This window comes from Hydractinia symbiolongicarpus, chromosome 2 (genome assembly GCF_029227915.1).
Source record: "Hydractinia symbiolongicarpus strain clone_291-10 chromosome 2, HSymV2.1, whole genome shotgun sequence".
Lineage (NCBI taxonomy): Eukaryota > Metazoa > Cnidaria > Hydrozoa > Anthoathecata > Hydractiniidae > Hydractinia > Hydractinia symbiolongicarpus.
This window is the reverse complement of record NC_079876.1, coordinates 12664010-12729990: the sequence shown is the minus strand read 5'-3', so window position 1 is coordinate 12729990 and position 65981 is coordinate 12664010. Positions and strand designations below refer to the sequence as shown.

At 33.3% G+C, this 65981-nt stretch overlaps 4 protein-coding genes across 6 annotated transcripts; 3 read left to right on the top strand and 1 right to left on the bottom strand.

The window, feature by feature from the left end:
* Positions 1-6361: 6361 nt before the first annotated feature.
* LOC130629776 (uncharacterized) lies at positions 6362-8391 on the top strand. Its single transcript, XM_057443114.1, has 3 exons — positions 6362-6391; positions 6658-7001; positions 7230-8391. Exons 1-3 carry the CDS (start codon positions 6362-6364, stop codon positions 8317-8319), a joined length of 1464 nt encoding a protein of 487 aa, XP_057299097.1. The 3' UTR covers positions 8320-8391.
* A 4929-nt stretch (positions 8392-13320) lies between these two features.
* LOC130629486 (stimulated by retinoic acid gene 6 protein-like) lies at positions 13321-16658 on the top strand. The gene has a single exon (XM_057442706.1). The coding sequence runs from the start codon at positions 13330-13332 to the stop codon at positions 15112-15114; it is 1785 nt and encodes a 594-aa protein (XP_057298689.1). The 5' UTR covers positions 13321-13329; the 3' UTR covers positions 15115-16658.
* Positions 16659-16843: 185 nt separating this feature from the next.
* LOC130629488 (mitochondrial GTPase 1-like) lies at positions 16844-28475 on the top strand. Of its 3 annotated transcripts, XM_057442709.1 has the most exons (13): positions 16961-17070; positions 17143-17243; positions 17625-17689; positions 18369-18473; positions 19107-19196; positions 19465-19521; positions 19862-19979; positions 22129-22193; positions 22357-22396; positions 22499-22555; positions 26099-26180; positions 26469-26557; positions 26936-28474. In XM_057442709.1, the coding sequence occupies exons 3-13, from the start codon at positions 17627-17629 to the stop codon at positions 27025-27027; spliced, it is 858 nt and encodes a 285-aa protein (XP_057298692.1). In that variant the 5' UTR covers positions 16961-17070; positions 17143-17243; positions 17625-17626; the 3' UTR covers positions 27028-28474. The 3 variants fall into 3 exon arrangements, with proteins under 3 accessions (XP_057298690.1, XP_057298692.1, XP_057298691.1); XM_057442707.1 differs by lacking the exon at positions 17143-17243 and having other exon boundaries at positions 16844-17070; XM_057442708.1 differs by lacking the exons at positions 16961-17070; positions 17143-17243 and adding an exon at positions 17356-17533 and having other exon boundaries at positions 26936-28475.
* Positions 28476-29382: 907 nt separating this feature from the next.
* Positions 29383-49412, bottom strand: LOC130629485 (uncharacterized). The gene is made up of 11 exons (XM_057442705.1): positions 48921-49412; positions 48106-48294; positions 41425-41866; positions 39495-39522; positions 38319-38581; positions 35781-38232; positions 35399-35653; positions 35266-35312; positions 31491-31969; positions 31031-31082; positions 29383-30907 (listed from the first exon to the last, which is right to left on the bottom strand). Exons 3-10 carry the CDS (start codon positions 41843-41845, stop codon positions 31065-31067), a joined length of 3963 nt encoding a protein of 1320 aa, XP_057298688.1. The 5' UTR covers positions 41846-41866; positions 48106-48294; positions 48921-49412; the 3' UTR covers positions 29383-30907; positions 31031-31064.
* Positions 49413-65981: the final 16569 nt, after the last annotated feature.

The following is a 65981-nucleotide window of genomic DNA, read 5'->3' as shown; positions in this document are numbered from 1 at the left end:
AGATGATTGCAGTGAATACAACATCGTACGACATAGCCCTCCCTTTGTCATGTATTCCTGCAGTATATATTTGCTATAGGTTACTTCTACCGACAAAACAATGTGTTAATATTTTTAACACTTTTAAACCATTCAATAAGTGAATACTAAAAATTAAAAAATTGGATGCGCAAATTCTCCAATATAGATTCATGCGTGTTGTTTTTTTCATGGAATTCCTGGTAAAATGTGCATATGTTATACAGTGATAGTCTTGATCTCTAGTTCTGATTCACTGGTGGGACTGTCAAGATTGAGGCCCTGGACGCCTCTTCAATTTTAATCTTTAATAGATCCCAGTATTGTCATACCATCAGTGAGTCAAACCTTTTGAGCCATCGAATTATTTTTATAGATATTTTCTGATACCTCAATATTTCAGCTTTCCTTTCAGGCTGCATCCTTTTCCATTTCTGAAAAGACAACTGATAGCCAATGATATATTGTAGTAATGTTGTGTATCGTAATAATTGAGATTTACTTTTAAAATTTCAGAATATAGGTCTATACTTCAAGTTTAAGTATTTTCCAGGTTATTTGAAACCCTGGTTTGTGTAAAGGAGGAAATCTTGAGGTTACTTGTGGGGCCGTAGATTAGTGGTTATAGCTCTCGTACTCTGACCGGGGCTCGATTCCTCTTGACGGAGATTCAACATGGGTGAGTGAATCTGAATGTTACCATAGCCCCGGTTTAATTGGTTACCAGAAGTTCAGAATAAAAGAAGTGAAGTTTATTCAAAAGAAATACCACAGCCCATTTATCTTTTATCATTCAGCACAGTGGGTGTTCTTTTTAACTTACTAATTACAGGCTTTTTATTAGTAGCTAGCTAAACATTGGCTTTATAGTAAAAATAAATATACAGCTACTTTACCACCGAAAGCCTTAATACAAGCTGGAATTCAGAATTGACAGTTCTTTATGCATTTCAAGCCTTCAAAGAGTGGAAACACTTTGAACGATAGCTGGCATCCAAATTACATAAGGCGGACGTCACAAATATCTGGTGTTAGAGTCATTTGAGCACCAAAAATAAAGTCGGTTGGTAGATCGGCGAATGATAACTCAAAATTTCGAAAAATTTTATCCAACCATCCAGCCATTAACGCGCGCCATTAAATCGCCGATGTTTATTGATAACTTTGGCACCTCCGGCAGTTTCCGCGTGAACACTTTTCACATTTTAAAGCGAAGCACAACAATCACTGCAATTGCTGTGGAGAGACAACAAGCGTATAAAATTTTTTGTCATTTTAGTTTTTCCGATTCAGTATATCAAAAATTTCGATCAAAAATTAGGGTCAGTCGGGTGACTCTAACACCAAATATTTGTGACGTCCGCCTAATCATTAATAAATAAATACTGACCGGTTTTGATAACGTACTGTGAAATACAAAGCCCGGCTCAAAAGTACAGACCGAGCTTGTGAGGTCTGTGCCCCTGACAAATGGCTTTGTATTTTACAGGGCAGAATCAAAACCGGTCAGTAGCCATTTTATAGCTGAAATCTATTCTCATCTTTAAAACAACAATCAAATTTTGCACATGATTAGATGGAATACCAATACATGGAATCACAGTCCTGATATTTACTTGCGCACGCATCTAAGTGATTATGTAATGCCCGATGCGCACGCAGAAATGGAGGTAAAAATGTAAACAAACTAATCAGAAAAGTTACCTCAATTTCTGCGCATGCAGGAAAAATACGGCACTATAATTGAGTGTATGGCAAATTTTAATCCACAACTACTTAAATTAGAATGTACAGTTCAAATTTTAAAGGGAGAATAAAACGTTCGAAATTACGTTAAAAACGAACCAACCAAAAAGGGTATTTGTTTCAGTTATTTTAAACCGACTTACCCTTCCAAACATTCCAAGTCAGCTCTTCGTCTGAATCAAATGTCTTTTCGCATGTTACGCAGAAGCAAATTGTATGTTCAGCAGTGGCTTTTACTTCTACTTTTTGCTCATGAGCAATCAGAGCTCTTACAGCCAACGTTCCATGTGATCCAGATGTTGGAAGCCCACGCTGGGAAAGGAAAAATTGAAGTTCAGCCATAGAAAGTTCTAAAAAATTCTGCAAACATTTAATATCTTTAACCGAAGCCATCAAGCTCACTTGATTTAACTTTTTAGCTTTTTTAATTAATTTTTTTGTGTAAAATATACAAGAATTGATTAAAAATTAACTTGTATAAACAGAAAAACCACGCCACCACATAAACTTCGCATCCCTGCTAGCAGCGGTGTTGTATTTTGTCATAGTGATTACCCAGAATGCTTTGCGCAACCGTGAAAGATCTATTACGTCTACCGTTAATGATCGATTAGGCCCCTGGGGGCTTATTTGTCAAAATGGGTTTTGGGGGACGGGGCTTATTTGGGAGGGGCGTGGCGGGGGGTTAAATGGGAGGGGACTTATAAAATTATGCAAAAGTCTTAGTGTGCTAAAAAATAAAAACAACAATTTTAATAAACACAACATATATTTCTAAAAGTATAATAAAAACAAACACTAATCGATCTCAATATCACTATTGCCTTCTTCGTCCTCGTCTACGATCGTCTTGGAGCCGCATCAATCATTTCCTCCGGCATCTGGGATAAATGGGTTGTCTTCCGTCTCGTTTACCAGTTGTATTTGTTCATTGAGCATTGAGGGTATTTCGAACTCGTTGGGTGAGCGCAGAAGAACACAAGATGTGAAATTGAAAAGGAATATTTAGACGGGTCTCCTAAATTTGCTTCTTTGTATGTGATACACTGGCAAATCAACGTTTATGCCTTGTTTATCTGCCAACTACACTTGATTTACTGAGAAAAAGCTCTTTGTAGGATGTAAACATATCCAAATTTAGTTTTGCTTCACCCAGTGAACGGCTATCATGAATTGCGTTTGAACATATAAACTACATTGAAAAGGCTTCATTTATTTTTTCCATGAAGACTTTTGTAGTGTTTTCGCAAATACTAAACACGGTAGAGCAATTTTAAAGTAACAATTTCTGCACTTGAAAATTATGAAGTATGGATGACATTACACACTGGTTGTTTACGTTCCAGCTCAAAGATAGAAATTTCGACTATTCTTTCATAAAACCGCAACTAGACATTCAACAATCAAGAGCAAAATTAATATCCCCAAAGTACCTTGTGAGGAATTGACGATTGATGTATGAATACAAAGCATAATAGTGAACACTCATGGTATTTAGGACATACATTGCTTGTAATGTATTCTCTAAGGCTCAAACAAACGGATCATGTCTCGTTGGGTAAGCGCAGTAAAACACAGGATGTGAAATTGAAAATGAATATTTAGGCGTGTCTGCTAAATTTGTTTCTTTGTCTCTGATATTATGATGACCACTGGCGAATCGGCCATCATCCCTTGCTTATCTACCAACTACAAGTGATGTACTGATAAGAATCTCTTTGTGCGAAGATGTCACGATAATTTTTCGTTTGTATATAGTGCGCGACCATTATGAACGCCTCTTTACTACAGAGAAATACACTCTACTACAGGCTACTACACTCTACTACAGAAAAATACGCTTTACTACAGAGAAATACATTCTACTACGCTCTACTACACGCTACTACACTCTACTACAGGCTACTACCTTCTACTACAGAGAAATACGCTTTACTACAGAGAAATACATTCTACTACGCTCTACTACACGCTACTACGCTCTACTACACGCTACTACACTCTACTACAGAGAAATACGCTTTACTACAGAGAAATACATTCTACTACGCTCTACTACACGCTACTACACTCTACTACAAGCTACTACAGGCTACTACACTCTACTACAGAGAAATACGCTTTACTACAGAGAAATACATTCTACTACGCTCTACTACACGCTACTACGCTCTACTACAGGCTACTACATTCTACTACAGAGAAATACGCTTTACTACAGAGAAATACATTCTACTACGCTCTACTACACGCTACTACACTCTACTACAGGCTACTACACTCTACTACAGAGAAATACGCTGTACTACAGAGAAATACATTCTACTACGCTCTACTACACGCTACTACACTCTACTACAGGCTACTACACGCTACTACACTCTACTACAAGCTACTACATGCTACTACACTCTACTACAGATAAATACGCTTTACTACAGAGAAATACATTCTACTATGCTCTACTACACGCTACTACACTCTACTACAAGCTACTACGGGCTACTACACTCTACTACAGAGAAATACGCTTTACTACAGAGAAATACATTCTACTACGCTCTACTACACGCTACTACACTCTACTACAAGCTACTACAGGCTACTACACTCTACTACAGAGAAATACACTTTACTACGCTCTACTACACGCTACTACACTCTACTACAGAGAAATTCGCTTTACTACAAAGAAATACGCTCTACTACAGAGAAATACGCTCTACTACACTCTACTACAAGCTACTACACTCTACTACAAGCTACTACAGGCTACTACACTCTACTACAGAGAAATACGCTTTACTACAGAGAAATACATTCTACTACGCTCTACTACAGGCTACTACACTTGTGCTTTATGGAGAATAGCACATCATTATCTCCACAAGGCTTGGGAACGTACATAGGTCTAACACATGTTGAATAATATATCTCCTTTATATTCAGGAAGTAATACGTGGACGACTTACCATTATATCGCTTGGAAACTGACCCAAAACGACGGAATTTTTGGTAAGTCGTCCACGTATTACTTCCTGAATATGACGGGGATGTAGTATTCAACATGCGTTAGACCTATGTACGTTCCCAAGCCTTGTGGAGATAATGATGTGCTATTCTCCATAAAGCACATTGTAGTGAGGCTCATCAATGTCTGTTGTCGAGTGTAGCAAGCCCTTTCTTTCCTTGTAGTACAATGTAGTAAAGCGTAATTTTTCGTAGCGATGTGTAGCACTACGTTATTTTATATAGCAGGCCGTAGTAGAACGTATTTCTTTGTAGTAGAGTGTAGTAGAGCGTATTTCTCTGTAGTAGAGCGTATTTGTCTGTAGTAGAGTGTATTTCTCTGTAGTCGAGTGTAGTAGCGTGTAGTAAAGCGTAGTAGCGTGTAGTAGAGCGTAGTAGAGCGTATTTCTCTGTAGTAATGTGTGTTTTCCATTTCTTCTATACTACAAAGTGTCTATGTTATACAAAGAACAATTTTAGTCATGTATATACAATATATAAGCATACAAAAGCTCTTGCCACATACGACAAACAATAAGAAACAAACAGACAATAGGAGGCCTGGAACCTAGTTTATGAAACAAGAAAACCAACCAGCTCTGCATGCACGGTATAAGGAATGACAAAGTAGTACTTGTCCTTAATTCAGCCAGCACAAACGCACACAAAAGCTTTTGTAAAAAAAAGCCACTTAAAAAAACTAAGTCTCACATTATAGAGACAATCATGTTCATAATAGTTTTGGAAAAACCACTTTCCCCCTGGCGGGGGGTTAAATTGGAGGGGACTTATAAAATTATGCAAAAGTCTTAGTGTGCTGAAAAATAAAAACAACAATTTTAATAAACACAACATATATTTCTAAAAGTATAATAAAAACAAACACTAATCGATCTCAATATCACTATTGCCTTCTTCGTCCTCTTCTACGATCGTCTCTAAGGGAGCCGCGTCAATCATTTCCTTGGCATCTGGGATAAATGGGTTGTCTTCCGTCTCGTTTACCAGTTGTATTTGTTTATTGAGCATTGCAAGACCAGCCTGACAGGGTATTTCGAACTCGTTGGGTGAGGGCAGAAGAACACAAGATGTGAAATTGAAAAGGAATATTTTGGCGGGTCTCCTAAATTTGCTTCTTTGTATGTGATATTATGATGAACACTGGCAAATCAACGTTTATGCCTTGTTTATCTGCCAACTACACTTGATTTACTGAGAAAAAGATGTAAACATATCCAGATTTAGTTTTGCTTCACCCAGTGAAAGGCTATCATGAATTGCGTTTGAACATATAAACTACATTGAAAATGCTTCATTTATTTTTTCCATGAAGTCTGTTGTAGTGTTTTTGCAAATGCTAAACACTGTAGGGCAATTTTTAAAGTAGCGAATTCTGCACCTGAAAAGTGTGGATGACATTACAAACCGATTGTTTGAGATCCAGCTTAAAAGTACTGAAACTTCAACTGTTCTTCCCTAAAAAGCACAACTAGACATTCGACAATCAAGAGCAAAATTAATATGCCTAAAGTAACTTGTGAGGAATTGACGATTGATGTATGAATACAAAGCATAATAGTGATCACTCATGGTATTTAGGACATACATTGCTTGTAATGTATTCTCTAAGGCTCAAACAAACGGATCATGTCTCGTTGAGTAAGCTCAATAAAACACAGGATGTGAAATTGAAAATGAAAATTTAGGCGTGTCTGCTAAAATTGTTTCTTTGTCTCTGATATTATGATGACCACTGGCGAAGCGGCCATGATCCCTTGCTTATCAACCAACTACAAGTGATGCACTGATAGGAGTCTCTTTGTGCGAAGATGTCACGATAATTTTTCGTTTGTATATAGTGCGAGACCATTATGGCGATGGTAGTCCTTTGAACGCCTCTTTACTACAGAGAAATACGCTCTACTACAGGCTACTACACTCTACTACAGAAAAATACGCTTTACTACAGAGAAATACATTCTACTACGCTCTACTACACGCTACTACACTCTACTACAAGCTACTACACTCTACTACAGAGAAATACGCTTTTTACAGAGAAATACGCTCTACTACAGGCTACTACACTCTACTACAAGCTACTACAAGCTACTCAGGCTACTACACTCTACTACAGAGAAATACGCTATATTACAGAGAAATACGCTCTACTACGGAGAAATACGCTCTACTACACTCTACTACAAGCTACTACACTCTACTACAAGGTACTACGCTCTACTACAGGCTACTACACTCTACTACAGAGAAATACGCTTTACCACAGAGAAATACATTCTACTACACTCTACTACAAGAGACTAGTAGTCTCTTGTAGTAGAGTGTAGTAGAATGTATTTCTCTGTGGTAAAGCGTATTTCTCTGTAGTAGAGTGTAGTAGCCTGTAGTAGAGCGTAGTACCTTGTAGTAGAGTGTAGTCTACACTCTACTACAAGCTACTACAGGCTACTACACTCTGCTACAGAGAAATACGCTCTACTACAGAGAAATACGCTCTACTACAGAGAAATACGCTGTACTACAGGCTACTACACTCTACTACGGAGAAATACGCTTTACTACAGAGAAATACATTCTACTACGCTCTACTACAGGCTACTACACTCTACTACAAGCTACTACAGGCTACCACACTCTGCTACAGAGAAATACGCTCTACTACGCCTTACTACAGGCTACTACACTCTACTACAGAAAAATACGCTTTACTACAGAGAAATACATTCTACTACGCTCTACTACACGCTACTACACTCTACTACAAGCTACTACACTCTACTACAGAGAAATACGCTATATTACAGAGAAAAACGCTCTACTACAGAGATATACGCTCTACTACACTCTACTACAAGCTACTACACTCTACTACAAGCTACTACGCTCTACTACAGGCTACTACACTCTACTACAGAGAAATACGCTTTACTACAGAGAAATACATTCTACTACACTCTTCTACAGGCTACTACACTCTACTACAAGCTACAAGCTACTACAGGCTACTATACTCTGCTACAGAGAAATACGCTCTACTACGCCTTTCTACACGCTACTACACTCTACTACAGAGAAATACGCTTTACTACAGAGAAATACATTCTACTACACTCTACTACAAGATACTACACTCTAACACAAGCTAATACAGGCTACTACACTCTGCTACAGAGAAATACGCTCTACTACAGAGAAATATGCTCTACTACGCTCTACTACAGGCTACTACACTCTACTACGGAGAAATACGCTTTAGTACAGAGAAATACATTCTACTACACTCTTCTACAGGCTACTACACTCTACTACAAGCTACAAGCTACTACAGGCTACTATACTCTGCTACAGAGAAATACGCTCTACTACGCCTTTCAACACGCTACTACACTCTACTACAGAGAAGTAGGCTTTACTACAGAGAAATACGCTCTACTACAGAGAAATACGCTCTACTGCAGAGAAATACGCTCTACTACACTCTACTACAAAGAAATACGTTCTACTACGGCTTGCTATAGAAAATAACGTACTGCTACACATCGCTACGAAAATTACGCTTTACTACATTGTACTACAAGGAAAGAAAGGGCTTGCTACACTCGACAACAGACATTGATGAGCCTCACTACAATGTGCTTTATGGAGAATAGCACATTATCTCCACAAGGCTTGGGAACGTATATAGGTCTAACGCATGTTGAATACTATATCTCCTTCATATTCAGGAAGTAATACGTGGACGACTTACCTAATTTTTGATATTTTTGATGTATAGGGGAACGAGGCGCGGAAATTGTATAGAAATCCTAATTACTATCCACCGTGCTTTTGTTTCACATATATTTGCCTTATATAAGGAGGAAATGGGCTCCGCTTTGCTCCGCAAAAATTAAATTTAGGTTATGAAGAGTTATGTTCTAACTCAATTTACGGATGCCGGTTCAACTTTATATTAGAAATTTGGGTGTTTGCGAACAATCACAGCAATATAAATACTATTTGACCATGATTGTAGGTAAGAAAAGAAACAATCGCTATTTAAACAAGAGTAAGAAGGTTCATAGCATGTACCACAAGGCCCCTATACCAGGCAAAACTCTTTTTTCCCACCAGCTTACACTTTTATTCTAACATTTAAAACTTCTCAGATATTTATAACAATAGTTAAGTTTAATAACTCTAGTTAATTGCATACAGACATGATTTAGGTTGCTCCGACCCTGCATCACTACTCCACTGTCATGTTTGTTTTGATACATCTGAAATTTTTGTGCAAAAGGCTCTTTTTTCAAAAAAAAAAATTTTGTACGTTTACACTTGATGATGTCATTAGAAAATGACGAAACATGTATGTTTACACTTATCCTTTTTCTTTGCAGGTTGTTGCAAGGTATCAGGTTTTCCCGACCCACCAATTCTTTATGATAATTCAGGTCTTCTGTCTGATTCCGTGAATTTGTCAAAAGGGTTATTTTATTTGTTGTCGATTGGCAGGTTGTCTATATTTCATGATAGTTTCCATTGCTGCTGTTTTGCAGGTTGTATATGTTATTTCTTACTGGAGAGTTATGACAATGACATTCTAGTATATATTTTATATTGATATTTAGTTCTTTAAATCCTAACATTTCTTAGTATAAATACAGAAAAATATAGATACACATTCTAGTTTACATCTATAAATGACTTTTGACCATATACGTTACAAAAGTTTTATTTGTAGTCGCTTGGCAAGTTATTCAGGCATTTACAGGTGTCTTTTTTTTACCACGTTTTTGCCGCTAGGTTCGATTTCTTTATATTTTTCAAATGATAACCATTTTCCTTGTTTATTTAGGAATATTTTGTGTTTGTAAGCTGTCTTTTTTGAAAGTTTTTTTTTTAAGCTGTTCTTGTTGACAGTTTGTGTTTTTAAGCTGTCCCGGGTGGCAATTTGTCCTTTAACCTGTCTTAGTTGAGAGTTTGAAGTGGAATCTGGTTCTGGGTGACCAAATTTTATACATGTCAGTTTATCACAATAGTTATTTTTGGCAATATTTACATATGACGCAGCACATCTTTGGATCCTCCCTGATTCGGCTAATTTAAATCAATTTTTTTTGCTTCGCCAGTTTTTTACTTTTATATTTCTGTGTAAAGTGTTGACATATTCCGAGCGTGGTTGTTTGAAATGTTTTTCAAATGTCTTGAGAATGAGGTCTCCTTCCTCTACTTTTTTCTCTGGAAGCAATTATTCAAATTGTTCCTTCTAACACATTAGTACTGGTTTGTTACCTTTCCTTACACAATTCTTACAAATTAAAGTTTGAAAATAATTTTTTCTGCTATGGCAGACCCATCTCTATAATAATACGCCAGTTCAGTGTGTGTGTCTGTCACTTTTGCAAACGCAATATTTTGTACCACCTGAATGCGTGAGTTTTTCAAGTTTTTTTGTTTTGTTTGCATTTGTCTCGCAATGGTTAGAAACCACGTGATAAAAATAAGCAATATGGTTTGCTCAAATGCACATTTTTGAATGGGACGGCATTCAAATAGACAGTTCCCTTGGCGTAAAAACAAACAAACATAAAATTTTCTCGACAAAGTTCTTGACAAAAGGCAAACTAAAGAAGCGGATAAAAAATGTCTCATTTTTGACGATCCCTGAGTCATAAAAAAGTGCAGATATTAAAAGCAAGAAAAGTCAAAGTGGAGAAGTAGAGTGAATTAAAAAAACATATAATTTGGAAGAGGGTTACCATCAACACAAAACAACAAAAAGGAAAATGGAAAAAGTAAAGTGTTTCAAAAACGAATATATAAAAACGAAAGAAAAGTCCAAATGAAGAAAAGTTAAGTTGAAAGCCACAAAAAGTTACTTCGGAAGTAAAGAGTGGAGCTAGAAGTAGTAAAGTTAAAAGTACAAAATGAATGCTGGAGTTTCAAGTGAATTGAAATTGAGAAAAGTAAGAATTTTGATATTTTTAGACTTTCCGTGTAGCACACTAAAAATTGTCAAGGAAAATCACATTCTCAAATCCAATCGCATTGGAGTTTTATATTTTACCGCGTTTTTTATAAAAAAGCTAGCATTTGTTTACATTTTTTTGCATAATTATGTATCCACTGGTGCGTAACTAATGTATTCGTCTTAAATTCAAAATGCTGCATAAAGCTGCTAGCTGGCTACCAAACAAATATTCCAGCGAAATAGAAAGTTTTGGTTTGTTAAACTAACTGCAAATGTCATAATTTTTATTGTTTTCCTTTATATGTGTTTTACTAAGCACATATGGCTAGCTATAGACGTAGCTAAGTCTTCCCAGCCCAGTATATATAACTGAGTGTCTTAGTTAATGTTTTGTTAGCTAGCTAATGTTAGCTTCAAGGCTCCCTCTTTTTTTTAGGTATTTATAGGTACCTTGTAGTGAAACTTCTCTTCTTTTTTGAACACAAATTAGGATGTAACACGCTAGCTAGCTAAAAAATCTTTCTTGAACTTTTAGGAGTGTTACTCATTGTTTATACCAATTTACAAGAGGACCACAATATGACAAGTGGAACAAATTTTATTGAATTTAAACTTTGTGTGTTAAGTTATTTTTTATTGTTTTGTTTCCTCATCCTGATAAACTTTTGTCAGCCTACGTGCAAAATGCCAAGTTATTTTTACAGGGGTTATTGACATTAGATTGGAAATTTATGTGGGTTTATGACTTTAGCTTAAAAAAAATTATGAGAGGATGGTTGTCAGTTTATATTTTTGTATTGCAAAGTGCTGTTTTTTTGAAATTTTGTGTAAACTTTTATGGAAATAGACCGCATGAATGCGTGTACCATTAGACCCATTTGATTTTCAACTATATAAATTGAAAATCAATATTCAAAATTTGTGAATAATTTTGATTTTCAATTTAATTTGAAAATCAAATGGTCCTAAGTGTACAAGCATTCACATGCAACATACTGGGAGAACAAATTTTTGTAGAATTACACTTCATTGTAAGCTGTTGTGAAGCTAATGTCTGTTTATATTTTGAATTTTAAACTTTTGGGAAAAAGTATGTGCTGTCATTTTCACTGGAAGAAAATTTCATGGTTTCATGTTTTTGTTGATAATTTTACAAAATTTTGTAGTATATATATAATATAATAATTGTTTCGTGATGATAATAAAATTACTAAATTTTCTCACTGAAACTGTTTTTGTTGGCCAAGGACTGTATGCACTGAAATGACTGATTTTTCTATAATTTGATGTGTTTCATAACCTTCTATGGGTAATGGCAATATACAACATGCTGAATGAACTGATTTTTTTTTGTTTCTTTAAAAACAAACAATGATATTTGTCTATTCCAAATTTACTCCTTGCTCCCTGCCTCTTTGACATTTCAGTTTAAAATGTTTAGTAAAGGGCAGTACGGATCATCAGACAAAAATTAACCAGTTAATTTTTTCATTTTGTGTATATTTTTACGGGAGAAGATTGTATGCAACTGAATAAATGATTTTTTGAGATTTAAATTTGATGTTTTCCAAACTATGGCTTTTTGATATTGTTGTATAAGCATTTTGTTTAAAATGTGTAAAAACTTATTTTCATAGATATGTGCTTACTCTTGCAGGCCTTTCTTTTTGTCACTTCAGATTAAAATATTGAAGGTTTTTAACATAATCACATAAGATGTTGTGACTGTCAGTTATTGTAACTTGGTTACTGTTGCTTTGTGATGAACTAGAATTTCAAGCTGTTTTTCTTTACATTTTGTAATAAGATTTTTTTAACATCTGTGTTAACTTAGGAATTACTTCTTGCACACCTACTTTTTGACATTTTTAGATTTATTTTTTTTGGTAAAGGGCAATGTGCAATATACTAAAATATTTGCTGATGTCAATAAAATTTATATGACAGATCTTTCCCATTGTCTTTCCGTTTGCCTTGTGATAAGGCCTGTGGAAAAATCTATATTTTTCTCTGCAACCCTTTGTCAAAAGCACATCCTATACATTTTTTATCAGCGTTTCAAGATCTATATGATAACTGATATACAAATTTATAAAAAAAAATTGTACTCTGTGGGGACGTTGCTGACCTCAGCAAAATGTTTAAACCTTTTTATCTCTTTAAGCTCCACACAATGGAGGCAACGTGAAAACAAGTTTCTAAATTAATTTCTTTTGTAGATGGTGACGTCATTAAAATTCACATGACACTTGTTATCCTGTCTGAGTGGATTTTCTTTATCGACTAGTATTATATATTATCATCCAGATTATTAAAATTTCAGCATTGATATCTGCCCAAATGAAGATATATTTCTTTTTGTTTTATATGAGAATTTATCAATTTTATATAAATTATAAGAGCAGCCTAAATCCTGCTATCAAATTTGAGACATTCTAGTCACCTGACTAAAGTGCCTATTAAATGTGAAATTGTATATTTTTAGCTAATCCGTTCCATAAATTTAAAAAGAAATCAGGAAAGTGAAATAGCTTTTATTAAAAGTTTATTTTTTCTTTTATTTAGAAAAGCAACTAAACAAGATGAGCTCAACAAATGCAACATGTCAACCAGTGTTAAGTATAGCTATGCTGCAGCATTATACTATTATACCTTCATTGCTGATAATTTTTGTACTTTATGCTTACGAATATTATAAAACTAGACAAGTTAAAGTTATTGCTCCATTTCTGTTTCTACTGGACAATGATAAGAATCGCTTCATGGTAATACTTGCTTTTGCATCAATGATTGGAGATATTGTGCATCTTTTAATGAACAGTTCCACTGTTCTTGTGTTTCTGCCTGGGGTTATTGGGCAGGCTTTTTGTGGTACTATTTATATTATAGAGATTGGACTGATAAACTTTCCGTTATTTGCTTGTATTAATTCTTCATATGTTGTCATGGCGTATGTTTTTGGTGCATTGTTTACATTGTGGAAATTAATTTTTGTGTTGTTACAGTCTTGTTATTACTCCTGCTCCTTTAATGTTACGGAACTTGTTTTGGTAAATGTTATGGAAAACTTACCCAGCATTTTAAGCATGTTGGCTCTTTTTGGAATATTTGTTAAAAATTGTTACATAAATTTGAAGCAAGGAGTGTACTGCAGACCGTTACTGGAGCATAAACTAGTGAACGACTATCAAATTACTTATGTGAAGAAAGCGCTTAATGTCCTTTCAAGAGACGTTGTAGATTTTTATAGCAGCAACTTCCTCAAAAGATTGTACAGCAGATACAGCAAGCCTTGGTTTAAGTTTTCTACTGTGTTTTTATCATCTATCGTGGTTATCGTGATTGTGTATTATTATCTGGCTGTTTTATCCATATATGGTTTCAGTAAAGCAAATGGGATTCTTCTTACTTCACTGGAGTCTAATATCAATTCAACCGAAAACATATACCCAACACTTAAGAAAACAATGGAAGGTTTTTACATTTCATTTTATGTTTCCTTTGCTGTAACTGGAATAGTGTATGGTCTGCTACTGCTTCACTTTATCTATTCACACCGTGCAAATGTGTTAACTCTGTATGCTGGCAAAAAAACTGATATTTCCAAACTTGTTAACTATCGATTAATGGTTTATTACAATTTATTCTTTCCTGGTTATTTGGTTGCATACATGACCTGGGGGATGATTGTTTTTTTCATTGTATTTTTCATTTTGTTCTTCCTGATATATGGATTTATTGTTTTGGCAGTTGATTTTCCATCTGTTCAAGAAGTTGCGGAAAATCTTATAAGGTACCTTGCATCATACTTGCTTATGCCTTTGATAATTTATCTCCTGCAATTACTGCTGGCATACAAAGTTTTCACTGTGAAGCCCTTATCAACAATTGCGATCTATGTAAGAAATTTGAAAATTTACCATATTGCCATGTACTTTTTCTTTTTCTTCAATATCGTTATTGGTGCTGTATCATGCTTATCCAGATCTTTCAAAGCATTTTTGGTCAGCATTTTGTTTCTTGGACGAATTGACCATACCGCAATGATTTCCAAGTTTTTCCAAAAATTTGATAGTGGTTTTTTAGCATACATTGGTTTCTTGCATGTTCAAGCTTCATATAAAAACCCAATTATGAGATATTTTTGTCAAATTTTATTAAATGAATCTTGCAAGAGCGATTCAACTATTTTAGAAGACGGTTATTGTTTGTTCACTGATTCAAGATGTATTGTTCGCAGACAACACATTGTTAACTCAGTTGCTTTTAATCGATGGTTTTTAGCATACACCTTGATAAACAATCCAAGTTTGGTTAAGGAAAGATTCAAGATAGTGAAACCAAGGTTACCAACGATAGTGTGTTGACATAATTTATATATTTTTCAATTAACTTTAAACTATTAAAATAAATATGTAATGTTTTATTCAAACAATTTTGTAAATAATACATAAATGAATGAAATATTGACTAATCATCATAATGCTCAATCATCATAAAACAAACGGCTTGTTGATTTCATATAAAGGAGCTTAAAAAGTTGTCTATAAATCTTTTTATTATTTTAAATTTTTGTTGTTGTTTTCCCAGATATAAGTCTTTACAGTTTAAATACTTATGCAGAATTTAGATACTCAGAAAGAATTGCTTGTATAAATGATAATCAGGGTAAATAAGTAATACCATAATGCTTCCAACCTTAAACCTAAGATTTAGGAAAAAAGTGATTAAGTAAGTATACTTTCACTATTGCCTATGAGGGAGGGGCGTCTATTCGATGGGGGCGTTTATTTAAAAAATGACTGAAAAGGAGGGGCGTCTATTCGATGGGGGTGTTTCATAGAAGGGGGCGTTTATTCGAAACATTACTGAGAATAATAAACTGGATAGGTTAAAACATATTTACATCATCATATACCTTGATAAACCCCTAAAGCAGTGCTTTATTTATTTTAACACACAGTGGCATACATTAATTAGTAGGTTTATCAAAGCTTGTTATCAAGATTAAAAACAAAACAAATCATACACATCTTTTCCAGCTCTTAATCATATGTTACATCTGAAAAAATATATTTTTATGTATAAGGCAGGGTATATAAATCTTAACATATGTCTTTATTTTATTTTTAATTTTCCTGATTAATTTATTTTTTATGAGTGTTTATACAGGGTTACCACGCCTCCTCATAACTCCTCACATCTCAAATGTCCTCAATTATTTTTTAAATTTAGGTTTTCTTCTCAAATCTCCTCAAAAAAATATGACATTTGGTTATTTTGTATGCTGTTTTTATATTATTTATGTTGAATCACAACAATTTATGGTATGCCTGCAAAGATTACTTTTTTTGTTGTGTTTGTATTTGAAGGAAGAGTTCTTAGTTATCTTTTGTAAATAATATTAAGATCTTTGTGTTAACAATTATTAAAGTATAAATATGTCACCTCCGCCATGGTGTTTTGACAATATGTCAATGTTTACATATAAACTGATCAGATGAAATGTAAAAGATGTGATTATTTTTGTATTGTATATATATCTTTCCAAAATTTTCTTTTTTACATTTTTTCTAAATTTTTGTATTTTTAAAGAAAGGCAAAAAATTTATTGTTTGTTGTTATTTATTGCTAATTTGTCCTTTATAATTGTCTGTGATGTGTGCCCAAAAAATAAATAAATACTTTTTTCTTAATTCAGTATTTACTTATTTATTTAGAGAATAATAGACATCAAAAACATTTTGACAACAAATTTTTACAAACGCAAATGCAAATTTTTGTTTTTGAAAAGATTTACTGTGGCAAATAATTGCTGAACAAATAAACTAAGCCACCCGCTGTGACATTTCCATAGTTTTGTAACATTCATTTTTACTAAACAAAAAACAACGTATTTTAATCCTGAAAACCAATGCATGACACAAAAACCTTCTTCACTTATAATTATGCATATACCTTGTTGTGTATTTTTATGCCATTTACTTCCTCACACTTTATTTTTTTTCCAGTATAAATAATGAGAAATTAAGGGATGAGATACATTTTTAATTTTATTTTCCTTCCACTAAATGGTTTATTGTAGCCATATTTTAGACTTGCTTTGTGTCAAAATAAAATTATTAATATACTTTGACTTATTTAAAATCAAAATTGTCTTTAAAATCTAGTTAAGTTTGAGTACTGGTTTTAAATATATAACAATATTATAGAGAGAAAATTAAATTTAACACGCATAATGGCAAGCAGACCTTCATTCAAGTTTCCAATCTATTTCTTACCAGATATTTTCCACAGAGTTCTTCCATTCCATATGGCGAAAGGTAATAATGCTATTATTAAATATTACCTAACTGATACAAAAAAATTAATTCGTTTGTGCCTTATTATAACAGGGTTTTTTATGGACTCATACTAACTGGTTTGGAAAGCCATTATTTAAATAGTGTGACAAAACTGAATTCCATTCAATTTTGAACTATCCTGAAATACAAAAGTAAGTTCCCAAGCAAATGTGTTGTTATATTTTAGACGGGATGTAGTCAGATAATAAATGATTTTGTAATGTAGAATGCAAGTAAGCAAAAAGCTGTACTTTTGATTTTTAGTTTTGTATTGCAACATCAAACTGGTCAGTGTTTGTTGAATATTACACTAATTTAGCAGACGTTTATAACTTTAAGTTTAATTTGTAATACAATAAAAGGATATCTTTCGTGTTATTTTTAAATATGATGCAATGACAGCTAAAAAAAAGGAGCGTGAAATAAACTTTAATGGCTGACTGTAAGTGTTTCTTGATCATTCAACAATTTCGGATGTACATGTTGGTTTGCAAATTGCAAGCTATTATTTTCTTTCTTTATTTCTTATTTAGGCATGCGAGCAATGAGGGGCATTGTTAATAATTGTGATTGTGTTATTGAAATACGAGATGCTAGAGTAAGTTTATTTTTTCAGTTTTAGTGTTTTGTATTCTCTTGTCAAAAGGATCAGCACGATTCTTCCTTGGAAAAGACATCGCGTTAACGTCATTTTTTACCTTTCTCTCTGTCTTAAAACATGCAAAGGTATTCATCCTGAAACTATAAGTTGTTGTTATATCCTGTGTTTAATTTGTACCAGCGAAGCAAACAAATATTGTTTGTGGTAATTTTTGTGATAATGTTTGTGATATTGTTTGTAATAATAATAGTAAGTGATAATGTCACATAAATGAACAAATAATATAAAAAGATGTTTAAAAGAGTATTAAAATCGTTCTTTAGAGTAAACATTTGTGAAGTTGGGGAATGTTAAGGGAAATAAATTCGGTCCGACAAGAGTGATTCCACCTTTTAGCAATGCTTTTCAGGGATTTTTACCCAATTGGCAAAATAAAACACCTGAATAGAAGTTTTTTCGCTCTGGCAAAGATAAACTGTTTGATTGGGAAAAATGGAACAGGTGTAAACCTGCCTTTATACCTTCCAAACAAAAGTGTCATCTACAATTTTGCGCTTGTGACCTGCAATCAGTTCCAAAAGGCTGTAGAGCAAGGGACAGGGTTCAAGATTTTCTGACTATATAGTGAATAGAATAACTCCAGGGACAACTGCAATTAGGTTGGTGTTTTCTTTAGGTTCCATTTTCCAGCACCAATCCACAATTTGAGGATTTGTATGCAAATAAACCCAGAATAATACTAATGAACAAAATAGATATTGCTGATGAAAAGAAGACAAAGGTTTGTGTACGCATATTTTTAAATATTAATAAATCCAATATGAAAGGGTGCAAGGGAAAGTAGCTGTTGAAATCACTGTGATATGTTTTTGATTAAATAACTGCACTGATGTGTGAAAAACATTGAAACAAAACTGGATTATCAAAACTAGTTCATAAGCTAAATTAATTGGTTTGTGCGCCTCACTGTACCAAAGTCATTTACATCTTTGCATATTATGTCAAGTGGAAAAGGTATCAGTTGTTTTTTCACATTCAAAAGGCCTACTAAATAAACTTACAGAGCTCATCAAAAATACAGACACAGAAACAAATTTGATTTAAAAATCTCTGTTATAATGCCCGTATACGTCTGTTCGTCCATCTGTCTGTCACGCAAAATGGTAGCCTAGCTGCGACGGGCGAACCCGTGGATTTTTCCACGAGCTAACGACTAGTTTTATAATAATATGCTAACTGTGTCTGTATGAGGCTATTCCGCCATCATTTCTTTACCTTAAAAATAAGGAAGAGCATACTGGCAATTTATATTCACAGCCTGTAGATTTCATCAATAATTAAAATTTGCGGGTTATAGTGTCCTGGTACCTTCTTAATTACAAATATACTTGTTTTATTTTTTAAATTTGTTTAGGAAATCTCAAATAAAATATTGAAGGATGATGATGCTGATGCAGTATTGTTTAGTAACTGCAACGCTCGATTTAATCATGCTATTAAACAGGTACAATGTTGCTCTTGCACACAGTTGCTGCAGTAGTGAATAAGTTAAGCTGATGCTTTGTTGTTAGCTAGGTCTTTGTTTCTACTTCATGCACCTTATTTAAGACTAGATATTATAAAAATTGAAAACCTGACATCAATGTGAAAGGTGGTGCCCAATTTAGAATAGTAATTTAAAATAATAATTTAGAAAGTTAAAAATGTTTTTGTTTTGACATAGTCTTGTTTTACCTTTGTTTAGAAAGTTATTGCATTTATTTTATTTTCAGGTTATGCCAGTGTTAAAGCAGATTTTTACAGAACAAAATAGAGTCAAATCTGAACAGGTAATTGTTATATATATCTCAGTTGCTTTAATACACCTTTAATTTAAGGCTGAATTTAAGAAAAGGCAAATAGTCCCAGCAATGGCTTTGTACTATACTTTTTAATTTATAACGCACATTAAAATAATAAAAAAAGTGGTCAAAATATCAGTACAAAATGAGAGCAGACACCACACGTAAAATTATAATCTTTGGTTAAAGTGAAAATTCTTGTTTCTTATATAAAATAGATTACATCTTCCCCAAATTTTCTATCTTGTTGTTATAATGTGAGACACGTGTGAAGGGATTGTTGCTATTTCAGCCACTAAAATTTGATATATATCCAATGTCTTTATAGTGTGAGACACCTGTGAAAGGATTGCATGAACGACAGTATAAAGTAATTGTTTGTGGAATTCCTAATGTTGGAAAGTCATCATTTATAAACTCTGCAAGACGCCATTTTATGTCAAAAGGTAAAAATTTCTTATCACAATGTTTTGTGTTATCCTTGGCGTAAATATTTCACATAAAACGCTTATTGTATATATAAGTTTAAGTAAAACAATTAAAAGTAAAATTGGCAAAAAAAGTTCGCACAAAATGAATTTTACCAATAATAGTGCTCGTTACATAGTCCCCATATTAATATTTCCGTGTTCTGTCTATCAGTCAAAAGGATGTCATGCGAATCAGACGCGAAATGTTAAAACCACAAATAACAAATGCAATATATTTTCCAACTTTTGGAATTGCTCACGCGTAGTAAGCCACTCATGAGCCCTGATTGTTACAAATAACCAATCATTAATCATTATGGTGTTAAGCTTTAGAGGCCCCTTTTGTTGACCTTTTGCATGTCACAATAATTACATAATCATACTTTCTAGCTATGTTGATAATTCTTAATTATTTTGGCCAGCTGCTTAGCTAAAAAGTAAAATTGGTTAGGTTGGCTGCAACAAACATTTCAGATGGTTAATTAATGCTTTAGTATGTTTAATATACTTAGTTATACTTTGAACATTGTGTTAAAGTTGGATGAAGGTCTAATTGATACAATAACAGGCATTATTTAGGTCGTAATGCACCAGCCTGTGATACTTTTACTGCGAGTTATTTTTGGGGCTTTCACGACAACTTATTCCACATAATAAAAATGGTGGGTGATAGTTTTAACTAGATTGTTAACGACAGGGATTTTTATTTAAAACAACACTCATACTTACACAATACCTATATGTACGGAATGTTTTACTTTCAATTTAGCACTCAACATGTGGTTCACCGTGGGGTTACCCAGCTAGCTTACTTTAATTGGTGAAGCTTTTATGTCAATGCAAATACACCTGTAAAGCTATTTGGTGAAAATAATTCTTATTTACATATTTCCAACACTATTTACTATCCTGAGAGTGTGGTGCTGGTTCACAACTTGTCATTATCTATGTCCGAAATGGTCAATTACAACATTACATAATGTCTAACTACTGGTCACTTGGATTTGTTTCTTTTATTCTTCTTGAAATACGTTTAAGATTGCGCTGAATTTCGGTTTTTAATCTGATGTGGTAAATTATCTGGCCACCGCACTGATATTGATAATGTTAATTTACTTTGTAATTGTTAAAACGGGTAAAATAATTTAGAGAAAAAAAGCATCATTTGTAACCAAGCTATAAAAAAACAAGTCTTTTTTTTACCTTAAGTTGATGTCCAAAGTTTAGAACAGGTTACAATTATCGTATAGGAGTAAAATAAAATGACTTTAGAATCTTTCTTTAATCACTCTGATATATCAAAAAAGGTTTATATCAAATGTTGTTCATAGCCAAAATGTTGTTCATAGTGAATGTTGTTCATAGCGAATGTTGTTCATGGCAAATGTTGTTTATAGCGAATGTCATTCAGAGCGAATGTTATTGAGAGCGTATGTTGTTCATAGCGAATGTTGTTCATAGCGTATGTTGTTCATAACTAATGTTGTTCATTGCGAATTTTGTTCATAGCCAAAATGTTGTTCATAGCAAATGTTGTTCATAACAAGTGTTGTTCATGGCGAATGTTGTTCATAGCGAATGTTATTCATAATGAATGTTGTTTTAGCGAATGTTGTTCAGAGTAAATGTTGTTCATAGTAAATAGTGTTCAGGGTAAATGTTGTTTATAGTGAATGTTGTTCATAGCGAATGTTGTTCATAGCGAATGTTGTTCATAGCGAATGTTGTTTATAGCGAGTGTTGCTCACAGCGACAGTTGTTTATAACCAGTATTGTTTAGAGCGTATGTTGTTCAGAGCGAATAATGTTCAGAGTCAATTTTGTTCATAGCAAATGTTGTTCATAGCGAATGTTGTTTAGAGGAAATGTTATTCAGAGCGAATGTTGTTCAGAGTATATTTTGTTCAGAGTAAATGTTGTTCAGAGTATATTTTGTTCAGAGTAAATGTTGTTCAGATGTTACTGTTTATGTTACTGTTGAAAACAAATGTTCTCTTTTTTATTTACAAGCTTAACAAAGCGAGGTTAGATAACCTTATAATTTGCATCTTGGAAAGCGTAAAAGGGTTTGCAGAAACAATTTTAACCACTCTTTACTATGTAATATGCTTTTTTCCACATGCAGGAGGAAAAGCTACTCCCGTTGGTAAAAAGCCTGGTGTAACACGATCTGTCATGCAATCTATAAAAGTAAGTTGTTTTTCCTGTTTGATATATGGTTTGTTTGATGTACTGCAGGTTTCTAGTGGTATTTGTAATTGTTTTTTTTTTTTTTTTGAATCTATGAGACCACTATCTTAACGTGCATTAAACTGAATTTTATGGTAATACTTAATACTTTTGTTAATTCTAGATGTCTCAATCTCCCAGAATTTTATTGCTCGACACTCCAGGTATTATTAAGAATAGTTTTTCTATGCAACGTTTTTAATGCTGGAAGAACTGATTTCATCGCAGAACAAATGTTTATATCAATGTTATTTTGTGTTATGTAGGTATATCATATCCGGAAGTACAAGACAGTATGACCGGAATCAAGTTGGCATTAACCGGTATGTTAGCTTTTGTATAACAAAACACTTTCAGACAAGTTTGACAAACTTGATTTTTTGGACAGTGAAAAAAACTTTTTGCTTGCATTTTTATGAAGGTAAATTTGTAAGGATTCAAATTTGAATAGACAATTTTAGGCTTACCTTCTCCGCAAGTAATAATTGACCGATACTATTGTTACCCGCGGGAAAGGCTGGCCTGAAATTTTATATCTTAGCATAGTCATAAGAAAAAGAGTCTGGTGAATCGCGTGGCTCTATTGTTTATGTTTTTGTTAGCAGAATATACCTAGTACCCAGTGCTTTGACTGCACGCTGGTTAGTTACTGTAAGCATAGGATTAACAAACATTTAAACAGAATTATCTTTAACATGACTGGCAAAAATTGCTCTATATACGGTTGCACAGTTTCACAAAGAGCTAAATATATAGGTCTATCTATTTTTAAAGTTCCTGCTGGTGAGAATCAATTTGACAAGTCGTGGAGAGAAAAGTTAGTTGCTGTTGTGATAAAAGATAGGGAAGTTGATCATGCTCTAAGGGATAGAATTCGAAGAAAGAAAATATATATTTGTGAAAAGCAACTCAGCGAAAATCAAATGAATGGTAATCATTCTGGCAGAACCACACTTGTTCCTATACTATCCCTACAATAAGCCTTCCTATCAAAAGTTTTCCTTCATCCTCCACATCTTCTAAGCCTCGTCAATCAGCACAATCTATTTTGCAGAAAAAAATTGAACCAGTGGAAAATGTCATTACTGATCGGTACAAGTCATTTACAGATTTTATTTCTAAAACTCAGTTGTTGAAATTAGTCGGTTGGAGTTTTGCCTCTACAAGTGATTGTGCTTCTCTTACCTGTCATGATGCTATCCACTCAGTTCCAAATTATGAGATATATGTTGATAATAATCTTGTTTTTACTGTTCGTGTTTATTATGGCCTATTCCTGCTAAACACGACATTTATTCTTATTCACTAAAACTTAATACAATCACATATTTAACAAGATTAATTATGGATTTTAAATTATGCCCAGGTTTGACAGACCACTTTACTGGTAGCTTTCTTGAGAACTGTGTACCAAAAGTATTTAACATCAAGGATACTGCACCTCTTCATCAAAGCAAATGGTATCGATCTCCAAATTGCATAGTTCTTATTCCACTTTCTTCTGAAAAATACTTGGAATGTGTTAGGTCGGAGTCAAAAGAAGCCTAAGTTTGAAAAGGAAAAAGGGACAATTTAATTTCACCTGCCAAAATTAAAGCACCAATTTCCATGACTTCTCCAGACTGAATCATAAAAGCCCTTCAAAGTTATCGGTTAGAAAATAAAAAATTAAAGGAAGAGTTAAATAAAATGCAAGATGAAATTTCCACTTGTGCAGTTCCAGTCCAAAAAAGTCTTGGTGATGATTTCATAAAAATTATGTCAACAACTAATCGCAAGATACCACCATTCATGAAATGTTTTTGGGAAGAGCAACAGAAATATTTATCATCATTGAAAACTGATGTTCGCTATCATCCTATGATCATTCGTTACTGCTTGGGTTTAGCTGCAAAATCCCCTGCCTTTTATGATGAGATTCGTGTTGACGATAAGAAAGACAGTGGTTTCTTGGTACTCCCTAGTAGACGTCGTTTAAGGGACTATAAGAACTATATTCGTCCAAAGCAAGGTTTTAACAAAGACGTTATCCAGGAATTGTGTAATACGGTCTATTCCCACCACATGAGAAATATGCAATATTATTAATGGATGAAATGAAAATTCAAGAAAGTCTTGTGTGGGATAAGCATAATGGTGATCTTATCGGTTTTGTTGACCTTGGTGATATTGATCTAAATTATGTTGCGTTGAAAAAGGTTGATGAAATTGCATCTCATGTCTTAGTTAATCTTGTGAGAAGCATTTTAAATCCTTTAAAATTTCATTTGCAAATTTTGCTACTACCAATGTCACATCAATTGTTTTCTTTCTTTTGGAAAGTGGTTGGCATACTGGAGGAAAAATGTGGCATAAAAGTTGTTGGTGTCACAAGTGATGGAGCATCTCCAGACCGACGAATGTACCATATGCACCTAAACATCACCCGTGTAGCTGACATTAATGCAGAAGTGGACGTAACATACCGCACTTTGAATGTGATGGCGGATGAGGAACGGTCCATCTACTTCATCTCAGATCCACCACACTTAATTAAAACAGCCCGCAATTGCTGAGTAATTCTCTTGCAGCAACATGTCCCAGAAATATGTGAAATGATGGAAGTTATATTACCTGGAACTATATTTCAAAGCTATTCCTTGATGACTTAGACTGTAGGTTACATCTTGTTCCCAAAATAACAAATGACCACATAAGCTCACACCATATTCAGTCATGAATGTACGTCTGGCAGCACAAGTGTTAAGCAAAGCTGTCTTTAACGCTCTTCAATTGTATGGACCACCAGAAGCTAATGGAACTGCCAAATATTGTAATATGTGTTCAACCAATTTTCGACTTTCTCAACGTTAAGATTACCAAAGAAGCAGCAATTAAACGTAAACCATTTCTTAAACCGTACACATCTGTTGATGATGAAAGATTCTTATGGTTGACCGAAACATTTCTAGGATATTTCAAAACGTGGAAGGATTCAATTGCTGATAGGCCTGGTAATTTTACGGATAATGCTAGAGCAAATATGTTTATTTCACGGCAAACCTACCAAGGAAATCACTGTCCATTCTACTGTTGAAGAATTAATCCAGTATTTAATTAATAATGGAGTTCCATATGTACTGACAGAAAGATTTTTTCAAGATCCCCTTGAAAACTACTTTGGTCGTCAACGTGCAATTGGTCATAGGAAGATAACCCATCAATCCGTGTTAGCATCACCTTTAAAACTACCAATCACATCTCTGACAAACTATAGGAAAAGTTTGACTCGTCGTTTGTAATAACATAATTTACAAATTCATTTCTGGTCTTCTCACTAGAGAATTCATCTTTAGAAAGTTTACTTGAACTTAATTGGGTGTACCTCTTAAAGTGTTATACACTTTAAGAGGTACACCCATGGAGCTTGGTTTCAGCAGTAGTGAGGTTGTCGTCATTTAACTGGCTTTATGGCTGACGATGTTTCGCATTTTCGGTGTCTTGTAATTCCCCGTCACAGGAAAAACTATTTTCAGAAGGGTCGTCAACTATTTCTTCAACAATTTCCGACAATTCTTCAGTTAAATCACGATTTTTCTCTAATAAATCTTCATCAATAACAGGCAAGATTGCATCAAAATCATCTTCACTAAAGTAATCCTCCCCAAGAGCAGCCATTATTGATAATTCTGCGCAGTCTTAAACCGGCCACCTCGATTTAGGAAACATATCTGCTTGTGAACAATAGGACATCCCTGAATTACCAGACTATCTATTTTTCTTATTACTATGATTTTAGTTAGTCAATTCACACGAAATAACATTGAACAAGGTAAGATTAAAAAACTAGGTAAATGGTCTGTAAGTTGAATAACTTATTTCTGCAGGAACATTTCCCGATCACGTGATTGGAGAAGAGGTAATTGCTGAATACTTGCTTTATGCGCTCAACAAACAAAAGAACACCAGGTTAGCCTTGATACTAGTCATCGGTTTATGAAGTGACGCACAGGATAAACCAACTGAAATAACATCTGGTTAGCCTAAAACCAGTTATCGATAATCGGTATAGAAACTTCAATAACATCATGTTAACTTCAATACTAATATGTTGAGTATGAAACAACTTAAATTGGAATTTGTTGGTTTATAACAAAATGATATGCAACATAACTCAATTTACTACATTTTTCTTATATTTGTCAACAATCTTTTTCTCTTGTTCTTACCTCCCTGTTTGTACTTTATTTTTTATAGATATCTACAGATGTGTGCGCTAAAAGAACCGTGTGACGATTTTGATAAAGTGATATACTCACTAGCTGAACAGAGAGATCTCATAAGGGGTACGTTAGTTACCTTACTTGATATTCCTGAAATATTTTCATTGAGTGCAAGTTTCTTATGACGAAGGTAAACACTGAGTGGGTGTAAGCTAGGGCATCATCAGATAAACACCCCTTAAAAAAGACGGGATTTTAATAATTGGACGGATGTCGAAGAAGAACATTGAAAATAGGGTGTTAGGCCTATAAGGGGTGTCTAAAATGGGGAGTGTTAACTAGGGAATTCAAAAAAGTCTAACTAAAACTATTTCACATGCACGGCTAAAAAAATGATTTTGCTTTTGACCGAAGTATATTCAATTTAAAAAATTGTTAGATGAACTGTTGTAAGTAACCGCTACTTACGTTGGTGACGTAACTATACTGTTTTAATTTTAGATTCTCGACCAGATTACCGACGTTGTTCGATATTATTAATACAAGCTTTCAGAAATGGAAGGTTTGGTCGTATTACTCTCGACGAAACGTGAAACCTCGCAGTTACGATAGATCGTGCTACGCTCAATAAAACGTGAAACGTCGCTGTTACGGTTGATCGAGTTGTGTTACTCTCGATGAAACGTGAAACCTCACTGTTACCATTTATCGTGTCACACTCAACAAAAAGTAAAACGTCACTGTTACAATAGATTGTGTTACGCTCAATAAAATATGAAGCGCCAAAATTACGATTCATCGTGTCACACTGAACAAAACGTGAAACGTCACTGTTACGATAAATCCTGTTACGCTCAACGAAAAGTGAAACGTTACTGTTACGATTGGTTGTGTTACTCTGTACGATTCGTAAAACTTTATCTTATAATACAAGTAATCATGGTTCGAAGTTCAGTTGAAATTTCACCATTCATCGTCAAGCCATTATCCAAGCCTGCAACAGCCTATAAATACTTCGCCTGCGAATGCGTTGCTATAGTATAAGCGTACTTACAAAGTAGGACGCCTGCTTAAAGTCGAGCATTTTTAAATTATACCCCACATTTCGCCGTTTAATTCGCTTCATGAAAAATACCCCTAAGGCCAATCTTTTGGCCTGACTTTGGGCAGGAATAAAGCCACCCAAAGTAGGGCATTTTAATAATGACAACTTTTGACTGACCGCTCGACTTTGTGTGTTCATATTAGGTAATTGATTCAGTAGAAAACTTTCAGAAAACGTCTACACGTGAACAGAAATTGACCAACTTAAACCCTATTCGGTCAGGGGGGGATTCGCCCCCCTCCCCCCTCCTGACGGTTTTTTTTAATAACTCCTTATTGCTTTGTTATATGGCTATGCTACTTACTGAGTTTCAATATTTACCTATTAGACACTTGCATGCTAAATATTTAGATCCCATACCCTTCAGAGGCTTTGATATTGGCCATTATTCGAAACTACCCCTAAAAATCTCTATAAAATCCTTATAATGGGGAAAATATAATAACTCCTGTTAGGATTATCCTTAGAACTTGAAACTTGCAACACAACCTTGTTTCATCAGGAAGAATCATTTTTCATAATTCCGACACGTGACCAATCCGATTTCCCGATTTTGTCGGGTTTTACCCAAAAATCAGAAAAAACGAATTCTCGGGCATTTTTTTGCAATTTTTAATGCGATCCATGTAAAAACCGGAATATATGTTAAATAACTTTTATTAAGTTTCCAGAAACTTCAAACAGAATATAAAAATTTGCTCTAGAACAAAAGTAATTCAATTTTATGGAGATACTGGCATTTTTAACAAATTTCAAGCTTTTGGTGACTTCACAAAAAATGTCCTTACGAAAGCAAACATTTATTGTTCCCATTTTGTTTCTTTTATGACTTACTATAGGTGTGCCAAGTTTGCTTCAATTTAAACAACCCTATGAAAAGTTATTGAGTCATAGTATAGGTCATAGTTTGTTTGAAAAACCCCGGACCGAATACGGTTAAACTCATTTTTCTGGCCTTCTGTCAACACGTACGGAAGAATATACCTGGGTACTGGTTTTTAAATTGTGCAGGAAAGTAGAAACAGGTTTTAGCTAGTCAGGATTTATCGGTACCTTTGACTTGTTTCATAAAAAAAACACAAAATAATTATGCTTAAAGTAATTCTGGACAAAAAATGCACAAGCGTTGCGAATAATCGTTACTAGTTTTACAAGAATTCTTCCGTTAGTTGTATGCTATGGAATAACTTAAAGTTTTTTATTTTATGATATTGTTTATTAAGTTAAGCTTTTCGTACACTAAGTACATCATCAAGCTATAACAAAACAAAGAGAATCATTCTTTCTTTCTCAACACACTGGTACCGGGATCGTGGCTAAGCGGGATGTTTTTATCGGGTTATTGAAAAAATAAGTTGTATTTGGGGAGATAGTTTTATTTTACAGACCAGATAATTATATGCTCTACTTTGGCGCTGACAAGTTTTGTAGATGGAAACCGTCCCATTAGATTCGGACAAGATGGTTTCTATTTTTCAAGATCTGTTAAGGAAACGTCTTTGCCTTCAAGTCTTCAAGTGTGTTCATGGAGACGTGTGTGAAACCTTTGTAAATTATTTCGAAAAAATGACAAACAACACAAGAAATAAAAATCATTTACTACGACTTCCTAAGATTAAGCTAAAATCTAGTAGAAAAAGTTTCTTATTTATTTGCGCATAAACTCTCAACGAGCTTCTTCTGAAAATACGTGCTTCGACATCAATAGAAGATTTTGTAAAAATTATATGAAGAGATTTTTAATTTGTAAATATTAATTTTTACTAACACATTTTTAGTTATTATTTTAAATTTATTACTATTTTTGGAGGGCTGGGAAACAGGACCCATGGAAGAACAGAAATTTTGTAATTATATATATTTTGTATATTTTACTAATTTTGAATGGAAAAATCCTGTATAAGTATTCCTTATGAATAAATAAATAAATAAATATTAGCGATAATTTTATATGTAAACAAATACTTGAAAAAAGTCTTCGTCTCTGCAAGCTCTCCACAGCACATCTTCTGGTTATAATTACGAAAAAAGCATGGAAACGAGACTAGCAATTAATTTTTAAAGGTAAATAACTTAGAAAGGAGGCAAAGAAATTTTCTCCGTATGAAGATTTCTTTGCAATAATGAAATCATATCGAAACGAGGCTATAGCTATGTGAGAGTTTCATTACGCCACGTAAAATATAGCAGTCAAACCTTTTTAGTTGGGAACGAGACAATTTTGATGCAGCAAAACCACGTGACTTAGAACATGTATCTTTCCATGATACGAAAAAAATCGAACAAAAATTGTTCCACCGTAAATCAAAATCAAATCAAATACATTTTATAAAACTCACCCGAACTCATACATAAAGAGGTATATAAAAATACTTGATATAACACAATGCTATATATAAATGAGTGGATTCACAAGGAAGGTCAGAGAATAGCTGAAAATTCTGCTAATAAAAATTCTGATCACCTTTACTATAGACAGTGTGAAAGAAAGGAATTGTACGATTGGTAAAAATTAAATTTAATTCTAATGTTTTTGCTAAAAAATGCGTTATAAGAACGATGAAATTTGTCTTCACGCTGATTTTTAATTACATGTTAATCCAAGAGCGGCGTCTTTTACATTACCAGATTTTCTCTGAAGAGTTTTCTCATTAATTATATCACATTCTAAAGTTTACATTTGTGTCAGATGTCGCAAATATTTTTTTCTCTTTTTAACATGGCTTCTCACCTCGAAAAGGCTGCCGCAATCGAAATACCTGTTTTACTGGAAAGGCAAAAACAACGAACACAGTGAAAGAGAAGACTTTGTTTCATTTCTAATTTGTCACAAATTTGGACGATTACCTTCGCCTTCTCACCCTTTGTTTTTGTACGGCGGAGTTTTTATGTTCCATAACCTTTTTCCCCTTTTAAAAGTTCAATAAAATTTCTGTTTAAAATCTAAAAAGTTAAAACTTTGTAACTTTTCAGATTGTGACTACAAAAAAGATTTTTTCAAATCAGATAAATCTGTCAGACACAATCTGATAAACTACTTAAAATCATTTTATTCTGTAATTTGCCATTTTTTGCGCTAAGAACACAAAATTAAAACTTCAGCCTTTCCCTTTGTTCTTATTTTTCAGCCACTTCCAGCTTCATTGTTCTTATAAATTTGTTCTAATATAAATAAAGTATAAATATATATAAAAATAATAAATAATATAAAACTAAAAACAACATGGATTCATATTTGCAATAATTTATTATAGACATATATACAAAAAGATATATTTAAAATAAATATATATATGTATAACATATTAATATATATAAATGACTAATATAAATAGAATAAAAAATTTAACTGCAAACTTGTTCGTCATCTAAAAAATAAAAGTTTCTAATATCATAAAAAAATGTGAAAATTTTCGAAGTAACTTAAACTTAAATAGATTGTTAAAATTACAATACCGCATAATTTTTAAACATTTTAAAAATTATCTCACCTGGTGCCCTGATTGTTATTTTGTCCTGGGACATTTATCTCCTCCTTCTTTGCTGAAAAAATATTTAAAAACATTGAAAAAAACTCGTAACATATATAACATAACTAGCTGTTTAATTGTTTATTCTCGTTTCATCCAGTTGATAGAGGTCTGGGTACGAAGTTTTATTTTACTTAGTATTCAAATTATTTTTTTATAACTACATGTTTTTGTTCAACATTTTGTTTCATCTTTTTCATCTACTTAAACCAAAATTATCACATCTAATTGTATTTTAAATTATTTTAAAAATGTTGTTAAAATATTTTACTCTGCTTACAAACCAATCATTCCTTCCTATTTTTTCCTATCTTTTATCATTTAAATATTTTAATCATTTTTATGTCTTAATATGACAAACTTAAAATAAAATACAAATTTATTCTTCTTTCTAATTTATTAAATAAACTTAATAACTCACTTTGTATTCTTTTATTTTTCGTCTTATTATTTCCCGCTTTTGTCCATTCATCCATCCAGCATAATCATAAGCTGTGTTTCCACCTCCATCTTTGATTGTCACATCAATATTTTCATGACGCAACAAAACATCAACACATGAGATGTGACCATTCATTGCAGCATAATGTAATGGTGTGACGTTGTTAACATCTCCACGGTTGATGTTTGTTACATCATGTCGACATAACATATCTAATATTGTGTGACGATTTTCAATTGCAGCCAAATGATAACTGTTTCGTTTCCATCTATCTTCCGCCCAAACATCACTCCCATATGAGATGAGTATTTCCACCATTGATGTATTGTCGGTGCAACGTACTGTCCACAACAATGGTGTGAATTCATAGTTACCTCTCATGTGAACGATGTTTGGATGAATGGATAGTAATTTTTTCAGTTTCTCGATATCGTTAGATTTAATAATTTTCACGATATCTAAAAATAAAATAATAAATGAATAAAAATTATAAATTTATAAATTAATGAAATACACTAACGAAAAATTCATGACATCGATTTTAAGATGTTTCTTCTTATTGTAATAGATTAAACATTTTATAAACATAAAAATAGTGAAAAAAGAATGTTAATATATTAAACATTCACAAATAATTATAAAAACACAAAAATAAATATAAGAACAAACGAATTTCGAGTATATTATTTTGATATCATCGGATTAATTTGCGCAAGTGGAAATTCTTAAACAAAAAATATTTTGAGATAATTTGTTCGTAGCGACAAAAAAATATCGATGAAATTAAAATTGTAATAACACTAATTTAATGACGTCATCATGTATGGGATAATTTGCAAATGGAGAAAAATTAGAAACACAAAATCAATTGTCTAAATCATGATGACATCAACATTTTTGTTTAACTAATACATTCTTTATCACACAACGGTTTCATAAAAAGAACAAGTTTAGTGACATAAGATAATTTAAATCTTCGGTACAAAATTTTATGTCGAAAAAATAATTTATTGCATAATAACAAAAAATACGAGCGATATTTTTTCTCACACCGTTGAAAGTAATTTAGCTACCATTCAGAAATTTAATTTTTTAATTTAAAAATTTGTACGATAGAAATCATAAAATTTTTTTTAGGTTTCTTTAAAAAAGTATTGTATCGTTAAACTAATATTTCTACACAAAATATTTTTAAAATGAAACTTTCGAGAGTTTTTTAACGATTAGTGAAAAACCTTTCTCACCTTATTCACATCCTGTTGTTATCAGAACTCGTTGTTGAATGAAACATATTCGTTTTGGTTGAGTATGATATAGTGATAAAAATAGAACGACTGTACTCAATATATTCGATTTCGTCTGCACGAATATTTCAAAGATTGTTTTTAGACACGCGATCGGTTATTTATAAGAACAAGTTCTAAAGAACACGAGACTTAGGTACACAGCTCTTAGTAAATACTCCGTTAATTGTAAACGGGTTTCTCATGAAAAAAAATAATGTATAATAAAAACTAGCTGCTACTTTTATCAAAATTAAATTTTCTCTAACCTCACACGACCGGATTTTATCAAAATTATTTGTTGAATGAAACATATTCGTTTTGGTTGAGTATGATATAGTGATAAAAATAGAACGACTGTACTCAATATATTCGATTTCGTCTGCACGAATATTTTCAAAGATGTTTCACTGACACGCGATCGGTTATTTGAAAACATGGGGTATCCCAACCTCGTCCTCAAGACCCATTCCTGTTCGCGCCGTCCCAATATAAGAAAGCAAATAGGGGGCCTGAGAATGAAGTTGGGGTAGTGTTTAGGGTGGTGTTTTTGATGGTAGTTTCATTCTACAGACCAGATCATTATGTGCTTTCCTTTGCCACTGATAAGTTTTGCAGATGAAAACCGTCCCATAAGATTTGCACTGAATTGTTTCTATTAGCGATAATTTTCAAGTGTAAGTAGAGACTTTTACAAAATACGGCACTATCTGCAACAATGTTGACAATAACTTTTCATGAAATCCCGTTGTACGCAAAACGCGCCAATAATTGCTTAAGAAAAGTTAAACGAAAGTTACAATATGAAATAAAACCATGGCAACTATCAAAAAAATGCAAAAAAAGTGACACAATTTAGGGAAAAACTCATATAAGCTGTTTCTGTGTACTCTTATCAGTAATACTTCCATATCACATTTTTACTTTCTTAAATACTTGACGCTCTATCCACAAGCTCAAAATGGTTCTTTTCAAATCGAAGGGAAAATGTCAACCTTGTTTTGTGGGATTGTCCTGATCTGTACATGCTCGTTGAAAAAATAATAGTATTTTCTCCGTCGCAAATGCTCCCGTTCTTGTTTCGTAAGGTTGCTAATAACTTGAAAAGAAGGCTCTTGCAGCAAATCTTTTGGTTATGATGTTCTCGTGTCAATGACTAAATAACATGGAATTGAGGCCAGCCATTACGGTTAAATATAAATAACTTGGAAAGGAGGCTTTTCCCCGGTCCTGATGACAAATTTTCTTCGCATGAAATTCTCTTTACAATATTGAAATAGTATGGAAACGAGGCTATAGCTTCATAAGAATTTCACTACTTCACAACCCGTATACTCAAACCTTTAAGGCTATGGATAATGGCCTGTATTATACTAGGCCGTCCAACTATAAAAAGCCTAACAGTTCCCAAGGACAAGTTTGGTAACTATCCTTTAGGAGCCGGACTGTTCAACATTGCCCATCTTTTTTTAATAGTGATCAATTTGACACGGTGGCCAAATTTTGCGAAGGCATAAGATCTGCATTATCCTGCAACATATAAATATTGCGGAGCTGCGCATTGTGAACTAAATGTACAGGTAAAACTTTTGTTTAACAACTTTACACCCAATTCAAAGAGTATTACAGTAAAATTGAATCTACAATGTATATTTACAAAATATACGCTTCGATTATACGATTTAACTACCCCAGCCGCTATCCCAATTACTACCCCAATAATTTTAATTAATACCACGCAAAAAAAATAATTTTCATTCCTACCTCTTTGAAAATGCAATTAGAAAAATTATTAATTTTTTTTATGCTGGATCAAATCATTTTTTTACTGTTTTTTAATTTGCCACACTTTATGTGAAAGAGAAAAAGGAGCCTATCAACCAAACAGGATTAAAAAAATACCTTGATTATTTTCCGTTTGCTTTTGTTAAAGTATAGGGAGCCAACTTTATAGTAGAGGTCGTAATTGTAATAAAAAACCCGCTTGATTCAAGAGTAACGTTTTAGTTCAATTTTCTAAAGTTCGATTAAACTACATATAATTGTCGAGAAAATTGAAGATTCTTATTCACCAAAAAAAATTACCTTGAGAATAAACTATAGATCTCTAGTGCATCTTTGATTTCGTAATGCTGGATTATTTTAATTTTATATTTTCAAAGCATTTCAAAGAAAAGAGATTTGATTAAATTAAAAAAAAAAAGATTTTTCAATACAATTACAGTTTGATAACATGTAAATCTTTTTTGCTTCTGTTTACCAGGAGAAAGCTGCACTGGATATACAAAATATCCTATCAACTCAAGGAAAAATAATAGTAGCAAAGTTAACATTTCACCATAGAGAAATTTCATATTTAACTTTGGACACTAAGAACGTTTTTCGGTGATTAATAAAAATTAAAATGTTTCACAAGCACTATGATTAAAATGAGGTCAAAAATATATCATTTCAGTTTCGTGATAACTTACCTTTAAAAGTGATAGACATATCTGCAAGAGTTGATGGAAGATTGTTTCTAGAAATAAAAAATGAAGTACCCAATGAAATAAAAATAACCATACCTTTAGAAAACCAATAGTAAAGCCGCAAAAAAAAACTTACACATGTCGATACGATACAACACTTTGAGCGTGACCAGAGTCGTTACTAGCCAAAACACGAAACTTGTATTTATTTCCAACAACTAAATTATTGATAACACATCCACCAAACGTGATGATATGTTCTACGTTCTGCCATTGTGATCTGTCGTTTTCCATTTCAATTACGTAACGATATCCTTCCTCATTCCAATTAATTGTACAGGAATTGTCGTTTGAAAAATTGCAGCTCACATTGATTGTTGGAGGCTGGAAACTAAAAATTAGATGCAAGCATAAAAGTGTACTAAAAACAAGTTTAGAAGACATTTTGCAGTTCTGATTAAAAATTATACCTGCTGGTAATTCGCTTATACTTCAAATAAATAAAAAGATATATTTACTTTTTACGTATAACTCGCGCGAAATCATGCACATCTGATTCATTCTTTTTATATTCAATTTTCTTTATCCGTTCCATGAGATTTTTGAATCTACGCGAATTTGTATTTACATATCCTATCGATTTTCTGTCATTAACTTGTGTTTCAATGTAATTTTCGTTTGAATTCTTGCAACATTCAACAGAAACCTCATTTAGGTACTCTGGTAACAGATCTTTAATGATATGTCCAGTTGATGAATTTGTAGTAGCAGACTGTATGTTACACGCGCAAACAATTATCAGGCGTTCAGTTACTCTGGACATGCCTTCTAACGTCTTGTGTCGCAACATAGTGTCATTTACGTCAATAGCACATACGGTTTCACAAAAGTCTGTTCCTCTACTACCGTGTACGTCGGTTATTATATTATAACCCACGTCTGCAGGAAGATCACACACTTTATTGCAGCGGTCGATGACACTCCATTCAGTTTGTTTGTTATAAACAAAATAATCCCTTCTGATTAAATCCAAAACTTTTCGAAACGTGATCATTTGTTCCACAGTGTTATGAAAAAATAAACGTTTAATATTAACACGATCTAGATAGTGTTCCAACGAGAGAGCTAACATGACAATACTTTTTTCTTCTGTTTCATTTTCATAATTAAGATGTATCAGTATTGGCTTTGTACCTTCAATGTTATGTCCAACTTCTTGCGCAGAGTTGCATTTCACTTTGGTTAGGGTTTTGATATCTTCAGAAACATCTGGATAATGTGAGGCAGCTGCAATTTCCTCTATATCCACTGGTTCTTCAAAAATCTTTTTACTTTCTTCGGCTGATTCTACTTGTGAATTCTTAATTTCTAAGACTTTACGCTGCTTTGAATTTTGTTGAATGGTAGAGCTGGTCGTTCCAGATTTTGCTGATGATATTTCATGATTTTTGTCCTGAACAGGATGTTTGATAACTGATTCAATCCCGGAAATTTTCTTCTCAAATTGTACCAAGAAGTTAAAATTTTTCTTCGTTGTTCGCATTGATTTATTGAGGTAAAACACACGCATACCAGCTTCTTCGTACTTGTATTTATCATGGCCTTTTGATTCTCCAGATAAAACCAATATCCTGTGCTTTTCCAAAGATTGCAGAAACAACACAATCATGGAATTCTTTAAAGCCACTTCCCTCTCCAAAATCTGCTTCAGCGATAAAGCTTCTTGATTGTCAAACATCGCTCCATCAACTTCGTCACTTATAAAATGAAATGACATACCACCGTGTTTCTTTAACAACAACAGTAATAATTGGGATAAGGTTGGAAGTTTAAAGAGATTGAGCTCTTTTGCTAATTCAATTGCATTCTTTACTTTCAAAGTGATATTTTTGTTGCATTGAAATTTTGAGACAAATTTTTCAATACCTTTCAGCAGTATTGTTTTGTCACTCCACATGACATAGTATATTGTGCATTTTCCTTCACAACATTCGTAAAGTTGTTTTAGATGAGATAAAGCAAGAACCGATTTACCACTTCCTAATGGTCCAACAATAATTTTCTTTTTAGATTCGTTAAAAAAAATATTTGACTGCTCAGATGACAATAGAACAGTGCATATTTTCCCATGGATATCATCTTTGATTGTTGGAACAGTGTTCACAGTTTCCCTACTAGCCATGAAACACATTGCTTGACCCAATATGTTCATGTACTGCTCTTTGCTTTTGTGATCAAGATCTTTTCTTGTTAATCCCAGAGATAGAAGGAAATTTTGAACCTTTGTGTCGTCCGAGAAAATAGGCTCATCTAACAATTGACAGTTTGCACAAACGTCGATGTTCTCTAACTTTCGGAAATTTGGTGCAGCAACAACATTTATAAATCTGGATGTACTATCAGAGATAAATTGTTGATTGATTGCAAACAAATGTTTGATATCTACCTCACCATTTTGAAATTCTTCCTCAATGATTGACCCACTAGTAGTTTTAGTGTATCTTATGTTGACGAAGGTATTTTGAGATGGATGGAGCAGCAAAAGTCTGTGTTTATAATCTTGAACACGATCACAATAAGTATTTAAATTTAGAAGTCTCAGATTGTCCGTGGCATTGTAATGTGTGAAGATCACAAACACGTGCCCAATTTCACTGAGAATTGACTTTAGTCGAAATGCAAAGCTGGAAATCTCTTCATTTACCATTGGTGGTGGAAATTGGACAGCTTCTTTTAGAAAGGCATTGTTGGATGTGCAGTTTTCATTAACATAATTTCTTGAAAATCTTAAGTATTCGTTTCTACATTTTTCATATACTTCTCCACAACAGAACAGCTGAATGTTAGTTTCAAGAACAGGGGTGCTGATAATTGACTTGATATATGCTGCAACTTTGTCACTATTATGTGTATGGAGAGAAAATTTACTTTCTTTGTTGTAATACTTGTGAGCGCAGGCAATGTTGACATCTACAAATAGTAATGACAGTGACGAATAAAATTTTTAAGACAATTTTTTTTTAAAAAAATTAAAAACCTATTTAGTTACTACTTACTGTCTACTTCAAGAATCTTTTTATTTCCATCAATGTCCAGCAACGATATGACAAGTTTTAAGATGTACCGGGTAGCAGCTGTCTTATATATTGTTAACACAAGCTTATTGTCTCTCATTTCTTCATGAAAGTCTGATGATTCTTTCAGTTCTACCTTGGTATCACTACCGTCCTGTTGTATAGTAATTCTCTGAACGGTTTTTAAGTTTTTATTATGAAACTTAACAATGATATTTTCTTCTTTGTCTTTATACATCCAAAAACTAAAATTAAAAATATAGTTGGAAGCTAATATTTTAAAATATTTGTCAACGAACTTTATATTTCTGTATCTATATTATAATACCCGTATACGTCTGTCTGTCTGTCTGTCACACAAAACGGTACCGCATGTATTGACACACACGCAGTTAGGTATTAAAAGGACCGAACCCGGGGATTTTTCCACGGACCACCAACTAGCACTTTATGATATTAATCATGAGTCTATATTACTGTTGTAAAAACGGTAAAAAAACTCTTTAATTCTGATAAATGATATAATAGACAACGAGCAGTTTAAAGTAGATGCAAATTAAAGAGTTGTTTATGATTAGTTTTAATTAACTAATTATCTTTTTTTACTGACTTTATAAGCGTAGAATAAAGTAAGCCTTGTAAAATCATTATTATTAATATTATTACATTTTTATAGGAAGTGTTTTAGCATATAAAATATCTTTTACTGAATCATCAACAAATCCGCTGAATTAAAATTTCATTGATATAAACAATCGGCGACAAGGTGCGAATGTATAATCTGCCTTACATGATGTCGCCTAATGTCTTTTTATCCCGATTTATAAGGCAGTATAATGTCAGTTTTCTAAAATCATTTTCCTTGCTATTATTATGTTTTTAAAGAAGATCTTTTATTATTCAAAATTTCTTTTACTGATGTATTATGTAGTGATTTCGTTTACTACATACTTATATCTAGAACTTTTAACAAGAATAGATTTAGTAATTAAATTTCAAAAATACGAAAGAAAGACGTTATCGTTAAATTTATATACTTTTAGGAAATTTTCCTGGTTTAATAGATAGAGATAAAAAACAAAAACAAAACAAAACAAAACATGACAAACAGAATATTTTTTTTCATTGTAGAATTTTTGTAAAATTTGTGACACTTACTTCAAAATGGGCTCAGTCTTTACTGGAGCTATCAAAAATAAGAAAATAAATAAAAGCAAAAAAGTTAAAACAACCCTAGAAATCTAAACTAAACAAGAAGCCCTGGGGGCTCTAAGAATTTCCGAGCGCTACCAAAAAATATTTGATGAAAACCTGCTAATTCGTTGTGTTATTGTGCCAAACATTTGAAGGGGTTTGGTGCATGAACCTCTGAAGATAAAGCCCATCAGTGACATTATATCTTAGAACAAACGCAAACAAAACGAAACGTGTCATAATAAACTCACATTTTAAAAGAAATTGCTAACAAAAAATACAGCCTATCATTCATGGTTGAAAGTCTTGCGATTGAAACGTTGATGGTCTTAAACGGCATTAGTTGACAAAAAATCAAAATTTTGATGTGACCATCATTTTCAGCATACTTTTTTTATTAACTGTGTCAATTTTTGTCGAAAATAAAGCAGTTTTAATTTTTGGATAAATTTTGGCCTGAAATGACATTTAGGTGACAAAAACCAAACTTTTGTACCATCATCATTTTCAGCATACTTTATTTGTTAACTGTGCCAGATTTAGCCGAAAATGAAGTGGTTTTAATTTTTGGACCAATTTTAGCCTAAAATAGCATTTAGGTGACAAAAATTAAAATTTTGATGTCACCATTATGTTCAGCATACTTTTTTTGTTAACTTTGCCAATTTTTGTTGAAAATGAAGTAGTTTTAATTTTTGGACCAATTTTGGCCTAAAATGACATTTAGGTAACAAGAAATCAAAATTTTGATGTCACCATCATGTTTAGCATACTTTATTTGTTTACTGTGCCAAATTTTGTTAAAAGTAAAGTAGTTTTAATTTTTGGACCAATTTTGGCCTGAAATGACATTTAGGTAAGAAGAAATCAAAATTTTGATGTCACCATCATGTTCAGCATACTTTTTTTGTTAATTGTGCCAAAATTTGTCAAAAATAAAGTAGTTTTAATTTTAAGACCAATTTTGGCCTAAAATAACATTTAGGTAACAAGAAATCAAAATTTTGATGTCACCATCATGTTCAGCATACTTTATTTGTTTACTGTGCCTAATTTTGTTGAAAATAAAGTAGTTCTTATTTTTGGACCAATTTTGGCCTGAAATGACATTTAGGTAAGAAGAAATCAAAATTTTGATGTCACCATCATGTTCAGCATACTTTTTTGTTAATTGTGCCAAAATTTGTCAAAAATAAAGTAGTTTTAATTTTAAGACCAATTTTAGCCTAAAATAACATTTAGGTAACAAGAAATCAAAATTTTGATGTCACCATTATGTTCAGCATACTTTTTTTGTTAACTGTGTCAAATTTTGTCGAAAACAAATACCAATTTTGGCCTGAAGCATCAATACTAGACTTCTCAGTAGTTAAGGAGCTTGAGTACGAAATTTACATCTGTGACGGACCAACGTGAAATCCCAGGGTCGATTTTTTCTCAAAAAATGCTCCGAAAGAAAAAACGACGGTTTTAAAGAATTTCCTACGCCTTCGGGCGCGGAAATTCAATCATTAAATGCACTGTTACTCAATAGAAACGCAAAGATCTAGCATTTCAACAAATTCAGTGTAACAAAATAGACTGAATTTACATGCGTTAGCTGAGGGCTCATTAACAATATCCACAATTTGTGATTGTTATGTGTTGGCCAGCTACAGATTTATTTGAACCTGCTTCAAAAATAAACTTCTTTTGAAATAAACAAGGATTGGTCTAATGTAGTAATTTTTTTTTGCCTTAATCTAACAAAGACGGGGGAAAGGTAATCAAAAAAATTCTCAAAGTTTTGCTAACTAAAAGTTTCGACGACCTTTAGTATTTCAAACCATACACAAGATGACACAACGATAAAACAGTTTTGCAGTTTTTAAATCTACAACTGAAATGCACATACCTTCTCCTAATAGCTGTTGTGAGATGTCTTTTAATAGATTTTGAAAAGTTGTTTCATCACCTCTGTATAATTGGTAGTACATGTTATTGCCCAGGATCAAACTGAGCACATGGTCTGCTGGAGGTTTATAACCTTTCTCAACTATTACACAGATAATTTTCTTGTGTTGCGCACAGGCCAAGTTGTATTCTTTCTGACAGTTTTTAGATTCTTCATATCCCTTTGAAAGTAAAAGAATGATCAATTTTGATCCTGCAACGCCTTCTGCCATCCGTGCACCTAAATCTCCATACACTCGATCTTCATCAGTCCAAACAGAGTAATCCTGTTTTAATAATGACTCTTTAATCCTTTTCATGTACTCCTTGCCAGACGCATGATGGTAGGATATCATAATATCCCAATTTGCCTTGGTGGCCATTTTGTTTTTCTCTTTGCTTATCTAAGAACAATATATATTATAAAATAGGTGCTGAAATGCGTTCACATTTTGTCACAGATTACTTCGTTTTTACACTGTTTAGCGTAATTACATTGTTGCAGACATATTGCGTTGGTACACATTAAGGAGAGGAGGAAAGGGGAAGGGGGGGGTACAATATGCTGACGGCCTCTTGGACTGGCAAAAGTTTTCTTAGCATGTGATATGTGCTGAAATTTTGTAACTTTTTCTAACCTTCATTGGGACTTGTAATGAAAAAAAAATTCTATTTGAAAAATGTTCATACTTTTCGCGGGGTATCAAAATTTTGGGACAGGTATAATTTTTTGTAAATTTTATAATGTGCTGACTTGCATGTATGAGTGTTGTACGATTTTGTATTAGTTACATTCATAATTCATTACATGTATGTCCATCACTAGGTGGTTACTAAGGTGTTGCCAAGAAGATATATGGGTCACAAGGCTAAAATACAGAACAGATTTAAAGGGAATATCGTTTCAGTAAAATATTGTCATTTCTAATCTCAATATTTTCCTTACCTCAAACATTTATAAATTCTAACCTTGTGCAAAGTTTAATGACTTCAAATGGATATTTCAGGAAATCAGATTTTTTGCTTTATCGATACAGTAAGAAACTTCCTTACAAATATGACGTCATTTTCAATCCCAATGAAGTAATTAAAATTATTTTTTTATACAAAATATAAATCTTTCTACCCAGTGAATAAATCTACCAAGAATTGACGCCCTATCCGCAGTAATACTTAAAACATTTAAATTTATTACAAAACTAGAAAAATAACCATGTGTGACGGCATTAGGCGTGTGTAAAGTGATTTCAAACACTAGAATAGCAATTACTAAAATGCATACTGTTGGCATATAAGGATGATTTTCATAGTATATTTAGTACACATTATTTGAAGGATTTTGATGATCGTCCAATAAAATAAAGAATTTTTGACCTTCATTTATTCTAAAAGATTATTTCATATAAGCTCTTTTTCCATAAGTCATTACATAAGTAGTGGAAGCCTACGTGAGATTTTAAGACAAAAAATAGAATTATAATATTGTAGCAATGAAGATACGTAGTGCCATAGTGATAATCCTCCTTCATCAAAATCCAAAGCATGAAACAAATCGCTAATTTTGCAAAGTTTTCTAAAGTGATATTAAATTAAATAAGTAGTAAAAACTACCTGAGATTAATACGACAAAAGAAAAACAGGATTAAAATATTGTAGTTACGAAATTATATAGTGTCATACTGGTAATCTCCGTTTTTATTGTCTACGTACGCAAGAAAAGTACGCCAGATCACGACATGTTTAGCATGATTTCCTTATACAGTGCACCAGTTTCATTTTATTCCGAACACGCTATCGCATTATAAAAAAGGGATATATTTGTCCTTTTATAAAAATATAGACTGTATTAATGAACTAAAATATTTGCTCTACAATCAGAGATATTGGTTAGTATGATCGTATGTATGACTTGGTTTACATTTTTGTATCGTTATATAACAAAGATACATCAGCGATAGTGCCGTCAAAAATCTCCAAAAGGGACAAAGATAGTCAATCACACGTCTTCTTACCAATACTAGCTCTGCTATCTAGTAAATAGTCTATCGTTAGTTAGGGCCTAGTAAGCGTTAATTCCCCGTTCCCTCTATACGGCTAATTCGCAATGCATTATGGTAGTTGTATTCTACAGTTTTCCCTCCCAGAAGCGAGAGTTTGTAAATAAATAACAGCATTCTTTTTATTGTGGCGATAATAACAAAAAGCCGTTATTGTTTGTGATAATTTTCAAATCGCCTCAAGAAAATCATTATCTCCCTTATCCAAAACCCGTGTTATTGATGTAAACATTTAAATATTGTTAGTTAGTGAGGTTTTAGGAGTGAAAGAAGTCGAAATGGAAGTAATAAATAAGGATACAGATTTAGATATAATTTTAAGCTCTACAGATCTTGGGCCTAGCTTTTCTCAAAGCTCTTGTGTGGTACCAAGACCTGTTTTTAAAGAATTAACAAATGCCGAGAGGGACGAAGAAGTGGAGGAAAGAACACACGAAGATATAAGTCAATGGTCAACTGATCTTGCAGCTATGCCTTCGATCACCCAGGAGAAAATTCACCAATATTTAGTTCTTGGAAATAGCTGTGATAGCAAGCCGAAGGGTGCTACAAAGCATAAAATTCTTGGATACCAACTATTCAAGGAGAGCTACGTGAAGAAAGTGAGAGTTAAAAGTAATGTTATGGCTGAAAAATTAACTTTTCTTGTGAAATGTTTTGTAGCTGCTTCCATGAAAAGAGAAAAATATTCTGTTTATGTCCACCTGTGTCAAAGAAGTGGTGATATTTTGTATGCGAAATGTTTATGTAAAGCTGGAGCAGGAGGATGCTGTAAGCATGTCGCAGCAGTTCTATTTCAATTGGTTGAATACAAACAGTTGGACTTAAAAATTGTCCCTGATGACAAGACATGCACAGATTTGTTACAAAAATGGCATGTACCTGGAGAAAGTGCAAATTCTGCACCAATAAAATTTTCTGCAATGGCATTCGAGAAAGCAGACCTTACGAAAGACACAAATGAAAGTCGCAAAAGACCGTTGGTCACAGGAAATAGAAAATTTTGTTCTACACCACTGTTTGCACATGAGCCCTCAACCGAAAAAGTCAAAAAATTAGCGACAGACTTATTTGAAATAGGGCAAGGAACTTCAATGGCATATTTATTACAAGGAAATGACTATAAACCATCATCATTTTATGACACATCTATAAAAGAATTTAATTTTGAACAGACAAACAGTGAAACAGTTAAATTACGTCCGACAGTTAATTTATTTTTGCAGGCTCTTGACTTTGAACCAGAAATAGCAGAGTTATCAGATGAGCAAAAGTCATTTGTAAACAATTTCATTCATGTCAATGCCGAACAAGTTCGAGACATAGAAAAATCCACATGTACTCAGTATAAATGTGATATGTGGTACACAGAAAGAAAGAAACGCATAACATCATCCAATTTTGGATCTATTATAAATAGAAGAAAAAATATACATCCAAAAAGCATATTACAAAAATGTCTAAATAAAAATAAAAACTTTACATCAGAGGCCTGCAAATGGGGCTTAGAAAATGAAGTTAATGCTCTAAACTGGTATCAAACCGAGAAAAATATTGAAGTCGAAAAATGTGGTTTCGTTATTAATCCAAAATGGCCGTGGTTAGGTGCAAGTCCTGATGGCGCAACAACTTTGAATGGGAATGCTCGATTGATTGAGGTGAAGTGCCCATATTCAAAAAAGGATTGCTCTATTTCTGACGCATGCAAAGATAAAAATTTTTTTTTACAAATATCGAATGGCAAGCCAAAACTCAAAGAAAGACATAATTATTTTCACCAATGTCAAGGTGTGATGGCAGTAACACAAGTCAATGAAATTGATTTTATTGTTTATACAAAAGTTGACCGACATGTGGAAACAATAGTTTTTCAAAAGGAAAAATGGAACAGAATTACTTTGCCTGAGCTAACACACTTTTATTTCACTTTCATGCACAGCAACATAATAATATTTTAATTTATAATTTATAAGATTCGAATCCGGTATAAAACTTAAAGTGTGCTTCATTGTGTTTAAACCGGTCAATTGAAAATGCTATGTCACTTATAGTGGCTTGTTGTTTTTCAATAGTTTGATCAAGTTCCTTTTCATGAATTCTCATACAACTAATTTCGGCTCTCAATTTTTCCAACTCTTGTTTTAACTCTTCCTCCACAGATAATTCTGCAGCAATGTCATTTGTCGTAGCCCTCACAGGAGAAAATAGTTGCAATTTACAGTTTGTACTGTTGAGAGTTTTTCTTGGTTTGCTAGCTGTTGGTTTGATAGTTTTTGGGACTATTGTGGGAACATTGTTCATATATGTCTTCTTTCCACCAGTGAAATGAACAGAGCAAACTCTATGCGATGTAGAAGGTACAAAATCCTTTCTACTGATCATAAAAAGCCATTTCTTTCGAAGCTCTGAGTCTTTAGGAATGACATAAAAAGATAAGTCTGGATTCTTCTTTGAGTTGTTTTGACAGAGAGGTACACAGCAAGTTATCCCTCCTCCTTTACTTTTAGCTTGCAATAAAAAGCTTGAACTTGATGAAAAGTTTGAGCCAATGCTTGCAGGAGAGCCCAAGTTTTGAAAAAAACTGTTGTCTTGATTAGAATTTTGTATATCGTTTTGGTTTTGAGTAGAATTAAGGATGAAGTGTACTTGTTCGGCCATTTTTGTTACTACGAATGGTTTGTTTACGTTTTCGCGGAATACAACTACCATAATGCATTGCGAATTAGCCGTATAGAGGGAACGGGGAATTAAGCTTGGTTTCCGATACACGGTAACTAGCGGTAATGAGCAGTATCATTTTAGCAAGCGGTAACTAGCGGTAATCTCTCAGTTTAGAATGGATTCTTTAGAGTAGGAGAAGTTGTTCATAATAAAAGCAAACCCAAGTTTTTGATTATGAATGATGATTGAAAAAAGAAGAAGAAGAGAGATCATCGATTTCGGGTCCGTGACATTTACGAAAAAAAAAAAAAGTAGCTAATTTTTTTAAATCTTCTTCCTGAATTACAACTTGGTGATAAAGAGTATTTTTACAAGTAAGTTTTATTATAAGTAAGTTTTTTTCATTGGTCAAATAGTTGGTCTAATCTCTTTTTCATACTTACACTTTTCAACAGATAACAACATTTCATTCCATTTTGAATAAAAAGTTACCAATCATGAAAATATTACCGCTAGAAAGCAATAACTTGCTAACAAGCAGTTTTTATTTATAAAAAAAGTTACCGCGGATTTCATTACCACTCATTAGCGTTAGTGCCCGCTAAGTGGAAACAAAGCTTTAGTGCCTAGTGAGAAACGTGCATTGCATTATCCTTAAAATAAATAACATCCATATTTTGTCTATTTTTTATCATGATTTGGTATAGGGATGATTTTTTTTAAAGAGTTAAGGTATAAAAATTGTGTTCATGTTGATGGAAAAAGTGAAATAGTCAAGAGGTAAATACAACTTAATCTACCTTAATTGTTTTTTTAGTTTATGTCTTTAAGGCGTGAGTATACGAAAAAAATGGGTTTTTTTCTAAAAAAAATTTTTTTCAGTGATTAGATAAAAAAAGATCTGCGCTTTAAAATGGTGCAAAAATATTTTTAAAAAAATGTATTTAGAATAGATTATTATCCCCCCAAGATTATTTTGAAGTTTTTCTCCTATTTCCCATAAGAATATTTTCTTTTTCTTTTTTGTCTTCCAAAGCTGAATATAATTTACTGTGAAAAACATGGCTAAACCAGTTTATAAGTTAACAGCGAATAAAAATGTCCTATCGTCATAAAGCTTTTATATCATCAAAAAAAAAGAAGAAAATCCAAAACAAAAATATTTGACCTGCCAGCTAAAAGAAGATTAAAGCAAAATGTTTCTACCGCCGATCGCCAAGCTAGCACTAGTCGAACAGATTTTTGTTTCTACAGTTTGTTTTTGTTTTACCCATACTCAACTGTGTATAATTGCGAATGTGAGCGAACACGTGCAGCATAAACAGAAGATGTGAAAAAGACCTGTTAACAAAATGGTCGTTATCATAGTGATCAATTATTATGCAGAAGTATAAGATTTCTGTGAGAAACTTAAAAGCTCTTTTTCACAGTGTTAAATTTTTAAGAGAGTATCACTTACGTTTTAAATCTCTTTTACAAAACTATAAAGAATGTGAGGTGGAGAGCACGCTTAGCGTGGAGAGGAATGAGTAGAACGCGAGTTATTGCGGAAAAAATTTTTAATACTAAATAACTCCAAAAGTAAAAAACATTAAGAAAAAATTAAAAAAGCGTTTTTAGATCAATGTCTTGTGATCACAAAAAAGCAAACAGCAAACTTGAGAAATTATTAGTTTTGTAAAAGAAATCGCATTTGTAGGAGAGGGGTCATTTTTTTTCGTGTCTATTAAACCTTCAAATTTTATTTTTTCTTAATAATTTTTATAGCATTATATAGGTAATCATATAGGCTTTCTAAAAATATCTACATTAATATATCAAAATAAAGTTTTGGTGAATTAAAAGCATTTTAAAATATCACACCTTTTTTGTATACTCACGCCTTAAGGTTTAGTATAATTTACGTATAGTACAAACAACCTTACCTGTCAAGAGCCTCTTTCTTCTGCTTGGAGTTGCTATTCGTTAATGCAATATATCTCTAAATATTTAATGGCTCGATGCTCACAAGGAATTTCTTTTGATCTCTCTTAGAGAATCAATTTAATAGTATTATATACTATGAAAGTATTATGAGCCTTTTTAATTAAAACCTTGTTTCCAACCAATATATCCTGAAAAAATAATACAAAAGATATTAGTCCTGGGTACGAGATAGTTATACTCGATGTTCACTACATTTTCTAATAATCACTCTCCTCCTACAGATTTTCAAAAAGTTTAATCTCGACGGTTTTATAGTGAAATTCTTATCATAAAGTTCCGTAAAACCGCAACCCTTAATAACGTTAAGACCACTACTGTCACATGACGCAATGCTAGATATAAGCTTTAAGGAAAAAGATATAACCTGTAATAGCTAACCCTAAAATTATCAGTAAAGTTATTTTAAAATTATCTTTATACATTTTGGAGGGAAAAATGCAAATTAAGAATTATTTTTTTCAATGCCAATTGATTGTTATATATACTAATTCTTCGGAAGTGATTGTAATTTTAGCAACTTCACTGCGTAGAAAAAAGTCAGGAATGCTTGACTATAACGTTAAAAATAAATTTAAACGGTTGCTGTGGAATCCTTTTGTTTTTATTTATTTTTTTCAATTACTATGACATCGTTAAAACTTAGGTAAAACTTGCCTAGGGTTTCCCTGGATACCTTTTTTCTTATCTTTAGGCAAAAATTTCCCCTTGTGTAAGAAATCTAAAGAAATATACAATATATAAGGGTCCTACTCACCCATGTAACTACTGTCAGTCTGTTGACTTTTTAAAGGTTTTAAAAACAGGTAAATTTACTAATTTTTGTCCTACACATATAATAACTAATACATATTTACTGACACCTATTTTGCAATATGCTAGCTAATCCTGGCGTATTTTAAAATTTTGAATTTATTAATACTTGTTGACAGCTAATCAACAAAAAGCTGTTTACGTAAAGACGCGGCATGATGTCTAAATTGAATTAGTCGAAAGCGTTGGTGTTGGAATGCTATTGTCTGAATCTGTTAATTAAGAATGTAGTTGAGACTTTTATTTTTATCACGAAAATATGTTGACCAATATGAGTCATACTTGTTATCATGCAAGCCTTTAAGTCCTTATTCTAAATCCAGTTTTAAACTCATTCCAGTACACTTCATAAAACGTTTGGTACGTTAGCTACTACACGAGTATTACAGAAAAAATAAAAAATTATTGTGTTTAAACAATTAAACTGTCTTGGATTGTTTCATGTTTCTTTGTTAGCATGTCGAAATCAGAAACCTGTCGTTGTAACTGTGTCCCCAACACTCGGTAGAATTAATTGCAGCGGAAAACAAATAGTAATTTAAGAAATTTGATCTTGCTGTCGTCAAAAACATAAAAAAGCTTCTGAAAAGTGAATTTGCGTAAATGATTATTGCAAATAGATTTTTTTCTTAATATTATTGAGCACATATAACGTCATTCGTGAATGTTAATACCTGTAAAACATATTAACAAACAATTATATGCGAAAATTAATACCTGCAAGATTTATCATCATCCTCAAACTAGAATTATATTCTTCAGAAAACTCCCGAAGTTCCGACTTTGGGCTTATGAGGAGGTATTAAAATTTAGTCCGGTTTTTGTCGTTTTCTTGTCCGCTAACACTTTTGATTGCATGTGTCCGCCATTGTGCATAAAAGAAAGATTTTAAAATGGGTAAGTACTCTTTTAGATTAAATTATGGGTACCAAAAATATCTAGAAAACTTTTCAGGCATTATCAGTTAGTTTTGTAGGTGTGAAATGACATTTAAATTAGTTTAAGGATATTCTGTTATCCTTGTGCTCATCAAATGGACTACAAGAAAAACTGCTGCTGTCAGAACATGTAATAACTAATAGAGTTGTTGACACAGATAATTTGGACATAGTTTGATGTTTTGACTTTATTAATAAGATTGCTGACAGCTAATCTGCATACAGTCTACAAAATACATCTTTTTTAATGAATTTGCTGATAGCTAATCCAGACGTAGTTTGAAATTTTGACTTCAATAATGTATTTGCTGACAGCTAATCTGAACACATGACAACCAGTATCATTTACGTAAAGACGCAGTTTGAAATTTTGATTCAATAATGTATTTGCTGACAGCTAATCCAGACGCAGTTGGAAATTTTGACTTCATTAATTTGCTCACAGCTATCCAGACGCAGTTTGAAATTTTGACTTCATTAAAGAATTTGCTGACAGCTAATCTAGACTCAGTTTGATATTGTGACCTAATTAATGAATTTGCTGACAGCTAATCTGAACACATGACAACCAGTATCATTTACGTAAAGACGCAGTTTGAAATTTTGATTCAATAATGTATTTGCTGACAGCTAATCCAGACGCAGTTGGAAATTTTGACTTCATTAATTTGCTCACAGCTATCCAGACGCAGTTTGAAATTTTGACTTCATTAAAGAATTTGCTGACAGCTAATCTAGACTCAGTTTGATATTGTGACCTAATTAATGAATTTACTGACAGCTAATCTAAACACATGACAACTAGAATCATTTACGTAAAGACGCTGTATGTTGTTTAAATTGGATCAGTCAAAAGCGTTGGTTTTGGAATGCAATTGTCTGGATCTGTTAATTAGGAATTTAGTTGTGATTTTTATCTCTATCACGAAAATATGTTGACCAATATGTGAGTCAAACTTGCTATTAGGCAAGCCTTTAATTCCTTATTTGAATTAAAGCTAAAAATATATTTATTTAAAAATATATATTTTTAAAAAACTGCCTTCATAGAGGTGCTCTCTATCTCCGCGATGTTACCTTCGAGTTACTCCGAGTTTCTGTCGAGTGACCGACAAGTTACTTTTTGTATTGGCATCTGATATATTGAAACATGTGTATATATCTTCAAGCATATTAAATATGCGGTAACTCGTTGTAACTCGAGTTTTTATACACAAATTATGACAAGAATATAAAAAGGTAAATCTTTACCCATCGGTAACCCGTTGGTAACTCGTTATTAACTCGTTGATAGCTCGTTCATAACTCGTTGATATCTAGTTGGAACCTCGTTCTTAACTCGTTGGTAACTCGTTGATAACTCGTTGGTAACTGATAAATCAACACTTGCAGACGGACAATACTTTTCTTTTCTGATAGCAAAATTTTCAAAAGCAAATTTTCGCAATATTAATTTTTTAATCTACCTCGTATCGATAAAAAGTATTAAACGAAACTGCTTAAGAACTGTATTATGACAAAAAGAGTTTGGGAACAAGATTAATTTTAGCATTCTACAGAATTTACAACATGTTTGAGTTATTGCCAAATGGTTGAACCAAGTCAAGTTAACTAATTCAAACAAAAATATTTTACAAGAATGTTGAGCCAATCATGAAGATATTAGAATAATTTATGTAAAATTTTAGTTTTCCATGATTTTGTGAAAGCAACAAAATTTTCCAAAGATAGTTTTATGCTTTTTTTTAAACCGAAATGCCCTAACACTACCTAAATACAACTACCGTATTTCCTCTAAAGAACGCCGCGGCGTTCTTTACAAAATGCAATTTTTAGGTGCGGCGTTCTTTGGAGGGCGGCGTTTATTACAAAACCATGAGTGAGACAAAAAGCAGAAGTTGACGTTAAGTATTTTCTTTAAGATTAAATATAGATAACAAAAGAATTAAACTATGAAAAGTCTATTAAACAATGTCAATGTCAATGTCGCTATCTCCGTCCGAGTCTTCGTCGATAACATGAAAGGACTCATAGCTTTCATTTACATCACAATCATAAATTTCAAATGGGTTGTCAGAAGATTGGTCTTCTTCCAATGCCTCAGTTGCTTTTTTCATTAAGGTAGCACCAGATGAACAGGACGATCCTTCTTTAAAACAATGGATTTGTCCATCCTCTGATCCATCAAGAGCTAAATTTAAACCACACGACTTGAAAGATTTGATAATCATTTCCGTGCTCAAGCCATTCCATGCGTCTAAAACCCATTGCACTAGCTTTCGTCGCGATGGAGGTTTCTGGTTTCCTCCTTTTGTGAACTGTTGAACACCTTCAACCATCCATTTGTTATAAAGATCGATCATCCGACTCTTAAATGGTTTATTCCATGAGATATCTGGTGCCTGTATATATTTAGTGCAGCCACCGGGAATTATGACATTCTCAATTCTGCCTTTTGACAATTCTTGTTTCACGGAATCCATCATGTGGCATTCAAATGAATCCCAAGCTAACAAGCGTCGATTAAAGGAAAACTTTCCTAAAACTGTTTGCACATAGTGTAAGGTGAGTTCCTCGTTCATCCATGCATTTTTTGAGGACACAACTACGCATTTATTTTTGAATTCAGTATTTAGTTCTTTGCATTCGCGTTTTGCACCACCAAAAACAATAAATGGTTTAAATTTACTTCCGTCTGCCTTTGCTGTCAAGCATACAGAAATTCTGACCTTTTCATGACCAGTCGATTTAAGCATAATTTCTCGTTCGCCACGCTGTGACACCGTTGTAGGTGCTGTCATATCCGCCCAAACAGCAGTCTCGTCCATTGCAAAAATCGAACCGGCATTGAATTGGTATTTCTTTGACATTCGGCGGACATGTACTACATACTGCACCAACCTGTCCACAAGATACGCTGGATCCTTTTGAACTGTTGTCGTTCTACGACGTAATGAAAGACAATTTCGTTTCATGAACTTTTCCAACCAACCTCGACTAGCCTGGAAACTATTTTTTGCAACAGTGTCCTCTCCAGCTTTTTCATCGTGCATTGCTTTTGCTTTTCTCATTATCAGTTTTCTCGAAACACGCAAAGAATTAGCTCTCCTATCATGTATCCATTCGAGCAAATCTTCTTCTAAATCAAGATTCTTGATTTTGCAACCTCCTCCTTCTAGTTTGAATCTTTTCGCTGCTCCTTGTTTCAACTTCTCCACATTAGCTCTCCATTCTCTTGCTCTTTTTTCATCGACACCGTACTTTCTTCCTGCTTCGCGATTTGATGTACTAATTGCGTGATCAACAACTGTTGTCTTAAATTCAAAGGTAAAGCTTCTTCTTTTTTCCCCTTTATGGGATATTAACTGCTTCTCCTCGTTGTGCGACATTTTTCTAATGAACTTTCACTTACAAACATAAAAGTGTGTAAGGTTGATATATACAGACTGGGAGCAATTATCTTGTAGTATTGTTTACTGGTGTCAACTTTTTCTTTAAACACTATTAACAATCCAAGGGAGTGTTATTTTCGACGAGATCAAAAGCGCGGAAAATGATTTTGAATAGAATTTTTTCTCTATAAGAAAAAGTTCTATTTTTATCAATCGTTGATTGCACGCTCATACGAAATATATGATAGCTACACGTGGAAGTCAGAGATTTGAGAAGAACATGGCTCGAGTGATTCCTAAAACATTTGAAATGTATTTCATCATTAAATTCTCTACAAATATTCGCGGACATCATGTTTATAAAAATATATGGACACCCATTATAGGAGAATCTTTGGTTTGCAAAGAAGACAAGAGAGTAGAGGCTCAAGAACTGGACAAGAATGCAATCGGAACGTACAAACTCATGGACGGCAACGAAACCTTAGTGGGACATTTGCCAATAGAGTTGTCAAAGCTGATATCGTTTTTTATTGAAATTGGAGATAATCATGTAAATGCGACAGTTACTGGGAAACGAAAACGAGAGATTGGTTTGAGTGTACCTGCAAAGTTCATTTGTTTTACATCTAGCAAAAGTTATGCTAAATTTCTTCACGGTGAACTGTTAAAGCGTAAAACTAAATATTCGTATTTGTCATTAGATGTAGAAGAATTTTGTGAAAGAAAACAAATCAAATTCATATAAATACCAACTTTTTTTACTTTCCCTATTAAAATGGTTTTTTTCTAATAAACGCCGCATCTAAGGTGCGGCGTTCTTTGGAGGGCGGCGTTCTTTAGAGGGCGGCGTTTATTACAAATTTTCATATAGAAGTGCGGCGTTCTTTGGAGGGCGGCGTTCTTTAGAGGGCGGCGTTCTTTAGAGGAAATACGGTAAATACTAAATACAATGCGGAAGTCAATAGTCTGATTTTGTTCATACATTTTAGTTGTTATAATTTTCATGCATAAAATCTCTCCGTAAGTACAATATCGATTCAACTTGATCTCCCATGTTACTTAGCATAAAACGAGATGATACCATGGTTTTAGGTGTGTAATTACAAAATTAAAAACAAACATGTCATTGTCTCCAGCACTTTAAAAAAATAGTCATGCTAAAATTTTGATTTTACAAAGTAACCTAAGTCCACTCTGAACATTAACAACAAATTGGTTTTTTGTTCTCTTAAAACTCTTTAAAGCGATGCTGCAGTTATAAAAGTTTATTCACACAATCCGCAGGAATGTGTGTTTGGTTTAGCCTTTCTTCGTCTCGGAATAAAAAAATAAACACATTGGTGAATACTTTGCACGGAGCCAATTCATGTGCGAGGTTACATGAGAAACTAGCCGAAGCGGTAAAAATTTTATTTATAAAGCGGGTTGACATTGATTTTTAAAAGAATGTCTTAACATTTAGTGCTCATAATGTTGTATTTATTATAGTGTAGTTAAGTCTAGCTTAAGATAAACGTATTTCATATTCCTGTGTACAAGTTACCGACTCACACCTTAGGTGGCTAGTGTTTGGAAACTTTAGGAACGAAAAGTTGTTCAATAGCGCGCCGTTTATTCATTTTAACTTATGCTAGCTAGATTAGGTGCATTTTGGAAATTCATTCTGCAGACTTTGATTCTATTTTTTATTCCATTTTACTTTATTTCTAAAGTTTTTACCAGTGTTGCTAATGATTTTGTATCTCCATTATGATGATACGATCATCTTGAAATTTGTCATTTCAGATGATTCTTTACCCCAAAAGTCTTGACATCAATCAAATATAATTGTAAACAGAAGGTTTCACTTTATTATAGAAAACAATATCATTGGTTACATCACAAATTTATCGCCAATGAAGTTCAGAATTTTGCATTTGTTATGTTGTTGAGATTTTCCAAATCGAAGAGAAATAAGCTGTGTAGGAGCTTTTATATTATTTAGTATGTATATGGTAGAGGCTGGCGTATCTCACATTGGGAAAAAACACATCACAGAATTAAGACGTAAATCATGAAATTAGGACCTTTTGGCTAATTTATCTTTTGTTCCACCGGGAAAAATTTCTACTTTGTTTATCTGCATTTTTACAAAGTTATTTTTTGAAACCAAAACCACGAGGGTACCGATAAGACGCATACACCGCGAAAAGTGCAGGCGTTTTCTGGCGAGTTCATCATTTTGAAAAAAATTCAGGTATTCGCTTGAAAAAACCAACAGAGAACCGAACAATGCCTAAACAAAAAAAAAATACACCACAAAAACACGCAATGATTCACCACAAATTATTTAAAAAAGTATAAAAATTAAAATGAACTAACTATGTGGTAGCAAAGTGCTTAAAAAAACTGTTCGTGATGGTTTTTAATAAGATTTACTTGATGAATAACTTATACATCAGGGACGTAGCCAGAAAAAAATTAACCTTAGTCGAACCATTGACCCGCAGGGCCAACATTGCACCGCAGGTGCGATAATAACCAACTGGGGGATTGGGGGGCGTTGTGAGTCCCCCAACGGGTTCAGGAAACCAACGCCTTTTACGCCCTTTAAGCACTGAAACGCCATAAAACCGACTTTCTGACATACACGATAGACGTTAAGTAATGATCGAATTGATCGAAAAAAGGGAATAATGACAACATAAAATACATTAAAATCTTTATCATCAAGGTTGTAATCAAATCAGCAATAAGACAACACAACACCATCATAATGTTTTTTATAGATTGAAAGTTATTAAAGCAATAATTAGAATGTTTATTCTTCTTTCTTTATATTTATCACTAAAACAAAGTTTTCTGCAGATTGGAGGTCATTAAAAAATAACCAAATCAAAATCTTTTTTCTTCATAAATATAATAAAATTTAAAAATATAATGAAATCGAACCATGGACGAAATGTCTTCATACAAATCATTGAAAACCCTTGTGTTAATAATACGTTCCACACATCGTGTTACAAATTTTAAAATTATGGGCATAGTTGGCATTATTAGTTAAGTAAGGAACATTCTTGCGTAAATATTTTAAACTACTTTTGGAAAATTTGTAAAAATATGTTACGTTTGATTCGATTCATCATGTTTCAGAAATAATGTACAAAGCATGAATTACAGACAACTAAATTTAAGCAATGAGAAGAACAAGGATATGTATAAAGCTAATCTGTTTTGCTTTAAAATGTTAGCATGACAACTATTAATTTTAACAGATACATTGCCAGCATCGTCATAACATTAACCTTATCAATTCTGTATATATATCAAGAGAAAATTCATAAGGTTTTAAAAATAACCTTTGAAAAAGACAAACCTGAGAGCCTTCACTACAATGAATAAACCTTAAGACGTCCTCTCGCAAGTTACAATGGGAAGAATAATCGTGATCACTGAGGTGTGGAGCTTGTCGTAGTAACTGCCTACATTATATTTTCCAATACCGTTAATAAAACCTGAACGGAATGAATCTACCAAGGTTCTGCAGATAAAACTTGTTTAGGTTTAATAGAAGTTTAATGGAAGAAGTCATTAGTGCTAGAAGTACCACATTGATTAACTAACGTTTGGGTTAATGCAAAAGGAACAACTTCGAAATGATACACACGTTTCCTTTTTCTTTTCTTTTGCTTTGTTATCATAACGTTTGACCAGAACGCTTTAACGTAGCTTTACTCAAACTTAAAGAAACTGAAGGGATTAGGTTTAAATTGCCCAGAATGTTTGTCATTATCGCAAAATAAAATAGATACTGGTTGTAAATTTTTATTTGAAGGCAGATGAGGAAAAATTTTCTGATTTAAAACCGTGTTGAATCATAGCTGACCACAATCAGGATAAAAAGCTAAAATATTTCTCTTATATAAACTGTTATAAAGGCTTATAAGAATAGCTTTATTCTGTATAGCTACAAGATCTGCTGTCTACACAGAGTTACGGAAGAGGATGAATAGCTAGCTAACTGAAAACTTGAAAGTGCTTTCTACACACGAAAACAAATCTGAAGGTTTACATACAGATACAAAAATTGGATGGTTCGAGTATAGAGAATTTTCACGAAGCTCTATACAAGTTATAAAGCTAAATACGGATCCACGTTTGACAGCAACATCATGATTTCTTCACCTTTACAACTTCGCTTGTTTTTTTTGACTTTTTTGCGTATGTTCTATAGCCATATATGAAGCGAATTTTTAACCTCTCTGCAAGATTTACTAGCCAATAGGATGCGTCCAAAATGAACATAAATGGAAGACATAAGACCGTACATAGGCATAATTTTCGCAGGTAATCCTGCGAAAAAGACTATCTGCGAAACAAAGTAGAGATTCAACACCTCAGCCTGCAAAACAAAGTGGATACTGTTATATCCTGCGAAAACGACGTGCGAAGCGCGGAACTTGTGTGCGCCGCCCGGGACAAAATTTGTGCCGGATGCGCAATTGGTGCACCCATTCATGTGTTGGCGGTGGCGGTGGAAAAAACGACGTGTTAAAATGAAAAAAGTAGGTCAGTCGATCGCAGAGCCTGACTGACGCTGGCTACGCCCTTGTACATAAACTTTATTAACTCCTTTCCCTTCAAGCGCATGCTTTCAACTGTCGTCCGCCATGTTTATGTTACAAGTTGTTGCATTTAGGGAATGCTCCGGGCGTTTTCGAGAAAGTGCGGGCGTTTATGTTACAAGTTGTTGCATATCGGGAATGCTCCGGGCGTGTTTGAGAAAATGCGGGCGTTTGGAGCTTATCAGCACCCTAGTTAAAAACCATGAAGTTATGTGACGAGATGAGTCATCAGATCATCGCTGGAGTAATAAAATGATGGTAGAGGACATATATTTTTTATGCAATAAATATAAGAAAGAAGAACAATGAGGTTGCCTATTATATTTTATGTATATATTAATTATTTACATAATATTGTTATATAGATTTATGAGAATAGCTGTCAGCTCCATTTTCTCGGTGTTAACGTTTATTGTTGTATTAAATAACACAATTTTTGAGGATTGAAGTTCAAAGTACCTGTACTTTTTTCCTGATGTTACTTCTATTCCAATATGTTTGTGAAGATTTGTGAGAATCACATCGAAGCTGCTACTTTCTATAAATTGCTTGTCTTTCATAAGTGATATTTTTTCTCATTTACAAATTTGTTACTTAAAATTGCAGATATATGATGTGCTGATGGTACAAACAGGACTTGTCTATTGGGTTTTACAGGAATCAATTTTTCGCATAGCAAGTTTGTATCTTTGTTTTTATTATATATATACTTATTTTTTATATTTACTTGTGTATTCTTTTGTTATTCATGGTTTTTGAAAACAATTTATTAAATGAAAAGAAATAAAAAATATTACTGATATTTTTTTATAGTTCTTTATATACAGTGTTTTTTTAATGGACATCACCTTCTATATGCAAGTACTGCTGCTACTCCTTATAATAGAACATTTCCACAAAAGCGTAGATAGTTGAAAACCTTCTTGTTTGAACTGACAGAAGGTCAGAATAGCCTTCTGGCAGTTGTGAGTGTTTTCAAGCCATCCCACTTTCTTGCATAGGCAGATTTTAACCATGTACTAATTGATTTACTAGGATTGGATTGTGTGTTAAAACCGACAGGGTTTTTTTTATTATTAAAGCCGTATTGTTCTTATGACACAGCAGGATAGGTAACCTAGATGTTACTCAGCTATTTTTTATTAAACATGCTGACAGCTAATGTCTATTAAACTATGGCACTCACTGTCAATGATCTTATCGTTTAAATACATTGGCGTAAGGAATCTATTGTCTGGCACTGTATTAATTAACTATGTCTTATTACTGATATAGTGCAGCCTCTTGTATTCTAAAAAGATGTTAATGTTCTGTTACGTAGAATCAAAATTTCTTTCCTGTTAATAAATCAGAGGATACAAGCTAAAAGAAGACAAATAATAAAATCCAGTTGAAAGATGGGAACATAATTTAGATGGAAAATATTTCCATAAATATTTACTTTAATCTTTTTTTTAAACCTCCCCCTCCTCCCCATCCTTCCAATTTTTTGTAATACCCTCTTAAGCATACTGCTATAGGTTTATATATTTATTGATAGTATTCTTAGTTGTCTCCAGGATACCCAAAAATCTTTTTTCATGAATCTGTTGTTATGGTGACTGTCAATTACCCCAGTTTATACAAATGCTTAACCCATGTAGATGATACCTTTTCCGAATCATTCAGTTCTTGAGCATCTTGTATTTTGAATAAATTTTCGGCAAGTATCTTGTTCAACGCCTCAACAAAAGTTGTGTGTGTATGCTTATATTTTGTAGTCGCCCTTTTAACTATAACCTTATGCTTCTCCAACAATTTTGATACATCTGCTTTGAATTCTGAACCGTTATCACATTGAAATACTTGTGGATAGAGTAACGGTCCAGCTCTATAGATATCTCTTATCATTTCAGCAACGTCTTTGGTTTTTTTTATTCTTAATGGGCGAGCTAATTTGTATCTGGAAGCAACATCGATTCCAGACAAAATGTACTTATATCTATTACCATACAGTATGTCACCAGGCATGTACAATAAATCGAATTGATGTAATTCATTAGGAGTAGTAACTTCATAATGAGGTCTTTCAACATGTTTTGAAGCAGGTAAATGTAGTTGCCAAAATGCTTTGATAGCCACTTCTTAATTTCCTTTGGCTTGAAGCCAAATCCTCCTAAATTCTGAACAGCCTTTTTCTCTTTCCATAAATTTTGAGGTTGATAGTAAATCTCTTGAAGTTTAGAGTTTGACATTGTTTATTTATGCACACCTTTACTTAGCTCATTTTATTATGATGTAGCATGACATCGCTAATGCAAGAACACCAAAAAAAGTGACTTAAAAGTTTTTATTGATTACATATAAGGAATAGAAATGAGTGACAAAACAGAATTACATTACGATACTCCCTATCAAATTACAAATCAATGAATGTTAAAACGTTACGAAAATTATGTGCATCTCGAAAAATAATATATGCTTCTCAAATGAATAAAACAAAAATGCTTGAGGTGGTTAAAAAGAATGATAAAGATCCATCTTATACTCTTGATCTTGATACGAAACAAGCATACAATAGGTACTATTCAAACTGGATATAAAACAACAGAGAGAAATATCTCAGCTACCAAAAACGTCATAACAACAAGAGAAAAGAGGGCTCACCAAAAAATAAATTAATTTTTCAACCTCGTTGGAGTCGTAAAAGGCTTTTTTTTTGTTACTTAAATCCGAGTAACAAAATAGAACACAAAGGTTACGAGTTTTTTGGTTGAAAAATGAAAAAATGGAAATGGTATAAAGAAACATAATCGTAATTGTAACAAACATGACTTCGCAAAATACTGTTGTTGAATTAAAAGCTCTCGCAAGAGAGCGTGGCCTACGCGACTACTGAAAACTCAGAAAGGCTGAGTTGATCGAATTATTAGCAGGCTTACCAGCTCGTTTGTCTACAGCAACACCTGTGTCTACTCCAATACCAACGAGGAATGACCAACCTGTTCCACCACCAAAATCTACTAGGCGATTCAAACCAGTCCGACCTGTTACAATTATTCCTAGCTAACAAGACATGGATTTGATTGAGCAGCAAAAAAAATGGCAAAAAATAGACCTCAGGCAAAAAGCAAGTTGAATGAATGGAGAGAATGGTTAATAAATCATGTATCTAAAGCTATTAAGAACAAAACAAGTAAAGCTTTCAGAACCTCAAGAGATAAGGTTCTGGATTTGTAGAAAAAGGGCACAAAAAACAACAAAATTGAGGATTGAATCAATAAAGAACGCTATAATGATGTTGTTCAAGAATTAAAAGAACGACCACAAATCAACTTAACGGAAACCCATCCAAGAGTAAACCGATATGAGGTTACTGGCAATTTGAATAATGACCTATCAAAGAGGATTTTCAACCGAATCAAACAAGATATTGAAATGCGTTCAAGGGTTGTTTACAGTTTTACCGCTAAAATTTATCGGGGAAATGGGGAAATTGTAAAGTATGAAAAAACACTTCCGGGAGAGGGGACTTTTACAAGTTTATCTACAATCGAGGGGTATATCAAACGCTGTGAGACTAAAAGGTTAGATTTGGCTAATGATGGAGTATGGAGTAGAGCTTACCTACCCCCAACGCACGTTGTTAGCACACCAGGTGTCTATCAAGGTCGAGTCGAGTTTACTAGAATTATCATAAGAGTCATACACAGCAATGAACCGCTCATGGGTTGTGGTCCTCTGCCTGATTGGCTTCGTCGTAAAAAATGTATTCATGCTATCGATTATAAAAACGACAATCTGTGTGTTTGGAGGTGTCTTGCCATCTACTTTGCCTATTGTGATAATGTGCCAAGACCTGCTAAACGCACTACTAGAAAAGCGTTAGAACTAGCCCGAAATTTTTATGATTATCGAAACCTGAAATTCGAAAATGTACGGGCGACTAAACTTGTTGATTTTGAAAGAATTGCTAAACAGTTTCGTATCAACATCCGTCTGTATGAGCCGAAAAACCAACAGGTTTGGAAATTTGTGTTTGGTAAAAACCAGTTCAGAAAAATTTTACCTTGTGTTGACATTGGTCTTTACGAGGGTCATTGTTTTTACATAAAAGATCTTGAAAGTTTGACACAACACTGGGAATGCGCTGGATGCGAACAGAGGTTTAACAGACACAACAATTATAATAGACATGTAACAGAAAACCTTTGTTCGGGAGGAAAAACCAAGTTGATATGCAAAGGAGAAAAGTTTAAGCATATCATGAACAGTTCTGAGAAGGTATTCTATGGAGGTAACACCCAGATCAGTTATGCTGGATATCGATGGGTTGGAAGCCAGTTTGAAGATACAGGGAAACACATTCACCATGCTCTTTGTGTTCATGGTGGAGAAAGATGTGTGAAGATTAATGGGCAAGAGATTCTTGTTGATGGTTATGAACCTGAAAGTAAAACAGTGTACCAATTTCATGGTTGTAAATGGGATGGATGTCCTTGTTCAGATGGAGATCGCAAGAGATACAAGGAGACTCTTGAGCTAGAGGAAAAGATTAAAGATTTGGGTTACAGTGTTATTTCCGTTTGGGAGTGTCAAAGACCACAATTGAGTAGTGTAAAGCTTGAAAAGAAGTTTATTCCATACCCATACTTTATAGTGTTTGATTTTGAAGCGTTGCTCCATAACCTATCTTGCAAGATGACTAACGACCTATGTTTTAACACTAAACATATCGCAGTCAGCGTTGCTATTTCTGATAACTTTATAAACAAACCCACTTTTCTTGTAAATCCAGACCCAGAAGCTCTTATCAAAGACTTTATAAAAGATTTACTAGAAAGGTGGAAAGTTATTACAAAAGAGGTCAATGCAGAATATCTTTTGCCTGATGTTGGTTCTATACCTGAAAACGTAAAATTCCAACATGCTAAATGGTGTAACCAAATACCGGTTTTAGGGTTTAATAGTGGTAAGTATGACATCAACATGATCAAGAAATATTTTTGTAAAACACATGACCCAGCAAGCTGGAGAAATTTCAGTTGCGAAAAAACAAAACAGTTACATGTTTCTTACAACCCCTCACTTCAAATTTTTGGATGTTAAGTCTTACCTAGCTCCAGGTCTCTCTTTTGCTGGGCGGTGCAAAGCAAACAATTACCAAGATCAAAAACTTGTCTTTCCCTATGAATGGTTAGATAGCTATGAAAAGCTTTCTCACATAGGTCCTGTAGAATACAAAGACTTTTACTCGAGTCTACGGAAGAAGATCACAGTGTCTCCTCAAGAATAAAAAGACTTTAAGACTGAATTTAAAAATCGGGGTTGTGTTACAATGCTAGATTGGTTAAAAGAATATAACTTGGCTGATGTTGTTCCTTTTGTAGAAGCTTTGGAGAAGACTAGAAAACAATACTATCCTGATCAAATTGATATGTTAAAAGATGCTGTATCAATTCCGGGTATCTCAATGACGTATGTGCTCAACAAAGCCCTAAAAATAAAGAAAAAAGACGTGCCTGATTTATACGCTCCAGGACAATCTTGCTTTTACAAATGCGCTAAGACTTGTAGTAAAAAGGCTTGTAAAGAGTGCTCCAAACTAAGAAAAGAATGTACCGCATGTCCCAAAAACAAGGCCTACGAACTCTTGAAAACGGGTATGGTTGGAGGTCCTATCATTGTGTTTTGTCGATATGCCAAAAGGAATGTTTCAAAGATAAGACCTTACAAATACGAAAATGCTAAAACATGCCAGTCTGTTATAGGCTTTGATGCCAACAGCTGGTATCTGTTTTGCTCTGGTCAAGAGATGCCTTGTGGAAAAGAGCAATATGTTGAAGTCAATGACCCTACCAACCCAGAGTTTATCGATAAATATGTAAGAGTGTTTTGTCCGACCAGCTCTTTGACTTTTTGTCAAGTTGATATACACGTTCCTGAACATCTGAAAGAAAGGTTTAGCGAAATTTCACCCTTGTTTGTTGTTGATAGCATTCCATAAGATTTAGTTCCTATACACATGAAAGCTTATCAAAAGGCCACTCGTAGAAAATCTTTGAAAGGTACCAAAAAATTACTGGGAGTTTGCAAGGCTGAAAAGATTTTGTTATACACACCCATGTTAAGGTGGTATCTAAACCATGGTTTAGAGATAACCGCTGCACACAAGCTTTTAAAATATGTATCAGGAAGACCTTTCAAATGGTTTCCACACGAAGTCAGTAACGCTCGAAGAGATGGAGATTCTAACCCCGCCTTGAAGCAACTAGGAGATACTTACAATCTAAAAGGAAATTCGTTCTACGGAAAGATGATTGAAGATCTCGGAAAACATACCAAGACTAGCTATACACAATCCGAAGATACTGTTGATAAGGATTTTAGAAGTCCTTTCTTTGACGATTTAGAAGTCCTCAATGAAACATATGAATTAAAAGAACGAAAACGTCAGGTAAACATAAATCGACCTTATCAGTGTGGTATAGCTTTATATCAACTGGCTAAACTTCGAATGCTGGAGTTTTACTACGATTTTCTCGATAAATATATAGATAGGCGGGATTTCGAACTAATTCAAATGGATATGGATTCTATGTACATGGCTCTTTCAAATGAAAACTTGGACGATATTATTAAACCTGAACTACAAGATGAATACTTTAATAGAGGGAAAGCAGAATTCCTGTCAACCTCGAAATATCATGACCGAACTCCAGGGCTCTTCAAAGATGAACTTAAGGGAAGCGAATGATTGCTCTTACATCAAAATGTTATTACGGTGAAAACCAAGATCTGGGCAAGGCAAAATTTAGTTGTAAGAGTATTTCAAAGAAACAAAATGACATGTCATGGGATAGATATAAAAATGCTTTAGACCGTCATAAAGATATGGCTCAAAATACAGGGTTTAGACAATAACCAGATAGTAACATATACCCAAAAGAAACTGGGTCTGAGTGCTTATTATTTTCACACAACCCGTATGTATTAGAGGGCTCCTCGCGATATATTTATGGTCAATATTTTACATTATGAGACAATTATTAACGCGATTCGCATTAATAATTTATGTTTAGCTTAGCGAAAATAATTGATAGGGATTCTCGTTGATAATTAAGAGGCGATGTAAATGAGCCTGAAATGACTCCCACCTACTACTAATTTGTTTTTCGATACGCTAATGAAAAAAAAAATCCTTACATGCATAAAAATTTGAATTCCTTCTCCCATACTAATTCCTAATTACCATATGTAACAAAATTTCTTTTAAGTTCCAGCGCTTTAGATAATTTTTATGGTGAACTTTGAAACAGACATTAACAAATGGAAAATCTTATAAAGTAACAGAAAGTGTGACTTCCTTCCATCATAAACTTATAAATCTTTCCCCTTTTCTCTTCTTAGATGACCTCTCCATATGGTATAAAATTCTGTATCTTTTGATGAAATTCCGAAAAAAGAGTCGATTTATAGTCAGCTCAAATTTTATAAGCGAGACTCGTTTTCAGATGATTAAGAAAATCAACCTCACATCTTAGCAACTTTTAGCATTATATTAAGTGTTGCCCGTAGCAGCTGAGATTAAAATGACAAAATGAAGTTGTTTATAATAGCTAAAACGTGTATTATATCTTTTACGTAACTATGCTATAACTCTAATCAACTCGAATCGTTCCATCTTTCCACAAAACAAGAATAATACGCTTGTGTGAGTAACCATGTGAGTCCACGACACGGAAAGTACGGGTCACTTTCTTACGACGTGGCGTTTACGCTAAAATTTACCAAGTTAAGAAAAACGCAAATCAGGGGGTTACTAATTTTAAACATTTAATTCTCTTTTCTCATTGCTTTGAAAAATCAAATTTTTTTTTCATTTTATAAAAACTAATTTTTATTTTATTCCTAAATGTTTTTATATGTTTTTCTGTTTTAAAAGTCCCGTTGGTGGTTATAGATAGAATAATTTAATTTTACCCCGGGTTTACCATGTGCGCACCGTATCTCACGGAAACAAAGTTTATCAACTGAAAAAAGAAAAACCGAAGCGAAGAAGGTTGTCTCTTTTCAAAGTTATCCTGAA

Excerpts from the sequence above, each read along its gene's own strand:
- LOC130629485 (XM_057442705.1), bottom strand. The coding sequence starts at position 41,845 with ATGGCCACCAAGGCAAATTGGGATATTATGATATCCTACCATCATGCG. Across the intron at positions 38,233-38,318 it reads AAAGATTCTTGAAGTAGACA|ATGTCAACATTGCCTGCGCT; the intron begins GTAAGTAGTAAC and ends TACTATTTGTAG. Across the intron at positions 35,313-35,398 it reads GTTGTATCGTATCGACATGT|AAACAATCTTCCATCAACTC; the intron begins GTAAGTTTTTTT and ends TTTTATTTCTAG.
- LOC130629488 (XM_057442707.1), top strand. The coding sequence starts at position 16,986 with ATGGCAAGCAGACCTTCATTCAAGTTTCCAATCTATTTCTTACCAGAT. Across the intron at positions 17,690-18,368 it reads TTGAAATACGAGATGCTAGA|GTTCCATTTTCCAGCACCAA; the intron begins GTAAGTTTATTT and ends TGTTTTCTTTAG. Across the intron at positions 19,522-19,861 it reads ATAGAGTCAAATCTGAACAG|TGTGAGACACCTGTGAAAGG; the intron begins GTAATTGTTATA and ends ATGTCTTTATAG.
- LOC130629486 (XM_057442706.1), top strand. The coding sequence starts at position 13,330 with ATGAGCTCAACAAATGCAACATGTCAACCAGTGTTAAGTATAGCTATG.
- LOC130629776 (XM_057443114.1), top strand. The coding sequence starts at position 6,362 with ATGGTATTTAGGACATACATTGCTTGTAAT. Across the intron at positions 6,392-6,657 it reads GGACATACATTGCTTGTAAT|TCCTTTGAACGCCTCTTTAC; the intron begins GTATTCTCTAAG and ends TGGCGATGGTAG. Across the intron at positions 7,002-7,229 it reads CTACTACACTCTACTACAAG|CTACTACAGGCTACTACACT; the intron begins GTACTACGCTCT and ends CTCTACTACAAG.